At 44.0% G+C, this 72,089-nt stretch overlaps 1 protein-coding gene across 4 annotated transcripts; it reads left to right on the top strand.

Annotated features, from left to right (window-relative positions):
- Positions 1-32,762: 32,762 nt before the first annotated feature.
- RASGRF1 (Ras protein specific guanine nucleotide releasing factor 1) lies at positions 32,763-71,694 on the top strand. Of its 4 annotated transcripts, none has more exons than XM_072148789.1 (27): positions 32,763-33,052; positions 41,840-41,946; positions 44,572-44,719; positions 48,582-48,671; positions 48,764-49,017; positions 49,098-49,177; positions 49,277-49,470; positions 51,013-51,122; positions 51,241-51,359; positions 51,634-51,794; positions 53,842-53,899; positions 54,077-54,213; positions 55,415-55,497; positions 55,729-55,977; positions 58,932-59,053; positions 59,162-59,284; positions 59,524-59,694; positions 61,078-61,184; positions 61,648-61,760; positions 63,053-63,113; positions 63,487-63,590; positions 64,388-64,472; positions 65,393-65,590; positions 66,799-66,878; positions 68,575-68,692; positions 69,000-69,068; positions 70,531-71,694. In XM_072148789.1, the coding sequence occupies exons 1-27, from the start codon at positions 32,804-32,806 to the stop codon at positions 70,621-70,623; spliced, it is 3,483 nt and encodes a 1,160-aa protein (XP_072004890.1). In that variant the 5' UTR covers positions 32,763-32,803; the 3' UTR covers positions 70,624-71,694. The 4 variants fall into 4 exon arrangements, with proteins under 4 accessions (XP_072004890.1, XP_072004889.1, XP_072004891.1 ...); XM_072148788.1 differs by having other exon boundaries at positions 58,677-59,053; XM_072148790.1 differs by lacking the exons at positions 32,763-33,052; positions 41,840-41,946; positions 44,572-44,719; ... (6 more) ...; positions 51,634-51,794; positions 53,842-53,899 and having other exon boundaries at positions 54,148-54,283; positions 58,677-59,053.
- Positions 71,695-72,089: the final 395 nt, after the last annotated feature.

The following is a 72,089-nucleotide window of genomic DNA, read 5'->3' as shown; positions in this document are numbered from 1 at the left end:
TACATGGTCCCCTTATCAAATGAGCTGTGTCAGGCAGAATTTTGGGTTGTTTTCATGGCTTCCATGTTAACTTTGTCGCCACCCTGCTGTGTAATCCACAAAATATACTGGCAAACTTTTATCATGTACCAATATTATTTGAGCACTTCTTGCTCACCTCCTTTGGTTCCTCTCTGCCACCCATTGGTTTGAAGCCTGAGTCCATTTAGGGTATGTCGCCATGACACTCTCTAGCCTGCTGCCGCTGCCTCTGCATGCCGTCCCCTATAGTGTCAGGGTCAATTATTGCATGTTTTAGATACTATCTAGCTTCATTCTGTCACTCTGTCATGGCCATGCTGTTGCCCATAATTTTGGCATAATGGTGCGTTTAAGCAGCCTCAGAGGCATCCATGCATGCTGCCCCTGCTGTTTCCTGTCCATTTCCGTGGTGTTTCCATCCTTTTCTGAGGTTCCCAGGTGTTTGGCCAAGCTTCCCTGTGCAGAGCCTTGGTCCCCTTGAAAAATGCTCGAGTCTCCCATTGACTTCAATGGGGTTCGTTATTCGAGACGAGCACTCGAGCATCGGGAAAAGTTCGTCTCGAATAACGAGTACCCGAGCATTTTAGTGTTCGCTCATCTCTAGTCATCTCGTAATTATGCGCGCCTAAATTCTTTTCTCCCACCCATCTGTCCGAAAGCCAGCAACGTCAGATGTGGCTGCCTGATAGCGATGTACGCCGCGCATGCTCAATGACGATGACTTCATCTGGCTTTAAAGGGGCTGTCCAGTATTAAGCAGATAATGAAAAGTTCTCCAATTCTACAATATACTTTCTGTATCTATTCCTCAAGGGTTTTATAGATCTCTGCTTGCTCTTCTTGAGCAGAAAACTTCATTTCCGGGGGATAGAAATCCATCTATGATCATGTCATGTCACAAAGGTGCACGGCTCGTTATAACACACAGCTCTGATTTCTGTAACAAGCCATGCACCTGTGTGACATCACATGACCAGGGATGTAACGAGCCTTGCACCTATGTGACATCACATGACCGAGGGCTAGTTTTTATCCACAGGAAATAAAAAATGAATCGATACAGAAAGTATAAAAAGTATGGAAAATTGTCTAACTTTCCATTATACAAACAACACAAATTATTTGCTGAAAGTGGACAAGTCCTCTAAGGCAGTGATGGCGAACTTTTTAGTGGCCGAGTGCCCAAACTGTAACCCAAACCCCCCCCCCCTTATTTATCGCGAGGTACCACCAAAAATTAAAGCAGTAACTTATTGCTCCCTGTATTTCAACAACTTTCAATCATATTGGCCTCCTGAGGACAGCAACACAGTAGAAAGATGGAAAATTTGCATTATTCTAGCTTCTTTCCAGTGTCCCTCCACACACAGAGAATTGTGGGGCCAGCAGGAGGTCCTCCAAAGATAATTTGGCCCTGTCTACTCATTCTCCCTCTTCCTACAGTCCCAAGTAGCGAAGTAAATATCACTTTAAGATTCTTTGAGTCCTGTCTGGTGTGCTGGGGCGATGGCCGGGGTGCCCACAGAAAGGTCTCGGAGTGCCATAGGTTTGCCACCACTGCTCTAAGGGGTGCACATTTTTCAATATGAATAGGTAACTGGGCACATCCATTCAATGACACTTTGCCAAATTATTAAGAAGTCAGGAGATTGCCTTTACAAACCACCTTTGCAGACTTACACGCAATGAATGATCTGCTGGAGATTCTGGGTAAGGAATATGCAAATAAGTTTTGGTGGGTGCTAGAGGAGAAGTCTTTCTCTGAGGGTAGTCTTTCCCTGAGGGATAGTTTCAGCTAAAGGAAGGGAAAGTCAATGCATAATACTACATTGGTAGCACATCAAGTGCACAAGGAGGGATGAGTTAGTGCCCTGAATATGTAAGTTATCTAAATAGGTGCAAATCTCTTTATTGGAGGTTGAATCTTGTCTTTATTACTCTATTTTTCGGACTATAAGGCGCACCATCAGTAAATGCCTGCTAAAATGTCTAGGTTCATATATTAGGCGCACCGGATTATAAGGCGCACCTGATTATGGATTAAGGATGACTTATAACTGTGCCCAGTTCAAGGCAGCTGTTGTCTGTAAGTATGGTTCATATGTAAGGCGCACCTTTTTCTAAGAAAATCAAAGGATTTTTTGTGTGCCTTATAGTACGAAAAATATGGGTACCGGTATATACACTCACCGGCCACTTTATTAGGTACACCTTTCCAACTGCTCGTTAACACTTAATTTCTAATCAGCCAATCACATGACGGCAACTCAGTGCATTTAGGCATGTAGACATGGTCAAGACAATCTCCTGCAGTTCAAACCAGCATCAGTATGGGGAAGAAAGGTGATTTGAGTGCCTTTGAACGTGGCATGGTTGTTGGTGCCAGAAGGGCTGGTCTGAGTATTTCAGAAACTGCTGATCTACTGGGATTTTCACGCACAACCATCTCTAGGGTTTACAGAGAATGGTCCGAAAAAGAAAAAACATCCAGTGAGTGGCAGTTCTGTGGGCGGAAATGCCTTGTTGATGCCAGAGGTCAGAGGAAAATGGGCAGACTGGTTCGAGCTGATAGAAAGGCAACAGTGACTCAAATCGCCACCCGTTACAACCAAGGTAGGCAGAAGAGCATCTCTGAACGCACAGTACGTGGAACTTTGAGGCAGATGGGCTACAGCAGCAGAAGACCACACCGGGTGCCACTCCTTTCAGCTAAGAACAGGAAACTGAGGCTAAATTTTGCACAAGCTCATTGAAATTGGACAGTAGAAGATTGGAAAAACATTGCCTGGTCTGATGAGTCTCGATTTCTGCTGCGACATTCGGATGGTAGGGTCAGAATTTGGCGTCAACAACATAAAAAGCATGGATCCATCCTGCCTTGTATGAACGGTTCAGGATGGTGGTGGTGGTGTCATGGTGTGGGGAATATTTTCTTGGCACTCTGGGCCCCTTGGTACCAATTGAGCATTGTTGCAATGCCACAGCCTACCTGAGTATTGTTGCTGACCATGTCCATCCCTTTATGACCACAATGTACCCTGTAACATCTGATGGCTACTTTCAGCAGGATAATGCGCCATGTCATAAAGCTGGAATCATCTCAGACTGGTTTCTTGAACATGACAATGAGTTCACTGTACTCAAATGGCCTCCACAGTCACCAGGTCTCAATCCAATAGAGCATCTTTGGGATGTGGTGGAACGGGAGATTCGCATCATGGATGTGCAGCCGACAAATCTGCGACAACTGTGTGATGCCATCATGTCAATATGGACCAAAATCTCTGAGGAGCTTCCAGCACCTTGTTAAATCTATGCCACGAAGAATTAAGGCAGTTCTGAAGGCAAAAGGGGGTCCAACCCGTTACTAGCATGGTGTACCTAAATAAAGTGGCCGGTGAGTGTTGAATCGGAGGTCCCAATGAATATTCATGTTAGTTCGTGACACACAGAATCTTTCCTATGTCCAGTCACCACTAGAGGGAGCTTAGTACATAGGGATTTATACAGGTTCCACTAGCCTCCAATGTAAAACATTTTGTTGTAACATGCTCTCCATAGAACGGGGCAGAAAGATTTTTTATCATGTTACTCCATTTTCGCTTCCATTGTGTACTGCACCACTAAAATCTGCAATCCTTTGGAAATCATAATTAAGTCCCCGTAAATTGTTACTTCCTTGGCTTTGTACCCTTTATTCTAACTTAAAGGGGTATTCTCGTCTGGGCATTCACATTCAGTGTCATTAATAAATAAACATTTCTTCAATTAGATGTTATTAAAAAATGTTATTAAACATTAGATGTTATTAAAAAAAATGTTCCTGTGTGAAAATAATTTCGCATAAATCTAGTGATATGGTCCCTTAGAAACAAGACTGTGTCCCTGGATACGGCCACCTCTGCTGGAGGGATTGCACAAGGAAACAAAAAGTTTTTGTATATGAAATGCCCGCAAGTTGCTGTGGATCCCACAGCCGTCCTGTGGTTATGATCGCTGAATCCAGGAGGTCAGGCAGGACTCAATAACACAAGTCTGGCCATCGCTGCCAGAATGTGAGGTGGTCGTAACCGAGGAAGCTATCTCATTTCTAAGTGTCCACATGGCTACATTTATGAGAAATTATCTTCACACAGGAACATTTTTTTTAATAACATCCAATTAAAGAAATGTTTACATATGGCAGATTAATGAAACGGAATGTGAGTGCCCGGATGAGAATACCCCTTTAACTATAGAATTTTAAAGAAATAAATTGAAAGTGGTCATAAAAATATTCTAAACCATGCGTCACCCCTTTCCGCAGGTTGTGTGTGGTATTGCAGTATAGCTGAGATGCAAAAAAGAGGCTCTTAAAAGTTTTTATGGTGGCAGGTGCCCTTTACCTCAATAATGTTTTTATTTAATTGAGAGATGAGTCGACCCCATGTTCGGGTTCGGTGTTCACATTTGAGTGTCTGACCCGGGCATATTGCTGGATGGGCAGTAAATAGACCCTGTCCATGGCTAGTTGCTAGGGGCAATAATTTGCTGGATTGGCTGTTCGCCCACCAATCCTGCAATATGTCCGGATCAGACGGCCGAGCCCAACGCGCTACCTTAACCCGACCATAGAGCCCTCTCACCTCTAACCGCAATGGGGTTAAACGCCGAGAATAATCGTTTATTATATTTTGATAGATCAGACATTTTGGGACACGGCGATACCTAACATATTAGGCTAGTTGCAGGATTGGCTGTTCAGCCACCAATCCTGCAATATGTCCGGATCAGGCAGTCGTACCCGAACCAACCATCACAACCCCTTTAAAACTACAGGAGGTGCTCATCCTATAGGAATACCAGTTTCTATATTGCTATTTGTGTGACTTGTAACTAGGTCATAACTATGCGGCTATTTAAAGCCAGTGCCAAATATGTAGGAAAAAAAAATGTTCCCATCAGTAGGTGCCTCTCGTGCAATCCTGCGAGGCACAGAGATCCAATATGCCTGGCAGGACTGCAAAAATTCTGACATTCTTGAGGATGAAGTGTACAGAACTATGCGCTCTTAATAAATACGATTTCCGGGGATTAGGCGACGTTTCATATCCCCGATCAGCTATAATTACACAACTCCCATGTATCTCGCAGCCGTGGCTTCTCCCCTTCTATCAGTTTCTGGAAGCCGTAAATAAGATTGTCTGTGTTTCTTGTATTTGCTATAATAAAGCAGCCTCCTAGTCCCATCCTATCGATAAGCTGCCAGAGCCCCATGTAGCAACCCGTCAGCGCAGATTCCATGTCATGACATATTTGGGCGTTCTGCTGTGCGTAGTCAGCGGCAGGTTCGCTTGTTTCTATGGAGACTGGCTGTGTCACGTCTTTCTATTTTTTGTCCTTGCAGTGTTTCCATGGTAACTTATATTGACTCTTCCAGAAAGGCTATTTTCATAATTTCCTGGTTGTTGGAGTGATATATATGTTTACATCTATCAGGGTGTTTGTGTATATTGTGTGAAGCTTTCTATAATGGTGACGGTGTATCTGAGTGTCACTTTTGTCTTCATTAACGTTGGTAGGTAGAACACTCTAACATCATTTACCGTTGTGTATGGGAATGACTGTGACTCCTTTATATAGTATATCATATAGTTATATGTGTGTATATATATATGTGTAAAATCATATAAAACGCATATGACCCATTTCTGAAGAATTTTGTTTCTTAAAGTGCTCCTTCCCATCCCAATCCGTGGTCAATCTTTCTACACTTGGGTACCACAAGCAGTAGTGGATTGTAAAGTAGGCAATTTTGCCGGTAGCCCGGGGCCCATGGTCACCCACACCACCAAAATTTATACTGATAAGAACCTTCACCCATGAAATCCTCATAAGTCTGACCGTGCTCTCAATATACGCGTACACAAGAGCCATTTCAGATTCTTTGACAGTCCTTCTAAGGTCCTGAAACCACAGTACCTGAAAGCAAGAAGAAGAGCCATTTCCTCCATTCCCCAAGAAGCTGATCCTAGTACCATATGTAGGAATTGAATTTCAGAGTTGTAGGGGCCATAATATTCATACAGTCCAAGGCCAATGGCAGTCTTAGGCCCCATTCATACTACTGTATGGGGGATGTATGTACGGCCACAAGCTTGTGGCCATACATACGTCTTCAATAGAGGGCAATGGCCGCACGGAGTGACATGTCCTATCTTTTCCAGTCTTATGAGCCGTGCCCTGTGTATCTATATGGAGAGGGGGGATGGATCCACACTTCTCCTCTCCATGGCACCGGACATATGCCAGCCTGGCCATAGCCGTGCGGGCATACTTTCATGTAAATGCGCCCCTAATCCGCCCTGCCCACAAGGAAGGTACTATAGGTAGTGCAAGGGTTGTGGTCCCAATTGGTGTCTGAGGTGACTCAAAAGGTTCAAATGTTGTTAGGGAAATCTACTTACATTCTGGTCTGTGCCCCCTCTGGCAGGATCTGCTCTTCTTTTACCTTCTTACACCCATGGTTTTACAAATCAAGGCTTTAAAAAGAATGCAAATAAGCCTGAGGGGCTCCATTAACTTCCATGGAGCTTGGAGCCCCTCAGGCTTAATAATTTGCATAATTTTTAAAGCTAAAGGGCATAAAAAGCTAAAAGAAGAGCAGATGCTGCCAGAGGGGACACACACCAGCATGTAAGTATACTTGATTTACAAATCTTCATCCTGGTGGTAGATCTTCTTTAAAGGGGTTTCCAGAATTTTGAATAAGTCATCATTGATCAGTATCAGCTTGGTAGGTATCCATACTCAGGACCCAAGTGCCAGTTTTCAGTGTACTGGCAACCCCAGTGTTGGAATATCATAGATCTGATATCCTACAGATAGGTTATCAATATCATAAACCTGAAAAAACAACTTTAAAAGGTTGATCACTAGGGGTGCACTGATCTTATATCGATTGAATGGATGTTATATACTATGATAAATTATATTTTTTAGGGGGAAAAGTTAGTGAAAGTATCTGACCCCATGGAATAAGCAGGGGGTGTAGGATTATCACAGAGGGAGCAATAGGATTATCGCAGAGGGAACATGGCAGTAGTAAGACATGATCCCTGCAGCAAGACCTACAGTATATATGACGTGGACGTGACCCATAGGGCATACATTTTCTGAATGGTGAAGCATGAGAAATCACTAAACGTGTGTCCATGGCAGAAGATAAGAAATGTGATTCTACAGTTTGTATTTTATCTTTCCAAAATCCTCAGACAGCTCGCGTGGGAAGTATAAACACAGCATAATGAAGATATAACTAATGAAATATTCCCAACTTCTGATATGGTTTCCAGGAGGCTCATCTGTGCCAGTAGCAGGCGGTTATGCCAACTAACAGATACCAGTCCAGATACAGAGCTGCATCGGCTTCCTGGCTTGAAGGTTTATTGAGAAATCTAAATGACTGAAACTGTCTTCAGCCATAAGATTATGAGAAGACTGTAGTATCTAAAGGTGACCTCTAGGGGTATATCTATGCTGCAGCACAGTGCTGTAACAGGGCTTAAAGGGGTTTTCCACATCCGAAATTTGATGACACATGTCCATAGAATCGGTCCTTAAAGGGGACCTGTCAAGTCGATTTGGAACCCTAAACTATCCTTATGGAACGGTGGTTTAGTGTCCCAAATTGACCTGTTTGGCTGCTGTACGTGGAGAAAACTGAAAAAAATAATAACTTTTATACTTTTAACATGCAATGAATAAGTGGGAGGAGCTTAAGCTACATGCAGAAGATGTGCATATGTATCCTCATAGTTTAATCAGAAATTTCTATCATATTGGAATAAAGCAGTTGTTAGAGTTCTCATTTCATATACACTCACCGGCCACTTTATTAGGTACACCATGCTAGTAACGGGTTGGACCCCCTTTTGCCTTCAGTACTGCCTCAATTCTTCATGGCATAGATACAACAAGGTGCTGGAAGCTCCTCAGAGATTTTGGTCCATATTGACATGATGGCATCACACAGTTGCCGCAGATTTGTTGGCTGCACATCCATGATGCGAATCTCCCGTTCCACCACATCCCAAAGATGCTCTATTGGATTGAGATCTGGTGACTGTGGAGGCTATTTGAGTACAGTGAACTCATTGTCATGTTCAAGAAACCAGTCTGAGATGATTCCAGCTTTATGACATGGCGCATTATCCTGCTGAAAGTAGCCATCAGATGTTGGGTACATTGTGGTCATAAAGGGATGGACATGGTCAGCAACAATACTCAGGTAGGCTGTGGCGTTGCAACGATGCTCAATTGGTACCAAGGGGCCCAAAGAATGCCAAGAAAATATTCCCCACACCATGACACCACCACCACCAGCCTGAACCGTTGATACAAGGCAGGATGGATCCATGCTTTCATGTTGTTGGCGCCAAATTCTGACCCTACCATCCGAATGTCGCAGCAGAAATCAAGACTCATCAGACCAGGCAACGTTTTTCCAATCTTCTACTGTCCAATTTCAATGATCTTGTGCAAATTGTAGCCTCAGTTTCCTGTTCTTAGCTGAAAGGAGTGGCACCTGGTGTGGTCTTCTGCTGCTGTAGCCCATCTGCCTCAAAGTTCGACGTACTGTGCGTTTAGAGATGCTCTTCTGCCTACCTTGGTTGTAACGGGTGGCAATTTGAGTCACTGTTGCCTTTCTATCAGCTCGAACCAGTCTGCCCATTCTCCTCTGACCTCTGGCATCAACAAGGCATTTCCGCCCACAGAACTGCCGCTCACTGGATGTTTTTTCTTTTTCGGACCATTCTCTGTAAACCCTAGAGATGGTTGTGCGTGAAAATCCCAGTAGATCAGCAGTTTCTGAAATACTCAGACCAGTCCTTCTGGCACCAACAACCATGCCACGTTCAAAGGCACTCAAATCACCTTTCTTCCCCATACTGATGCTCGGTTTGAACTGCAGGAGATTATCTTGACCATGTCTACATGCCTAAATGCACTGAGTTGCCGCCATGTGATTGGCTGATTAGAAATTAAGTGTTAACGAGCAGTTGGACAGGTGTACCTAATAAAGTGGCCGTGAGTGTATATTAGATGCCATATGTTCTTTTAAGACACTTTTTTAAGAAGAAAAAAAACAAAAGTAACTTGATGTTGACCACTTAAACTTAGGGTTGGCTTTGGGGCAGACTGATTGACATTGGAAGATGTGATATTCCTCCCTTCTTTGTGCCACTGCTGATCCTTTGAGACATGTGTACTTTCACATAAAGAAGATGGCGCCCACTGATCCCACCAGATCAGGGGCGCCGCTATCCAGAGACCCAGAACCAAGGGAATAGGATGGTTGAGCCAACCATTTAAAAGGGGTTTTCCACATTGGAAATTTAATAACATATCTATTGAATAGGTCCTTAAAGAGGACCTGTCAAGTCGATTTGGGACCCTAAATCTTTCTTATGAACCTTTGGTTTAGGGTGACCTGTTTGACTGCTGTACGTGGAGAAAAATAAAAATAAATAAACTTTTATACTTACCTTAATGAAAGGCACATCAGACTAACATCTGAAGATCCCACACAGGCACCTCCTCTGGCTATCCACCAAGTGAAGATGGGATTGTCCCTGCTTTATTGAGCATGCGTCTTACCTATGACGCTTGCGCAGTGGAGCCTGGGTATAATACACCGGTTTCACTTGCCACAATGCACAAGCGTCAAAGTTTTTTTGTTTTTTTTTAACAATCACTTGAAAATGCTACAGCGCGATTTGAGACACTAAACCACTGGTCCCTATGGACATGTGGGTGGTTTAGTATCCCAAATCACCATGACAGGTGGGGTCCTTCAGATCAGCTGTTCTCAGCAGCTTACGAACAGAGACTGTAACAGGAAGCAGATAGTGCCATTCTGTGCATAGTGGTCAGTCTAGGTTACTGCAGATCAGCTATCCATTATAAAATGATATGTTAATTGCTCCGGCTAAGTCGCTTAGAGCAACTCATCTTATAATTAATTCACTCCCCTGTTACTATAGAAGTCCCACCTGGTCCCTGGCGTCAGTTGCTGTATGCACTGTGGATGGGCTGGACCAGGCAGGACTTGTATTGGAATGGGTGAGTGAATAAATTATAAGACAAGGTGCTCATAGGTGCTCCAGTGATGTAGCTGGAGAGCCCCAGACTGATTACCATAATTTGCCACAATCATGCCGTATAGAGTTATTATAAAAGAAGCCCTCAGGAGCAACTACCATCAGTAAAGCTAATGGTAGATGTCCTTCAAGACTCAATCCACATATAACTGCTTTCTTAAATCAGATAAATTTTTATGCTTTTGTAAAATTATGTGAATTTAGCACACAGTGTAAAATATATTCTATAAGGCCACATTCAGACGACCATGTGTTCCCCCAGACCTGATCCCAGACAGATGGCTGGGAGGAGAGCTGAGTGCTCCTCACTCCTCCGGTCTGTATTCTCATCTGGACCGGTTCCTGGGCGGCCACAAAGCCGGGAGAAAGGGGGAGAGCTGAGTGTTCTTTACCCCTCTATAAAAAGACGAGTGGCCGTGCCCAGCTGCCAGGCTCAGTCAGGATGTGGTGACAAACCATGTACCCCCTGAACTGTGAACATGAGCCATAGACTTCTATTGTGGTCGTTATTGTGGCCGTTATTGTTATTCCCAAGTCAAGTCTTCATGTCAATTAATCAAGTAATATTCCCTTTAAAAAAAAAAGATGTTCTGCAGCAGGTCTATAAAATCTATTCAATACAGTACATTGACCACAAATATGTCATACCTGATCACCACTATCAATCACTTATGATTCATATAGAACCATGGCCGCCATCAGGGGGGGTTTAGTGTGACTGTGTTCAGGGGGCCCTGTGGAGGAGAAGGGGCCCCAAGTCACAGAAAACCCTCCTCCCTTCCCCGTTCCCTCCCATGTTTCTTCTGTATTCAGCATTCAGTCTTTGATTTCTGTCTTCCGCTTGCATTATGGTAATGCAGTCAACAGAAGGATTTCCATTTGAATGTGTCTTTTTGATAGTGTGTATTCTCCCCATTTCATGGCATTCAAGCTTCCCTAATATACTGGGTTTTATAGTGTAAATGTGTGTTTACATGGCAGTAAGTATGTGTTTACTAGAGAGCAGACTTGTGTTGGTTGAATACTACAGCAAGTCGTTCCCTGTGTCTGTGTTTTCCCTCTTTTATGTGTGGAGTGTCTGGATTGCTCTATGTAATTGTAGACTTGTTTGCTTGCTGCATAAGACTCCATTGTTCTGTTATGTCACAGAGGGAAAGCTATTCATCAGCAGTGCTCCTCAAATACTAGCCCAGACAGTGTTCATATCAGAGTGTATTCAGACATAAGATTGGATACACCAAGAAGAACGCTTATCTACAACTGAGGGGTTATCCATTTATGTTAGAATTATAAAAATAAACTACCTACCCCCTCCAGCCCAGTACCGGTGACCTGGTGCTGGTTCCAGAAGCTCCAGTACAACTCTATTGTACTCTGTTCAGCTGCACAGTATCTTAAGGTACGGCTTATGATCAGGCTTGGTTTGTTTTGTGTTGCGTTTTGTTTGTGTGAACACTGGTTTATTCTGACCCTGACAGCCTTGATTGAACTGTAACAAACCCGTCAGCCCCCTGCAGCTCTGCTCTTGATCATCAGTAGTCAATCCACTGTAACTGACAGAGACTTCCTCCACTCACATTTCTCCCATGCTCTTTAGTCTTGTCTGGAATACACAGTTCTGGTCCAATCACTTCCTGGATCGGAATTTTGTCATCACATAAAAGGTCTGTCTGCCCGAGGTTCTTTACCTGCTATAGTCTTAGTAAGATAGCTGTGTATCCCGTTATTCTGGTTATTAAGACCCTTTGCTTATATTCAGACTATCATTTTGACTTGTGATTTTGTACTGCGTTTGTCCTCTTGCTTCTTACCCAGTTCTGGTGACTATTCCTCTCTGAATGTAGTGTCTTGTTTCTGTGATTTTCACTTTGGCGCAGGGAGGGCAGCTGGAAAGGACGTTTAGTTTCAGGTTCCACTGTCTCTGTCTGTGTCACCTGTCGGTTCTCAGAGCCTGCAATTCAACTGGGGTACACTTCTATTGCAATATATATTGTAAGAAAAATCAGACCCACTAGGAATCAAACATAAACATGTTAGCTATCTTCCAGCTGAAAAAAGCTGATCTAACAAACTCTAAAGACAATTATTCCATACAATGAACACCGTTACATAAAGAATGCCTAAATGTCCGAATTTCTGCTTTGTTGCCATTCAGTCTCTTATTTAAAAAAAAAAGTCATCTACAGGTGGTACAATGAATCACACCTTAATTAACTTCTAAACCGAAATTACAGTGTCTCTGAATACAATACAATATGGGAAACAAATTCTCATTTGAAATTTTGATTCTATAAAATATATTAAAACGTGAAAGATATAATATACATGTCAGAACCCTCTGAATGGGATCAGGTTTCAGGATTCTGTGCTTGAAAACCACTCCTAGGGCTGCTTCGATTGACAGTTACCTTTCAGGATCAATTCATTGGGGAAAGCTGGAAGTGCCATTTTGATTTTAGTTGTAGATTGAGTAATGGACAACCAAGGCCACTGGGGGGCAGGGTCCAGGAACTTTTTGATATATCTGTCCAGTTCCGTTTACTGGGTAATTGAGTCCTTTGACACTTGTTGCCACTTCTTTTGCCTATATGCTATGTTATACTGTGTATCTGACCATTGCTACGTTATTTGACTATTCTCTTGCTATTCGATTCTGTGTCCTGCTGCCATCTTTGCTTTGCCCCGGCTTGTTCTTACCTCACTTGTCTGTCCATTATCTGTTGATTGTGCCTCTTTGTCCTCTTATCTTTTCTGTGCACTCATTCAGTGAAGGGATTGTCAACCAGACGTCCTTGACCACTATGGTATATCATTCAGATATACACCAAAGTTGGCTCAGTCTGTAGTATGTTTTTTCCACTTTAATTTTGTGGGTGACTCCAATTCTAGGCCTCCATTGGTTAATAAATTTGATTTCTATTAATGATTTTTTCTGTGATTTTGTTGTCAGCACATTCATCTTTGTACAGCACAAAGTATTCAATGAGAATATTTCATTCGTTCAGATCTTGGATGCATTATTTGAATGTTCCCTTTTTTTTGAGCAGTGTATTATTATACAACCAAATTCAACTTCTATCAAAAGAAAATGCTCTGCTCCACCCTTGCTTTTCACAAAAATAATAACCAGGAAGATACATCCCCTACTTGGAAAGAAGCCCACATGTTTCATGTATAATCAGCAGAACATTCCCTCCCATGTCAAATCTTGGCTGCCATATTGATGTGACACCTGCACCTGGGGAAGAGTTGAGGTTTGGTCTTGTGGTAAGGCATCTCCCATGAACACCTGTTCCTTTACCTGCGCTTACCTTAGAAGGGCAGAACACTCATCTTGCCTGCGGTATGCAGTGCCCAATATGAACACATCTGGATTTTGGATTTGGTTTAACTTTTTCACTACTGAGAAGAATGGTAAAAAGTCACGTATTACTATTGGAATAAAACCTGAAATTATTACTATATACAATATTAAAATTAACCCTTTCACGACCCGTGACGTAATAGCACGTCACGGGTCGGGCGCGGGTGCATGGAGAGGGCTCACGCGCTGAGCCCTCTCCATAGCCGGTAAGTCTTTGCTGCATATTGCTAGCACCGATCGTGGGTGTTTTCACCTCGATCGCCGCCGGCAACGCTGCCGGCGGCTTCAAAAGGATGGCGGCGCGTGGGCGCCGCCATCTTTTCGAGGATCGCCGCTCCCCGTGACGTCATCGGGGAGCGGCGATACGTCGCCATGGTAACCTCGGGTCTCACGAAGAGAGAGCACATTGTAATGTATGAGTAGTAAAATCCCCATATACTGCCATTCTGTAGTATGGCAGTATATGATAGGATCGTGCAGACACCCTAGGGTTAAAGTACCCTAGGGAGTCTGAAAAGTACTAAAAATAAAAAAAAGTATAAAAAAAAAAATTATAATAAAAAACCCTAAAAACTCAAATCACCCCCCTTTCCCTAGAACTGATATAAATATAAATAAACAGTAAAAATCATAAACACATTAGGTATCGCCGCGTCCGAAAATGCCCGATCTATCAAAATATGATAACGGTTTTTCACTGTGTTTAATCCCGTAACGGAAAATCGTGCCCAAAGTCGAAAATGGCACTTTTTTTGTCATTTAAAAAAATTAAAAAATTCTATAAAAAGTGATCACAAGGTCGAACAGTCCTAAAATTAATAACATTGTAAACGTCATCAAAATCCGCAAAAAACGACACCACCCACAGCTCTGTATACCAAAGTATAAAAAAGTTATTAGCGCCAGAAGATGGCAAAATCCCCCAAAAAATTTTTGTACAGGAGGTTTTAATTTTTTTAAATGTATGAAAACATTATAAAACCTATATAAATTTGGTATCCCCGTAATCGCACAGACCCAAAGAATAAAGTAGACATGTCATTTGGGTTGCACAGTGAAATCCGTAAGATCCAAGCCCACAAGAAGACGGCACAAATGCGTTTTTTTACCAATTTCACTGCATTTGGAATTTTTTTCCCGCTTCCTAGTACACGGCATGGAATATTCAATACCATCTCTATGAAGTGCAATTTGTTACACAGAAAATAAGCCCTCACACAGCTCTTTACATGGAAAAATAAAAAAGTTATGGATTTTTGATCATGGGGAGTAAAAAATGAAAATGAAAAAACAAAAAAGGGCCAGGTCCTGAAAGGGTTAAATACAATTATTATCAAAAATAACTGTTAAATAAGGGTCCTGGGGGTAAAAAAAATAACAAATATATTATATTCACCTCTGTCCAGTGCTTCAGTTCACCACTTTGTCACACTTTACTGCCTATTTCTGATTGTATATCAACTGAGCGGTGACGTCCCATTGACACCGGTGCACCCACTACAGCCTGGAACTGCTGCTCTAGCGGGTGTGTAGCTGAACACGTCACTTCACAACTGTATACAAACAGAGGCCGGCGGTGAAGGGCGGCACCATGGTGAACCAGAGCACTGGACAGACGTGAGTGTAGCAAGTTTGTACTTTTTGTCCCCCTTGCTACTTACATTTAAGAATCCCTGATCCAGGACAACCCCTTTAAACAAAGTCGCACCCAAGGAGGCACTTGTGAAACGCATATCAGGGTAGACGCACTCACAAGGGTAAAACATATATTTCTTATTTCAGGTTTCAAAGTTGCTATTTTATAGGGTATTCTTTTTGCAAGTCAATTACTGTAATGTATTTTCTGCACATAGCACTAGGACTGCTTTTTGGTTGTATAAGCCACTTTAAACTGGCCATACCGTACACATTAATGTAAGCTTAACCTTCCTGGTTTTGGGTAAACCTGCTGACCATGTAATGTACTGTATTTATGGTTCCCGTAACTAGAGGTTAGTGCAAAAGCTAATCCGTGCAGGGGTGCACCATCCATGAGGTGAGTTGAGTCTCTTGCCTCAGGCAGCACAAACTGCAGCATGATGGGAGGCAGCATCAGGGGCCCAGTCACCCGCTGTAAAGCAGGGCCCGACACCTAAAAATAGTTTCTCTTCATACTCAATATCAGCATGGGTGTGAGAAACTGCATGGAGAACCCATTTACTAAAAAAATAACCTGATATGTTACGTCTTGATGTGGCGGAGGGGGCGCAATTTTATAGTTCGGCTCAGGCAGCAGGTACCTCCTAGATCTGGGTTTTGGAACCCCTATTGATCAAAAGTTCTAACAGTAGATCATAGACATGGAAATAGAATACATAAAGGGACAGAAACCCCTACAGTATTTTCACGGTATGGGTAGAGATGAAGAATTGCAACACCGATTTCCTCTTTAAAGCCTTATTCCGACATTGAGATAGTAAAAGTTTTCCTTTAATCCTACATGTGCCTTTTCTGAAGGTTTCCTGCCCTGTCAGCATTTGCGGTATACACATGTGTGAGAATCTGTCTCCATACTTTGTGTGTATACGCCTGTGTGTGAACACTGGGTCAGCAGTGTGCATTCATGTGACATCACTGGGCATTCATGCAGAAGCTCCATCCATCCGTCACTCTCACACACTGGAACCTCTGAAGCTTACTAAGAATAAGCCGGCTTAGAAACGTATCATTGTCACAAAGTGCTACGGTCTGGTGTGCAGAGCGTGCATTCATACTATAAGGCTCTGTCTACATTGTGTTTTAGGGATTTTTTTACCATTTAATTTACTAGGTGGCATGCAAATGGTACCTCTGTGGTCATCTGACGTACAAGGAGTTACGGAAGTGCAGCTCGGAGCGAAATCTCTGTACAGGCGGTCCCCTACTTAAAAACACCCGACTTACAGACGACCCATAGTTACAAACGGACCTCTGGATGTTGGTAATTTACTGTACTTTAACCTACAATAAACAGCTATAACAGTTATCAAAGGTGTTAGCAATTTAGATTTATTGTTAATCCTCGTTCTTATGACAATCAAAAAGTTTTAAAATCCAATTGTCACAAAAAACAAAAAATTATTGGCTGAGGTTACAATTATACAACATACAGTTCCGACGTACATACAAATTCGACTTAAGAACAAAACCTACAGAGCCTATCCTGGACGTAACCTGTACAAGATAACCTGCCTGTATTTAGAAACTGCTAAGAAATGTCTCAGGTGAATCATATCTAGCTGGCGAAAAAACCAATAGCAAAGATTAACATGATTACCCCACCTCCGCTGCCACAGCCCTTACCACTAAGAGCTACCTCTGTCTTTGCTATGATCCTTTGGTTAAAGGGGAAGACAATATAGAGAACAACTTCTTTCTAGACCTCTGCTTGCTATAGGAAGCTTCATTGCTTATGTCCAGTGGATAAAAATCAGTCCATGGTCATGTGATATCACACAGGAGCACAGTTTGTTACAGTAATCAGAGCTGTGTGACAAGCCGTGCACCCTTGTGATATCACATGACCAGGGACCAGTGTTTATTCACTGTCAGTAAACGATAAAGCTTCCTATAAAATGATACAGAAAGTATATTGGGGGATTATATAAGTTTTGATTATTAATTACATTAATTACATTAATTTGCTGAAACTAGACAACTCCTATAAAGGACATCTACCACCAGGATGAAGTATTGTAAACCAAGCATACTGACATACTGGACATACTGGTGTGTGCCCCCTCTGGCAGGATCTGCTCTTCTTTAAACTTCATATAGCCTTGTTTCTAATAAAAAAGGCTTTACAATTGACTCGGGCTAATTTGCATAATTTAAAAGCCTTTTTATGTAAAACAAGGGCTTAAGAAGCTAAAAGAAGAGCTACAAGAGTATGTCAGTGTGCTTGGTTTACAATGAAAGAAAGTTCTCAAATCTTAATACCCTAGTGATGTTAACACGAGAAAGATAAATTTTAACCCTTTACTTTGTAATCTTACTCAGTTATATTCATTGCTTTTCTGCTCCTATCACTGCATCAGCTATTCAGTGTAAGATACAGTTTTGTGGTCCGGCACTACCTCAGAAGAATCTTACTGATTTATTTGTGCAATGCTTGTGCACCAGATGCTGTGTGCTGACAATGTGCTTAAATAATCAGGGTCTAGGGTTTAGCTACACTTTTATTTAGCTTCAAAATATTCTACTACTATCTGACACATAGGAAAAGAGAGATGAGATATATAATGAGTCATGAGATGGATATAAGACACAATGACACACAAATCTCTGCTATCTCACCTAACAAATGAAAGACACACTCAGCACTGCTATGCCCCATCAAGAGCTTATCTTCTCGACAGGGGGTGCCTCTGGCTCTAATGATCTCTCCACTACAGGAGACATGTGGTCATGTGAGAGGAATCTGAGCAGGCAGGAAACCCTGCCTGACCATAGTCGGGTTTTCGTTCGGCCACGCCCCAAACCCCCCCCCCCCCCCCCCCCCCCCGATTTCCGTCGCGTGCATGCCAGCGCCGATGCCCCAAAAATCCGGGGCAATTCAGGGTAAATCAGCACAAATCGGAAATATTCGGGTAACACGTCGGGAAACCGCGAATCGGGCCCCCAATGTTGTGCAATCCATCATCAGTTACTTCCCATTTACCTTGTGTTGTACAGAGCGAACACATGGGTGCACATTTACTAAGGGTCTGTTGGACGCATTTCCGTCGGTTTTCCTGAATATTTCTGATTTGCCCTGAATCGCACAGGGGTTTTTGTCGCACGCGATCCGATTGTGGCGCATCGGCGCCGGCTTTCATGCGACACAAATCGGGGGCGTGGCTGTCGGACAATTCGACTGATTCAGACAAACCGCCGAATTTAACTTTCAAAATTGTGTCACAAGATCAGCACTCGCATGCACCGGGAAGAAAATGGTGAATTCCAGCGGACCTGAGCAGGGAAGCGACACATGCAGGAAATTGGTCGCACGATCTTAGTGAATCGCGGCAGCTCCGAATCCACGGCGGACATTCCGGATCGGCGGACGCAAAGGGATGGGTAAGTAAATGTACCCCATGGAGTTGAGAAAGGGTAATATTCCATAATAATCCAACATCAATTCAAAAGTGAAATGTAACATGTATTGTGCTTCTGCCACTCTCTATCTGCTAAGACAACGTGGTTAACGCATGATGATTGATTGTGACATGCCTGTTAGTGCAGAATCATTTAATGTTCAGGGTCAGAGGATATATAATCTGATAATACTGGGCTTTCAGTAATCTATTAGCTATTGAATATCCTTACAACAGCAGATTCCATTAAAGACAAGATACTGACAGCGTACTCCGTGCTCCACCCCGCACACTGCATCAAGACACCGCATCATTGTGCCTGATCAGGCCCTCTCATCATAACAAATACGTGGACTGAAAGACAAAGTAATACCATAAAGATTAACTACAGGAATGAAACTTGAACATAGATCCTTGCAGCATGACTCTGATATGCTTATGTTTCTACATTGGCTCTGGGAGATTTTCCGGTATTGTAATGAATGGAACTCCGACAATACACGAGTAGCAATGTCAATGTGGGCAAAGGTGCACTAATTCTCTTGGTACTGCAAAAAAAAAAATTAAATCAGATCTGTCCATGTGCATTATATACTGGGGGTCATTTACTAAGGGCCCGATTCGCGGTTTCCCGACGTGTTACCCGAATATTTCCGATTTGCGCCGATTCTCCCTGAATTGCCCCGGGATTGGATTGTGGCGCATCGGCGCTGGCATGCATGCGACGGAAATCGGGGGGCGTGGCCGAACGAAAACCCGACGGATTCGGGAAAGCCGCCGCATTTTAAAAAAAAAATCTGTCGCGGAGCTTGCACTTACCTTCACTCAGCCCGGCTCGGTGTATTCCAGTGCGTTCCAGCGAACTTCAGCGCAGCAGCGCCACCTGGTGGACGTCGGAGGAACTGCCTTAATAAATCCCGGACGGATCCGAATCCAGCACAGAAAACGCGCCGCTGGATCGCGAATGGACCGGGTAAGTAAATCTGCCCCAATGTCTACAGTTGCAATGCATACGTTTACACTGGTTTTTATCAGTCTTTCAGAAAATATTGCAGGCCCCATCATTATAATAAAGATTAGAAATCCCAAATTTTACCAATGTTTCCCACTGAAGGGTTTTCCTACTGTGAACATTTAACAAACCAACATGTGTGAATGAGCACTAAGGATAGGTTTCCCAGTGGAAGCCTAAAATACCTGGTCCGGTGCACCTACTTTAGTGAGCTAAGAAAGTGCTGGTCAAGCCTGTGCACAAGCTCACGATATTCCTGTAGTCATAATGGCTTTTGTGAATACTACTGCAGGGGATTTCAGTGGATTTCCTCCTAAAGAGAGTTCCTATATATCCTGATGTTATAAGATCATCAATTTGTAGACCCACTGTGCCTCCAAACTTTGAAGCTTGAAGCTTTGAGCTTCTCCCAAGGGAGTTGTCTAAGTGACTTAAAAGGAACCTGAATTGGGACACTAAAACACAGGTCCATAATGAGTTCCAAGGAGAGGGCAAAAAAACCCCCCAAATATTAATACTTACCTGCTACATAGCTCTCAGCGACTGCGCAGTGCCGCAATGAAGCCAGAGTAGTACACCCCGTGGGTACACCGCATCGCATGCGCAATGAAGCCAGGGTCATCGTCCTGCCTTGCGAAAGCATTTGGTCCCCTTGAACTCTTCTACCTTTTGCCACATTTTGGGCTTTAAACATACAGTTATAAAATTGTAAAATTTTTGGTGAAGAATCAACAAGTGGGACACAATTGTGAAGTGGAATGAAATTTATTGGATATTTTAAACTTTTGTAAAAAATAATAAACTGAAAAGTGTGACGTGCAGTATTAATCGTCCCTTTGTAGCGCCACCTTTTGCTGCCATTACAGCTGCAGGTCGCTCGGGGTATCAGGTCTCTACCAGTTGTGCACATGGAGAGACTGAAATTCTTGCCCATTCTTCGTTGGAGAACATCTGGAGCTCAAGGAGGTTGGATGAAGCGTTTGTGAGCAGAAGTCTTCAGCTCTTTTCACAGATTCTTCATTGGATTCGGATCTGGACTGTGACTTGTCCGTTCTAACACCTGGAGATGTTTATTTGTGAACCTTCCATTGTAGATTTTGCTTTATGTTTGGGATCATTGCCTTGTTGGAAGATAAATCTCCGTCCCAGTCTCAGGTCTTTTGCAGACTCTAACAGGTTTTCTTCCGGAATGGTCCTGAATTTGGCTCCATATTCCCTTCAATTTTAACCATCGTCCCGGGCCCTGCTGAATAAAAGCCCAAACCATGATGCTGCCCCCACCATGTGTGACAGTGGGAATGGTGCCCACCACCATGTGTGACAGTGGGGATGGTGCCCCCACCATGTGTGACAATGGGGATGCTGCCCCCACCATGTGTGACAGTGGGGATGGTGCCCCCACCATGTGTGACAGTGGGGATGGTGCCTCCCACCATGTGTGACAGTGGGGATGGTGCCCCCACCATGTGTGACAGTGGGCATGCTGCCCCCACCATGTGTAACAGTGGGGATGGTGCCCCCACCATGTGTGACCGTGGGGATTGTTCCCCCACCATGTGTGACAGTGGGGGTGGTGCCACCACCATGTGTGACAGTGGGGATGGTGCCCCCCACCATGTGTGACAGTGGGGATGGTGCCCCCCACCATGTGTGACAGTGGGGATGGTGCTTCCCACCATGTGTGACACTGGGGAAGGTGCCTCCCACCATGTGTGACACTGGGGAAGGTGCCCCCACTATGTGTGACAGTGGGGATGGTGCCCCCACTATGTGTGACAGTGGGGATGGTGCCCCCACCATGTGTGACAGTGGGGATGGTGCCACCACCATGTGTGACAGTGGGGATGGTGTCACCACCATGTGTGACAGTGGGGATGCTGCCCCCCACCATGTGTGACAGTGGGGATGGTGCCACCACCATGTGTGACAGTGGGAATAGTTCCCCCACCATGTGTGACAGTGGGGATGGTGCCACCACCATGTGTGACAGTGGGGATGGTGTCACCACCATGTGTGACAGTGGGGATGGTGTCACCACCATGTGTGACAGTGGGGATGGTGCCCCCACTATGTGTGACAGTGGGGATGGTGCCCCCACTATGTGTGACAGTGGGGATGGTGCCCCCACTATGTGTGACAGTGGGGATGGTGCCCCCACTATGTGTGACAGTGGGGATGGTGCCCCCACCATGTGTGACAGTGGGGATGGTGCCTCCCACCATGTGTGACAGTGGGGATGGTGCCCCCACCATGTGTGACAGTGGGCATGCTGCCCCCACCATGTGTAACAGTGGGGATGGTGCCCCCACCATGTGTGACCGTGGGGATTGTTCCCCCACCATGTGTGACAGTGGGGGTGGTGCCCCACCATGTGTGACAGTGGGGATGGTGCCCCCCACCATGTGTGACAGTGGGGATGGTGCCCCCCACCATGTGTGACAGTGGGGATGGTGCCCCCCACCATGTGTGACACTGGGGAAGGTGCCTCCCACCATGTGTGACAGTGGGGATGGTGTCACCACCATGTGTGACAGTGGGGATGGTGCCCCCACTATGTGTGACAGTGGGGATGGTGCCCCCACCATGTGTGACAGTGGGGATGGTGCCACCACCATGTGTGACAGTGGGGATGGTGTCACCACCATGTGTGACAGTGGGGATGGTGCCCCCACTATGTGTGACAGTGGGGATGGTGCCCCCACTATGTGTGACAGTGGGGATGGTGCCCCCACCATGTGTGACAGTGGGGATTGTGCCCACCACCATGTGTGACAGTGGGAATAGTTCCCCCACCATGTGTGACAGTGGGGATGGTGCCACCACCATGTGTGACAGTGGGGATGGTGCCACCACCATGTGTGACAGTGGGGATGGTGCCACCACCATGTGTGACAGTGGGGATGGTGCCCCCACCATGTGTGACAGTGGGGATGGTGCCCCCACCTCGTGTGACAGTGGGATGGTGTGTTCAGGGGGATGATTTGTGTTGCTTTTACGCCAAACATATCATTTGGGATTGTGGCCAAAATGTTTGACTTTGTTGATCTGACCAGAGCACCTTCTTCCACATGTTTGATGTCTCCCCCAGGGAACTTTAATCAAGACTTTTTATGGATATCTTGAGAAATGGCTTCTTCTTGCCTCTTCCATAAAGGTCAGATCTGTGCAGTGTACGACTGATTATTGTCCTATGGACAGACTCTCCCACCTCGCCTGTAGGTCTCTGCAGGTCATCCAGAGGGGGCATGGGCCTCTTGGCTGCATCTCTGATCAGTCTTCTCCTTGTTGGAGGTGAAAGTATAGAGGGACGGCCGGTTCTTGGTAGGTTTGCAGCGGTCCGATTCTCCTTCCATTACAATATGACGCTTTCACAGGCTCCTTGGGATGTTTAAAGTTTGTGAAATCTTTTTGTATCCAAATCCGGCTTTAAACTTCTCCACAACAGTATCACGGAACTGCCACCCTGAGACTATCACAGAGCAGGGAGAATTATATGGAGACCCAATTACACAGGGGGATTATATTTATCATCATCAATCATTTAGGACGACATTGGCTCATTCAGAGAGTTTGCTGCACTAAAAGTAAAGAGCCGAGACCCCCAATTTTACCACTAAAACTGGGAAAACTTATTGACTCGAGTAGAAGCCGAGGGTGGGAAATACATTGGTCACAGCCCCCCCAGTAGTATATAGTCAGCCAGCCCCCTGTAGTATATAGCCAGCCAGCTCCCAGTAGTATATAGCCAGCCTGCACCCATGTAGTATACAGCCACCCAGCCCCCATGTAGTATACAGCCAGTCTGCCCTCTGTAGTATACAGCCCAGCCTGCCCCCTGTAGTATACAGCCAGCCCAGCCTGACCCCTGTAGTATACAGCCAGCCAAGCCTGCCCCCTGTAGTATACAACCAGCCCAGCCTGCCCCTGTAGTATACAGCCAGCCCAGCCTGCCCCTGTAGTATACAGCCAGCCCAGCCTTCCCTCTGTAGTATACAGCCAGCCCAGCCTTCCCTCTGTAGTATACAGCCAGCCCAGCCAGCCCCCTGTAGTATACAGCCAGCCCAGCCTGCCCCCTGTAGTATACAGCCAGCCCAGCCTGCCCCCTGTAGTATACAGCCAGCCAAGCCTGCCCCCTGTAGTATACAGCCCAGCCTGCCCCCTGTAGTATACAGCCCAGCCTGCCCCCTAGTAGTATACAGCCAGCCTGCCCCCTGTAGTATACAGCCAGCCTGCCCCCTGTAGTATACAGCCAGCCCAGCCTGCCCCCTCTAGTAAGCAGCCAGCCCACCCAGCACTTTAAAAAAAATATACTCACCCCCGATGCTCAGCGCGGCCCGGCCATGTTATCTGCCGTCTGGAGCATACTATGACGTCATCAGTAGCCGCATCATAGTATGCACCGGCCAGGAAGATAACACGGCCGCGTCCCTGCCTGCTGTACAGAAGACCGAAGACAGAAGAGGAGCCGCAGGGAAGACAGAAGAGAAGCCACCCTGACATTGGGGAGCCGCCGGAGGGTGAGTATATAAGTTTATTAGTTTTATTGACTCGTGTATAAGCCGAGGTTACTTTTTCAGCACATTTGGCCATCTTGGGACGCTAATCTACAGGTCCATACAGACCTGTAGTTGGTTTAGGGTCCCAAAACTGGTGCAAAACTAGGTCTTCTTTAACCTGTTTTCACCCTCAAACCCCTGTATGAGACCCACGCCTGTATAATACACACTGTGATGTCACAGTAAAGGGATAATACCTACAGTGATGTCAAAGCACAGGCATAATACACACAGTGATGTCACAGTACAGGATAATACACACAGTGATGTCACAGTACAGGGATAATACACACAGTGATGTCACAGTACAGGGATAATACACACAGTACAGGGATAATACACACAGTGATGTCACAGTACAGGGATAATACACACAGTGATGTCACAGTACAGGGATAATACACACAGTGATGTCACAGTACAGGGATAATACACACAGTAATGTCACAGTACAGGGATAATACACACAGTACAGGGATAATACACACAGTGATGTCACAGTACAGGGATAATACACACAGTGATGTCACAGTACAGGGATAATACACACAGTACAGGGATAATACACACAGTGATGTCACAGTACAGGGATAATACACACAGTGATGTCACAGTACAGGGATAATACACACAGTACAGGGATAATACACACAGTGATGTCACAGTACAGGGATAATACACACAGTGATGTCACAGTACAGGGAGAATACACACAGTGATGTCACAGTACAGAGATAATACACACAGTAATGTCACAGTACAGGGATAATACACACAGTGATGTCACATTACAAGGATAATACACATAGTGATGTCACAGTACAGAGATAATACACACAGTGATGTCACAGTACAGGGATAATACACACAGTGATGTCACATTACAGGGATAATACACACAGTGATGTCACAGTACAGGGATAATACACACAGTGATGTCACAGTACAGGGATAATACACACAGTGATGTCACAGTACAGGGATAATACACACAGTGATGTCACAGTACAGGTATCATACACACAGTGATGTCACAGTACAAGAACAATACACACAGTGATGTCAAAGCACAGGGATATTACACACAGTGATGTCACAGTACATGGATAATACACACAGTGATGTCACAGTACAGAGATAATACACACAGTGATGTCACAGTACAGGGATTAATACACACAGTGATGTCACAATGCAAAGGTAATACACACAGAGAGATGTCCCAGTACAGGGATAATACACACAAAGATCTCACAATAAAGAAATAAATCGAGCAATTGTAAATCAGTGACACAATGGGGCTCATTTACTAAGGGTACGAATCGCGGGATTCGGTCGGGTACCCTGACGATTTCCGATTTGCGCCGAATTCTGCCAGGATTTCGGCACACACGATTGGATTTTGCCGCAATTGCACCGGGTTGCATGCGACGGAAATCGGGGGGCCATCGGAAAACCTGACGGATTCGGAAAAACCGCGTTATTTAAAAAAAAAATGTCACTTGACATGCACTTACCTGCACCAAGAAATAGAAGGTAAACTCCGGTGAACTCCAGCGGACCTCGGCGCAGCAGTGACACCTAGTGGATATCGGCGCATGGACCTTAGTGAATTCCGGCCGGAGCCGAATCAGCGTCGGCGAACCCGCCGCTGGATCGCGACTAGACCGGGTAAGTAAATGTGCCCCAATGTACAGTATGTACACAGCAAAGTTGATGCACAGGAATAATAATTCCATCATGTCCCAGTACAGGAATGACCAACACAATCATCACATCATAGCACACACACCATATACACTGGGTGATGAGTATGGGAATAAATTATATTATTACATTGTATGCAGTTGCAAAAAGTAATAAAAAGTCTATAATTGTGCATTCTCATCCCGGGAATGAGGCCCCATATGTTGCTCTCTATTACCCGGGTTGTCATGTCCCTCCACTACTCCTGTGCACTTTCTGCAGTTTATAGGGTAGTCACATATATAAATTTCCTGCGGATGTCACTACACGCTGCAGGAATCTACCAGAGAAGGAAGGCAGAGAGGGGAGCTCTAGCCTCAAGACATTTTGGAACCATATTAAGTCATAACAGTAAGAATCATCTCTCAGCGTTTCACGAGGCTAAAAAAAAAAAAAAAGTTTGGTCTCTGTATATACCGTACATACCATATAATGTACAGAAGTAATAAAAGAGAACATGTAGCTGCAAGCAAAGAATCCATCTCTTTTGTTGGACAGTAAGACTGTAAATATCTCCTCATGTGTTTTATATTAGGACTTATATCAGAGATATAAGGAAAGTCTCAGAGTTTAATATGGGTTAGAGAAGAAAGGGGTATAACATTTGGGTATATGGAGGTGATATAAGCGGTAATCCAATGCCCTGGTGCTGACATATCTATAAAGTGAAGTATGGGAAGAGGGTATAGATGAATACAGTACTGTAGACATATAATGGGGGCGGAGGGGAAATTAATTTCAATCCTAAATTGTACTTCTAGACTCTGAATGTGGAAGAAGTGCAGAAATTCTCATATATTCCAGCAACAGGTACAACTAATTTCTATGAATAGATCTATATTTTATCATTCAGATTTTGTTTTTCATCCATCCTACAATTCTACACTCTGCAACACAGCTTCAGACACTCTGTTCATCCTGGTCCACCTGCTTCATGAATAAAAAAAAACTGCCTATAAAGGAGTATTCTAAGCTGTAACAAGCTAGGGACCCCCACACTAAATACCAGGATAAAGGGGCTCAATGTTACACGCTATTTCAAAGCGTTTCAGACGTTTCAGAATATATATGTGTGAAGAACACATTGCAGATGTATGGAAACATCTGCAATGTGTTCTTCACACACATATATATTGTTCTTCACATACTATTTTGTTCGCACCGTTCCGCGCGTATCTCCCGACAAGTAAGCAGATGTGCCGAACATCTGTAATCTATTCTTCACTGTGTTCTGCACTGTGTTTTTCACTTAAATGATCCTGTGTTCACTGTTTTTATTCTATTCTTCATTGTTCTTCACTGTGTTTTTTTAATTAAATGCTCGATCTCGAGCAGGGGAATTATTCATGTCACCTAGCAACCCATCCATTTAAAACGCATTACACTCGCATTGCACTTGCAATGCTTGCGAGTGCAATGCGTTTTTGATGCGTCTCCATAGACTTGAATGGGGCGGGAAAAACGCACGTGAAACGCAAAAGTAGAGAATGCTGCGATTTTGACGTGCGTCAAAACAAACGCAGGCACGCGCGTGAAAAACGCTAGTGTGGAAGGGGCCTTACTCATACATCCAGGCACCATGAGTGATGTAATCTTCGTATATTTATTATCCATGGCCTGCTTCCTTCTTAAATTTATATTATGCCAATGAGCCAGAAGGGTTCTAATTTTAAAAGTTGATTTTAAGAAAAAGGACACCATGGAGAACAAATGTAAGATCTGGATGTATAAGTTAGTGTCTCTGGTTTATCATGCTTGATTTTCATGGTAGATTTTGTTTAAAATCTTGTTTTGCTATCAGCTATTCTACCAACCTATCAACATATACTCTTGACATTTGTTTAAAATGGAGAGCGGGGCCACCACCAGACACCACTGTCAAAAGTACTACTGATTGGGCATAACAATTCAACATGCCTGATCTATTTGTCCTCTGTATTTTTGGGGGTTTTTTGTTCTCATGATCAGAAGGGGTCCTAGGGGGAAGGCACTTAGTGTTCATACATACCACCATAGTTGTCACTCATCATCTGAATAATTGCTATAAGAAATGTACAGGTATTGGTTAATAAAGCTGCATATATCGCTGGATTCATGTCCATTAATGAGAATATTATAGATCACCTATCGCTAGACCCGCTTTTGTATAGCTGAGCCAAATCTCTATGGTACCCTCAGCTCTAGATGTCCGTGTCCATACATGGCACCTATCCAGGCACCTACCTGGCGTACTGTATGTTATTACGTACACCTATATCTATACCCACACAGACACAATTTCTTTGTGTCTCCTGCAGCCTCTGTCCTCCTTCCTCCCACTTGCCCCCACCTTCTTCTCCTTCTTTCTGTGCTGAGGATGCTGGGAGACGTTTGCTAGAAGTGTGTAGGCGACAAGACTCTATAAATAGCTGTGTCTCTCAGTCTGATCATTGCACCAATCTCTATGCTCCAGTATTCATCAGCCTGGAATGTGGGGCCGCAGTACGCACACCCCAAACATCGACATCCAATTCATGTCCTGAGAGTAACGCTCTATGTAGTATACCTGCATTGATAGATGAAGCGGACTGGACCTGTTTACTGATAGAGAGGGAAGGTGCGTCATTGTCACTGCAGATCAGGGCTGGATATCACGCTCCGTGCTATACAGATCAGCACCTGGGTCAAAAAGATTACATGTTCAATTTACTTTCATTAATATTGATCATCATTGACCATTGCAAGTGACTCTCCACCTTGGGAACCAATTGAACAAATACCTTAGGGGATTGCATTTTAAGCAATTGCCTTAAGTACATGTACTATGCTAGCCCAATACCAGCAGCATAAAGGGTCAACTTACTATAAAAGTGACAAGTTAGTTTGAGAAACTGTTGAGGGGGGTAATAGCAACTCCCCTGACTGCCGGTGTCAGTATGTCAAATCTTGTTCTCGGGACATGCTCCGCAGGGCATGCACACTTGGCTGAGAAGGGCATGCACACTTGGCTGAGAAGGGCATGCACACTTGGCTGAGAAGGGCGTGCACACTTGGCTGAGAAGGCTATTAACACTTGGCTGAGAAGGGCATGCACACTTGGCTGACAAGGGCATGAACACTTGGCTGACAAGGGCATGAACACTTGGCTGACAAAGGCATGCACACTTGGCTGACAAAGGCATGCACACTTGGCTGACAAAGGCATGCACACTTGGCTGACAAAGGCATGCACACTTGGCTGACAAAGGCATGCACACTTGGCTGACAAAGGCATGCACACTTGGCTGACAAAGGCATGCACACTTGGCTGACAAAGGCATGCACACTTGGCTGACAAAGGCATGCACACTTGGCTGACAAGGGCATGCACACTTGGCTGACAAGGGCATGCACACTTGGCTGAGAACTGCATGCACACTTGGCTGAGAAGGGCGTGAACACTTGGCTGAGAAGGGCATGAACACTTGGCTGAGAAGGGCATGCACACTTGGCTGAGAAGGGCATGCACACTTGGCTTAGAAGGGCATGCACACTTGGCTGAGAAGCGCATGCACACTTGGCTGAGAAGGGCATGAACACTTGGCTGAGAAGGGCATGAACACTTGGCTGAGAAGGGTATGAACACTTGGCTGAGAAGGGCATGCACACTTGGCTGAGAAGGGCGTGAACACTTGGCTGAGAAGGGCGTGAACACTTGGCTGAGAAGGGCGTGAACACTTGGCTTAGAAGGGCATGCACACTTGGCTTAGAAGGGCATGCACACTTGGCTGAGAAGCGCATGCACACTTGGCTGAGATGGGCATAAACACTTGGCTGAGAAGGGCATGAACACTTGGCTGAGAAGGGCATGAACACTTGGCTGAGAAGGGCATGAACACTTGGCTGAGAAGGGCATGCACACTTGGCTGAGAAGGGTATGAACACTTGGCTGAGAAGGGCATGCACACTTGGCTGAGAAGGGCATGAACACTTGGCTGAGAAGGGCATGAACACTTGGCTGAGAAGGGCATGCACACTTGGCTGAGATGGGCATGCACACTTGGCTGAGATGGGCATGAACATTCGGCTGAGAAGGGCATGCACACTTGGCTGAGAAGGGCATGAACACTTGGCTGAGAAGGGCATGAACACTTGGCTGAGAAGGGCATGAACACTTGGCTGAGAAGGGCATGCACACTTGGCTGAGATGGGCATGAACATTCGGCTGAGAAGGGCATGCACACTTGGCTGAGAAGGGCATGCACACTTGGATGAGAAGGGCATGAACACTTGGCTGAGAAGGGCATGAACACTTGGCTGAGAAGGGCATGAACACTTGGCTGAGAAGGGCATGAACACTTGGCTGAGAAGGGCATGAACACTTGGCTGAGAAGGGCATGAACACTTGGCTGAGAAGGGCATGAACACTCGGCTGAGAAGGGCATGAACACTCGGCTGAGATGGGCATGAACACTCGGCTGAGAAGGGCATGAACACTTGGCTGAGAAGGGCATGAACACTTGACTGAGAAGGGCATGCACACTTGGCTGAGATGGGCATGAACACTTGGCTGAGATGGGCATGAACACTTGGCTGAGAAGGGCATGAACACTTGGCTGAGAAGGGCATGAACACTTGGCTGAGAAGGGCATGAACACTTGGCTGAGAAGGGCATGAACACTTGGCTGAGAAGGGCATGAACACTTGGCTGAGAAGGGCATGAACACTTGGCTGAGAAGGGCATGAACACTTGGCTGAGAAGGGCATGAACACTTGGCTGAGAAGGGCATGCACACTTGGCTGAGAAGGGCATGCACACTTGGCTGAGAAGGGCATGCACACTTGGTTGAGATGGGCATGCACACTTGGCTGAGATGGGCAGTCAAGAGACGACCATTAGATATCTCCAGTATGGCTGGCCTCAGTTCTAGTGAGGGGATGTATTGCTACATCTTATGATATGACCTGAAGAGATTTGGAAAAAAAACTTTCTGTTGTTGCATATGAATATCCTGCACCTTCACATTAGTATCTATTGTTTTGTAAAGTTTCAAGATTTATGATACATATTTAGACATGTATTTTACATATCTTCTGGGTCTTCTAATGTGCCCACCTGGGAACTGGTAGAGGTAAGTGCTGCGTGCCATTCTCTTTTAATCTCCGAAATCCCTGGTGCCTGCTCCCTCACCTTGGCAGCACAGCATCCTCACCATGGCAGCAATTTACCCTCACCCCTGGGAGCATTGCACTCTCACCCTGGCAGCACTGCACCCTAAGCCTGGCAGCAAAGCACCCTCATGATAGCAATCCTGCCCTCTCACCCTGACAGCACTGCACCCACACCTTGTAAGCACAACACCTTTTCTATGGCAACTTTGCACACTAGCACTGAGGATTGCAACCTCACACTGGCAGCTCTACACCTTAACCCAGGCAGCACTGCATCCTCGTCCTTGCAGCACTTTACCCTCACCCTCAGCACTGCACCCTGGTCTTGGCATCTCTGCACACTCATCCTGGGCATCACTGCACACTGTTCTTGGCAGCACTGCACCCTCACAGCACTGAACAGTGATTCTAACCGTGCTGTAACCTCACCCTGGTCCTAGCAGCACTGCACCATCACCCTTGCAGCACTGCACCCTTACCCTGATTGCACTTCACCATGGACCTGGCAGCACTGCACCCTCAGCGTGGTATCATTGTTCCCTCACCCAGGCAGCTCTGCACCCTGACCCTGGCTGCACTGCTCCCTCACCCTGGCAGGTCTGCACACTGGTCCTGCAGCACTGCATATTGTTCCTGGCAACACTGGTATTAGCACCACTGCACCCTGAAGTTAGCAGCACTGCACCCTCACCCTGGGCATAACTGCACACAGGTCCTGGCAGCATTGCACCCTTACCTTGAGAATAACTGCACAGTGGCCCTGACAGCAGTGCACCATGCCCTGGCAACACTGCACTCTAGTCCTGACAGCAGTGCACCCTTACCCTGGCATAACTGTACGTTAGCAGGACTGCATCCTAGTCCTGACAGAACTGCACCTTTGTCCTGGCAACACTGCACCATCACCACTGCGTCCTGGCAGCAATGCACTACAGTCCTGGCAGCACTGCACCCTGGTCCTGGCAGCACTGCACCCTGGTCCTGGTAGCACTGCACCCTGGTCCTGGCAGAATTGCACCTTTGTCCTGGCAACACTGCACCATCACCACTGCATCCTGGCAGCAATGCACTACAGCCCTGGCAGCAAAGCACCCTGGTCCTGGTAGCACTGCACCCTGGTCCTGGCAGCACTGCACCCTGGTCCTGGCAGCACTGCACCCTGGTCCTGGCAGCACTGCACCCTGGTCCTGGCAGCACTGCACCCTGGTCCTGGCAGCACTGCACCCTGGTCCTGGCAGCACTGCACCCTGGTCCTGGTAGCACTGCACCCTGGTCCTGGCAGCACTGCACCCTGGTCCTGGTAGCACTGCACCCTGGTCCTGGCAGCACTGCACCCTCCCCTGTGCTGTACATACTTTCCCTGTGTTTGCCAGTGTCGGTTCCCGGTACCTGGGCTGCCGCTGGTTGCAGGCTGCTCACCTGTCCTCCCCCTCCTCCCCGGTATGTGAGTCCTCCCCCGCCCCCTCCTGCCTGTATCCGGGGCTCCCCGTGCATCGCATTCCCCCGCCTCCCGGGGCTTGGGTTGGGCTCTGTCCGCGGTGCTGATTCCGGAGACTCGGGAGCCGGCGGAGATCACCGGGACAGTGAGGGGCGGGGGGAGGAGCCAGTGTGTCAGGCTCCGGGGGGACGGACCGGGAGGAGGAGGAGGAGTGCGGCTATCGTACAACGGGGGCTGTACGGGGAGTACCGGAGAGCAGGGGCACCGGGTGTGGGGGGGTAACGTGGGCGGGGGCCACAAGATGCAGCGGCTCCGGTTGAACGAGGCTCACGCCGTGTACCTGGGGCAGCTGGCGCGGAAGGACGGGACGCGGAGGGGGACCCTAAGTAAGCGCAGCTCGGACAACAGCCGCTGGCAGAGCCGGAGCTTCTCCCTCCTGCACAACCTGCTCTTCTGCTTCGAGAGCGAAACCAGCGGCCGCCCGTGCGCCCTGTACCTGCTGGAGGGCTGCAGCTGCGAGCGGGGGGCCAAGGGGGGCCCCGACAGACAGGTACATGCACGCTCTGACAGGTGGGCACCGGGGGGTGGGGACAGGAGCTGCGCACACACAGGTAGGTACAGGCTTCCCGGGGGGGGGGGGGGGGGGGGGGGGGGACATGACTGCAGCAGATTGGGGGGGGGGGGGGGGAGTTGGTTTGTACAGGTGGGCATGGGAGGGGGTAAGGAGACCCTGGGCACTGATAAGAGCCATGCTCAATCCCTGGTGTCCCACAGAATGGAGGTGACATGACTGCTTGGCATAACTGCAGCAGGATGGGGCGGGCAGGTTTGGTTTGGACAGGTGGGCATGAGAGGGGCAACACTGGGCAATACTAAGAGTTATGCGCTGCCCATGGAGGAAGTGCATGCCCTGGGGACTGTGCAGGTGACATGACTGCTTGGCATCAGGATGGGGCAGGGGTTGGTTGCAGGTGGGCATGGGGGAGATATATGAACATCATATTGGATGGATTTTGGAAATATCTTTGCACACTCATATAAGCTGATTATGGGAGACAGGTCTATGATGAGCGACCTACCTACGTGGTGGTTCAGAGATTTATAAACTTGGAGTAGGGAACTGAAACAGGAAGATGTTGCTAGGTAGGGGTGAAAGAGTTAAGTAAGAGGAGGTAAGAGTTTAGTAAGTTGATGTGGTCAATGGAGAAGGAATGGGCAACCTGGTGTGAGAATATAGACTAGAAGGATACCAGGGTGGGATTAGACAGATGTAGACCTGGGCCTGTATATAGGTCTGTGCGATGGATGGTAAAGGCTGGTATCTTGTGGGTGGTACTGGGTGCACACAAGGTAGAGCCTGGGTTACTGAACTATCAGCTGAAGGAGTGCACAGATGGGCACAGAGGGGTGGCATGGAGTAGTGTATGTGTGTACATATGAGGGAGATTGCTTTGCAGTTGAGTAGAACCTCTGTTGGACTTATACCTATTGGACTGATATTATATCTATGTAATTTGGCCTATCGCTCAACGCACATGGAATACAGGCGGTCCCCGAATTAGAGACCACCCCTAGTTACAGACAGACCCCTCTGCCCACTGTGACCTCTGATGAAGCTCTCTGGATGTTACTTTAGTCCCAGGCTGCAATGATCACCTGTAAGGTGTCTGTAATGAGGTTTTATTTAGAATCCTTGTTCCCATGACAGCACAATTTTTGGGCAAAAAATTTCTGAAGCTACAATTATAAAATATACCTTTTCCAACTTATATACAAATTCAACTTAAGTACCAAACCTAAAGAACCTATCTTCTACGTAACCCGGGGACTGGGTAGATCTATAATGTGCCACAGGTATCTGGAAGTGAGAATGGGACATAACTAGATTACTAGTTTACTATATTACTATATTATAGGTTAGGTGAGCCATATAACCAGTCCAAAAACTAGCAGGAAGTTGTCCAATACAGAATCCACAGAAGCCGGATGCAACATAGAGGCAACATCACAGACTTGAGTCATATAGTATTTCTCAAGCAATGCTTTGACTGAGAGAATATAGTAAGAAAGGTAGGTACAAAGAGTTAAAAAAGTAACCTAAAACTAATGACAAAAGGAAAAAAACATCCAAAAACAAGCCAAAAATTTACTCTGTTTAGTAGGAGCTTATTTATTAAAGGACATCTACCACCAGGATCAAAGATTGTTGGGTAACACACTGACATACTGGTGTGTGCCCCCTCTGGCTAGATCTGCTCTTTTCTTAGCTTCTTATGTCCTGTTTTTTTTTTCAGAAAAAAGGTTTTAACAATTATGCTAATGAGCTTGAGGGGCTCCAGCCTCAATTAACACCCATGGAGCCCGGAGCCCCTCAGGCTCATTTGCATGATTTTAAAAGCCTTTTTTGTGAAAAAAAAACTGGACATAAGAAGCTAAGAGGAGAGCAGATCCTGCCAGAGGGGGCACACACCAGTATGTCAGTGTACTTGGTTTACAATCTTTGATCCTGGTAGTAGATGTCCTTTATGTTTACAAAGGGGTTGTCTGAGACTTCACTAAGAGCTATGTATCTCAGTGACCCCAAATATCAAATCACATAAAGATGTTAGGAACTAGAGATGGAGCTTGAGTAAGAATTTCCGGCACTCGCTTAGAGGGTCCTTTATAGCCGAGGCCAAGTAGTTACTAGCCTTGACATAAACTAGAGAGATATAACAAACAACTTTTCTTATATAGCTTAAAAATACGTCCGACTGATAGGACAATAAGTGAAATAGTAAATAAATACAAAGATAGAAAAGAAGAGAGAGAGAGAGAGATAAATAGGAGATAGATGATAAGTAGCTATAAGATAGAGAGATATTTAGAAACTTTTATATCATCCACATAAATGCTTTAAAAGCTTGTAAATTATTGGATAGAATCCTACCTAGACAGACAGATAATAAATGCAGGCAGTCCCCGGGTAACGTACAAGATAGGTTCCATAGGTTTGTTCTTAAGTTTAATTTGTATGTCGAAACTGTATATTTTATCATTGTGGCTCTAGACTAAATTTTTTTTTTGCCCCAGTGACAATTGTAGTTTCTAAATGTTTTGCTGTACTTGGACCAAGGATTATCCATAAAGCTTCATTACAGACACCTTACAGCTGATCATTGCAGCCTGGGACTAAAGTAACATCCAGAGAGCTTCACCAGAGGTCATAGGGGGCAGAGGGGTCTGTCTGTAACTAGGGGTCGTCTGTATGTCGAGTGTCCTTAAGTAGGGGACCGCCTGTACAGTAATCGGAGTATGTGAGCTGACAGCAATGTATCTACCTGGCATGAGGACCAGACAGGTATATTCTACATGCCGAGCTGGTAAACATGGTCGGCACATTCTGCTCAAGGCAAAAAATAGTGTGGGCAGCTCATTACTTAATCTTTGAGTGTGAACAGATGTGACTGAAACGTGGAAATAGATGATGGGATATCTCCATACTCAGTACGTTATAGGGAGAATATGTAGCAGAATAGGTTGGTTATATGATAGTGGTGCACTTTTTGTTACAGAACTACAACCAAATCTGTAGCATCTGTAACAAAAGGTTCCAAACATAAGACATTTCCATAGGAAATATGTATCCTGGATTTCTAGGTCAGGAGCTAATGGCGCTGGGGAATAACAATGTATCTTTTTTTCCAGAGAAGTGATAATTTACAGCATAAAAATTACAGCTGCCTATAGTACTAGTTATTGCTTTCTTCATTGTATAGTGCCAACATATTTGAGAGTGTGGTACAGAGGTGATTCCCACCTTTTTATACTTTTATCCATGTATTACAGACGCTCCAGGGCTAGTTGTCATATTCATTTGTTTTTAGAACGTAGAAACTTGTAGACAAGGCACAAAAACATGGAGGGAACAACCAACCTTTACATAGATTTTGGAACCAAAGATGCGAAGCATCAGAGCGAGGCATGGAGCCCCCGTGCTGCTCATAGTGACATGGACAAGGCCAACAAAATGGAAAAGACACACAGAAAGATTAGGTAGGCGCAGCAAAGTCATTAACTCTAATTAATGCAGACAGTGATTACTTCCTTTTGCGGTGAAATTGAATACAGCCTATTGTTCTCAGTTATCAGCCATATCAGGCTTGAGCAGTGCTTTTCCAGTGATGTCTATCAAGACGTCAAGAAAAATCAGCAAGCCTCCAGAGCTACAATTCTGAGCAGTATACGGATCATGTACTCTATAAATTTCTCCTGGAGTTATTGTTTAGGGGGTCTTGGCATAGCCTTGATTCAAGTTGCAGGGACTACAGAAGGGGATGCACCTTGCCATACGTTAGGAACAATCCTCCAGTGATGGGGACATGAGGAATAAGTATGGTGCAAAACTGATGAATCCTACCCCCATTGTGTTTTAATGGCTCACTACCTGTTCACACTATCGCCTCCACCTGCAGTTCCTAAGATCTGACTAACTTTCAAGTGCAGATTTCAGCTCTGAAGCCCGCATGAATGTGACTGCAGCTGTGGTGTAAAATACAGTCTGTGAAGAAGGATCAGTAAAAGTTAGGATGTCAAAAACGACTGAAAGAAAAGTTTCTACAAACAGGACTTTTATATTTTTATATTTAAAATCCAGCATGATAATCCAGAGACACTTACTTGTAGATCCAGGCACCTTGACTGTGGTGATCATCTTATATTTGTTATCCCTGGCCTCCTTCCTTCTACAATCAACTTTTACAATTATATTAATGAGCCTGTGGGCTCTGTTGGCACAACCAGAAACCCTAAATGGTGCAGATTCACTGGCAGATTCACTGGCTCTTCTCTCCCTCTTCCCCCTGTCTGTCTAATCTAGCAGCAGCAGGAAGTATAGAGGGAGAGGAGTCCTGCTTTGCTCATTGTGACAGCCTATGAAGCTAAAGCACTGAGCTCTGGAAACACCCCCCAGAACCCTTCAGATCCATTAGCATAATTCTAAAAGTTGCTTTTAGAATGACAGGGCCACGGATAAGAAATATAAGACGATTACCACAGTCACGGTACCTGCATCTATGAGTAAGTGTCCCCAGTTCATTATGATGGATTTTGATGGTAGATTTCCTTTAAGGCCCTGTTGGGGTCATTAAAAATATTTAGAGATCCACTTTTCTGTTCTTCTTGTACAACGAAGAAGAATAGAAAAGGTTAGTGTAAGCCTGAATCTTGCCATAAGTAGATGAATGTATATAGTCCTATATAGCAACTTCAAGAAAGGAAGGTGGATGCCATAGCAATAGATTCATTACTCCCAAATATTTTGTATAGAGCAACTATTTTGTTCTTCTTCCAAAATCAGTTTTGTACAATGATGCGTACGGTTCTCATATTGTCACAGAATCCCATAGCGTGTGATAGCAGCCTCCAAAGCCTCTGGACAACAAGTAGAAGTGATTTATATGCACACAGTGTTTGGAAATCATTGATTTGATAGCATTGTCAAGCCGAGGTCTTATTTTTGCTGATCTCCACTTTTTCCTTATTGACAGATGGAAATTTCACTGCATTATAAAGACGCATTAGTGCGGTGTCATAGCCCTTTAATTAATATCTTGCTGCATCTTTTGTTCATCTACCAGGTCCCTGTTTAAAGTGGATGAGGGGAAAAAGCTTATACATTCAATTTTATTTCTCCAACATTGATAGACAACCCCGACACTCACTCTCAGGGTATATCTGCCCAGGCTTCATCTCTGCAGGATGGAAAATTCCTGGATAGGTCACTAATAGTCTTTGCTTTCCATCCCTATCCTTATGAGGGGTATGTTATCAATATCTTATGATCTTTCAGATGGATAGTTAATAAATGCTAGATAGGGAGTGGGCAGACCACATGGAACACCGCTGTATACAAGGCCAGGGAACACAGTTTCCTGAAATACTGTGGTAAGGAAGAGACTAAATGGACCTGCAACTCTGTGGCGCCAGAGGAAACAGCAGGGCACCACACCTATGTACCATATATCTCAACCCATGTGATAACTTTGGGGTCTCAAAATTAAAGAAATTAAACCCATGATGGCTTGTCCCATACAGTGATTTTTGGATTAGCAATTTTTGTGGGAGACTCTTGGTCTGGCAGATTGTGTGACTTTAAGGGGTATCTCCTCCTCACATTTACATTTATTTAATTCATCTGAAAAAATTCAAACATTTCTTCAATTGGATGTTATTAAAAAAATGTATCTGTGTGAAGGTAATTTCCAATAAATGTAGCCATGTTTTCTCTAAGAAACTAGATAGTTCTCCTTGGATACGATCATCCCTGCACTCTGGCATTTGTGGCCACACATGGGCTTTTGAATCCTGTCCGACCACCTGGATTGAGCATTCATTACCACAGGGCGGCTGTGGTACATGTGGTAGCTCCCAACCTTTTCATATGCAAAAAATATTTGTTTCTTGGTGCATTCCTTCCAGCGGTGGTCGTATCTAAGAACTACAATCTTGATTCTAAGAGACAGCATGGCTACATTTATTGGAAATTATCATCACACAGGGACATTTTTTTTAATAACATCCAATTGAAGAAATGTTTGTATATGAATTAAATTAAATGTAAATGTCTAGATAAGAATACCGCTTTAAGGCCTCCTCCTGCCGTCCTGGGTAGCCCAGGATGTGCTGCGCTCACTGCTAGTTTAAAGCAAAACTGCAGAGACTGTGAGATTACCAATGGAGCACCTGCCCAAGATTCTTATTGTTCATGGGGATCCTGGAGGGAATCTACAATGGGTAATCCAAATATCTCCTCCTTCTTTGTACTGACTTGCTGATTAAATTGCTGTGTTTGCACTTTGTGGTTAATAAGTAGTTTTTTTGGGTGTAGTTTGGGCACTTGTAGGTTCACAATCACTGGCCTAGTCTATATTAACACTTGCTGAAGTGACAGCTCGGAATTTTTTTTTCATGCATTGCAAATGATTTCTCTAAATCAGGACGATAGTAGTGAATGGAGCTGAATGTTTAATCCCTAATATACATATTATAGCCTAGATGATGATGATGAAAATGTATATTGTTAAAAAACATTGCACCTAAAATCACAGCAATACTAGTGCATTAAAAGCCCCCATGCGCCTATGCGCCATCCTGACTGATAGAGGGGCACAAATGCCAAATTACTGAGCGAGAGCCATCTGCCATGACTCGACAACTATGCTGAACTAAGGAACTGAGTAAATGGCAAAGCTCTTCCCATGATTTATCATATTAATAAAATCCAAAATGTACTATATGTAATAGATTCATCCAACATCTATCTGTAATAGATCCATGAAACTCTGCAGAATGCAGGCTGCCACTCTAGGCCTAAACATGAAAGCCACAAGTAATATGACATTTCCTTCTGCTCTAGGGTTTATTTTTGACATGCCCGGTATATAAAAGGGGCTTATTCATGATATAAACTGGTGACTAGTCTGGCAGCTACCATCACATGGAGGAACATGTAATAAGTGCAAGAAATCGTGAGCATGAAGTCTATGCCTGTGCTGTGTGAGCACTAAGGGTTAATAGTTTACCTGCACAGAGCTGATACTGCTGATAAGGACAGGACAGGAGACAGACAGATAAAGTTCTGTAGAATCACAGACTGGGATGGAGGGACTGATAGGGAACAGGGGAGATCTTGTACCTCACTATTCTGTGCAGGAGACACGTCCCCTCCCATGAAACTGACTCAGAAGCAAAGTGTAAACAAAGTAGGGATTCATAGGGCTTATCGGCACATGGAGAGGAAGCAGCTATTGCAGCTCTGAGGTAATCTAAGGGGGTAGCAAAGAAACTACTGAATATGGGTAACAAAGAACAATATAGGTAACATCCCAAGAGCTATTGATTTGTAGGGGGGGGGGGGACCCTTGCAGTTACTCTTTAATGAATTCCTTATTTTGTTTCAGTCTTTTTTTTTTTTTTTTAGGCTGGGCAGGGGGCAGCTGGCTATATACTTGGGGGGCAGGCACTGGCTATATACGAGGGGGCATGCACTGGCTATATATATATATGATGGGGCAGGCACTGGCTATATACTGGGGGGGCAGGCACTGGCTAAATACTGGGGGCAGGCACTGGCTAAATACTGGGGGCAGGCACTGGCTAAATACTGGGGGGCAGGCGCTGGCTATATGCTGGGGGCAGGCATTGGCTATATACTAGGTGCAGGCACTGGCCATATACTGGGGGGCAGGCACCGGCCATATACTGGGGGGCAGGCACTGGCTTTATACTGTGGGGCAGGTATTGACTATATACTGTGGGGCAGGCACTGGCTATATACATGGGGCAGGCACTGGCTATATACTGGGTGGCAGACACTGGCTATATATACAAAGGGGGCTGCTGGCTATATACAAGGGGGCAGGCACTGGCTATGTACTAGGGGGAAGGGGCTGTATATATACTAGGGGGCTCCCGGCTATATACTGGAGGGGCATGTGCTGGCTGGCTATTAACTGGGTGTAGGCAGTAACCAATGTATTTCCCACTCTAGGCTTATACTTGAGTCAATAGGTTTTACCATTTTTTTTGTGTTAAAATTAGCCTTATACAGGCGGTCCCCTACTTAAGGACACCCGACTTACAGATGACCCCTAGTTAAAGGCTGACCCCTCTGTCCACTGTGACCTCTGGTGAAGCTCTCTGGGAGCTTTACTATAGTCCCAGACTGCAATGATCAGCTGTAAAGTGTCTGTAATGAAGCTTTATTGATAATCCTTGGTCCAATCACAGCCAAAAAATTAGAAAATCCAATTGTCATTGGGCAAAAAAAATTTTCGTCTGGATCTACAATGATAAAATATACAGTTCCGACTTACATACCAATTCGACTTAAGAACAAACCTACTGAACCTATCTTGTATGTAACCCGGGGACTGCCTTTACTTGGCTTGGCTTATACTTGAGTACATACGGTAATATGTACAGTCTCGGGCAAACGGGGAGACTATGGTGATGTTTTTTATAGCGTAGCAGGTTTTTTATTTTATATGGGGTAATGTGAATGTATTTATCTGAATGTTCATTATTTTTTTTTTTCACCTTTTTGATTTTTAATTTTGACATTTTATTTTTTTACAAGTTTTCCCCTGTAACTGGGGCAACTATAACTGCCCCAGTTACCCCTGTAACTGGAGCAGTTACAGGGGGAAACGACCAGCTTTACTGTGTCTAATAGAATAGTGTTTAGCGTTGTGTTGGTTTGTTATGTATTTTATGACATGGGTATTTTCCTTGCGATGCCTTGGGATATTTCCAGGGTTCTGCAGGTATTTTGCTGACTGTGTCTTTCTTTTGACAGTATTGTTTCATCATCAACTTTAATCATGAGAATCAGAAGCCCTTGGAGCTGCGCACAGAGGACTCCACTGACTGTGATGAGTGGGTCAATGCTATCTCTCGAGCAAGGTAAAGTGCGCAGCAAGGTTACTCGTACCGCACGTACTACAATACTGTATAGGCTGCTCATACTGACGGATGGATTGTTAGTGCATAGAAACGCTGCAGTGTAGGTTTTTGTTAGTTTAGTTATGTACTGGAGTGAAAAATGCATATACCATATATACTCGAGTATAAGCCTAGTTTTTCAGCACAAAAAAAATGTGCTGAAACCCCAAACTCGGCTTATACTCGAGTAAAAAACATATATGTTTTACATATAGGTTTTTGTGGTAAAATTAGGGGCCTTGGCTTATACTTGGGTCGGCTTATACTCGAGTATATAAGGGTAAATACAATATCACATCTTCGGTTAACATGATGCATAACAGTAATGCAGCAGTATTCACAGCAGCCTCATACACTTTATAGGGAATGATTCACACTGCCACAGGGCTGATCTTCACACCTGCAGATTTTGCAGAGGGATTTCACACTCCACTGTAGAAAATTGCCAGTGAATATTTTTTAGGTATGAATATGGCTCATACTAAAAAAAAAAACTACAAATATTAGTAAATGGCGGATGGACATGAAGGCCCAAGTAATTTTTAAAAATGTTGGATTTTTGTGCTGCGAATATGCAAACGGATAAATACAGATTATATATTAGTTTTGCTGCCCAAGATTGGTTTGTACTGCCACATGCACAGTGACATCACAGAATAGACATAATGGGGCAGATTTACTTACCCGGTCCATTCCAGCGGCGCGTTCTCTGCTCTGGATTTGGGTCCGGCCGGGATTTATGAAGGTAGTTCTTCCGCCGTCCACCAGGTGGCGCTGCTGCGCTGAAAGTCATCTCATCGCGCCGGAATGCACCACCTCGGACCAGGTGAAGGTAAGCGCTCCCCAAGCGACACTTTTTCGGTTTTTAAATACAGCGGTTTTTCCGAATACGTCGGGTTTTCGTTCGGCCACGGCCCCCGATTTCCGATGCCGGCGCCGATGCGCCACAATCCGATCGCGTGCGCCACAATCCCGGGGCAATTCAGGTACAATCGGCGCAAATCGGAAATATTCGGGTAACACGTTCGGGAAATCGCGAATCGGGCCCTTAGTAAATGACCCCCTATATACACAGTGATGCCACAGTACAGGATAATACACACAGTGATGTCACAGTACAGAGATAATACACAGTGATGCCACAGTACAAAGATAATACACAGTGATGTCACAGTACAGGGATAATGCACAGTGATGTCACAGTGCAGGGATAATGCACAGTGATGTCACAGTACAGAGATAATACACAGTGATGCCACAGTGCAGGGATAATACACACAGTGATGTCACAGTACAGGGATAATACACACAGTGATGTCACAGTACAGGGATAATACACACAGTGATGTCACAGTACAGAGGTAATACACACAGTGATGTCACAGTACAGGGATAATACACACAGTGATGTCACAGTACAGGGATAATACACACAGTGATGTCACAGTACAGGGATAATACACACAGTGATGTCACAGTACAGAGGTAATACACACAGTGATGTCACAGTACAGGGATAATACACACAGTGATGTCACATTACAGGGATAATACACACAGTGATGTCACAGTACAGGGATAATACACACAGTGATGTCATAGTACAAGGATAATACACACAGTGATGTCCCAGTACAGGGATAATACACACAGTGATGTTCCAGTACAGGGATAATACACACAGTGATGTCACAGTACAGGGATAATACACACAGCGATGTCACAGTACAGGGATGATACACACAGTGATGTCACAGTATAGAGATAATACACACAGTGATGTCACAGTACAGGGATAACAAAATAAAAATAAACACATACGTGTGGCAGTACAAACAGTGAAGTAAATACACATGGATAATATGCTCGGTGGTCTCGGTGCAGGTATATTGCAGCACAGGAATGACACAATAGAGATAGGTAGAGGGGGAATGAATTTACCGTATGTGATCTGCTTTGTTTAATCATGCAAAATGGGCCTCTGTGTATTTAGGACCATGGGGACCCCACCGATCTCACAGCCACCCATCAGCAAGTTGTCCCCTGTCCCATGGATAGATGATCCAGCCCCTTTCTAAATAACCAGTATTGATACATCCTTATTAGACCAGCAGTAATCCCCAGCCCTGTGGAGTTTGTGTTTTCTAGATTTGACAGGAGATGAATTCTTGAGTGACTCATGTGGAAAGGAATGAAGATGCCCCGGGCCATCTCTACTTACCACTCCTATGTACTAGGCCCTCAGCACTGCGAGCCACATAGCTGAGCAGTCTGATTAATATACGGTAATGGAGCTCACTAATCACGTTGTGGGGCCCGGCTTTCAGAAACGCTTAGCATCTTATATATATGTGTATATTACAGTATATACCGATATTCTGCCGTGAAATGAAGGCCATCACAAGCTCCTAGACCCTGGTGTGATCACTATACTTGGCCATCAATGTGACATCACTGCTGCATTCTGGTGCTTATTTTGGGTCAGCTCCTGCTATTGCACAAAAATGTATCAATCCCAGACAACCCCTTTAACGAATGCAGCCTTTACTATTCTTTCATCCATTGACTGTCCGTCTCCTCCTCCAGCTACAAGACCCTTGTGACGGAGCATGAAGCTTTGATGCAGAAATACCTACATTTACTGCAGATTGTGGAAACCGAGAAGAAAGTTGCCAAACAATTGAGACAACAGATAGAAGATGGAGAAGTGGAGGTTGAGCGCCTCAAGTCTGAGGTGAGGGATCTTCATATAATCATATACAATAATTCCTATAAAGCTATGTTAGTATTAATATTCATATACAGATGCTCCCTGACTTAAGGACACCCGACTTACAGACGACCCCTAGTTACAGATGGACCTCTCTGCCCCCTGTGACCTCTGGTGAAGCTCTCTGGATGCTTTACTATAGTCCCAGGCTGCAATGATCAACATTAAAGTGTATGGGGGTCATTTACTAAGGGCCCGATTCGCGTTTTCCTGACGTGTTACCCGAATATTTCAGATTTGCGCCGATTTTCCCTGTATTGCCCTGAGTTTTTGGCACACGCGATCGGATTGTGGCGCATCAGCACAGGCATGCACGCAACGGAAATCGGGGGGCGTGGCCGAACGAAAACCCGACGGATTCAGAAAAACCGCCACATTTAAAAAAAAAAAAATGTAGCTTACCTTCAGTCAGCCTGGCTCGGTGAACTCCAGTGCGTTCCGATGCTCTTCAGCGCAGCAGCGACATCTGGTGGACGTCCGAGGAACTGTCTTAGTGAATCGCCGGAAGACCCGAATCCACCGCAGAGAACGCGCCGCTGGATCGCGAATGGACCGGGTAAGTAAATCTGCCCCTCTGTGTTTTTTAGGAGGCGTTAGAATTATAAAATATAACTGTTTCGACTTGTATACAAATTCAACTTAAGAACAAACCTAAAGAACATATAGGGGCAGATTTACTTACCCGGTCCATTCGCGATCCAGCGGCGCGTTCTGTGCGGTGGATTCGGGTCTTCCGGCGATTCACTAAGGCAGTTCCTCCGACGTCCAACAGGTGTCGCTGCTGCGCTGCAGTCCACCGAGGTCCGCTGGAGTTCACGATCCATTGCTGGGTGAAGGTAAGCGCGTATCCAGCGACACTTTTTATTTTTTACATGCGGCAGTTTCTCCAAAACTGTCGGGTTTTCGTTTGGCCACCCCGCCAGCCCCCCCCCCCCAATTTCCACCGCGTGCAAGCCGGCGCGGATGCGCCACAATCCGATCGCGTGCGCCAAAAACCTGGGGCAATTAAGGGAAAATCGGCTCAAAACGGAAACATTCAGCTAATGCGACGTAAAAACGTGATTCGGGCCCTTAGTAAATGAATCCCATAATGTACGTAACCTGGGGACTGCCTGTATACAATATACTGAGCTGAAGATGTTAGAGGGACAACTTGTAAAACCTCTCCCTTTGGATGTTGTATGTTTTAATATGTGACCTCGCACCCCAAAATTGAAGGTAGAGTATTAGTCAATTGCTATTTGCAGGTGCTGTCCTCCCATATGGAACCAAACTACAGCTTTGAAAGTGGCTCATAGTAGTAGGAATCTCAATTACAGTAGCATTTTCTGTAGTCTTTTAGAGCCCACATTTTTTTAGGTCCTTTTATATTTTTCTGATGGCTCCTGTAGGGCAGGCACAGACATGCAAGTGAGTACATACTATGAGCATGCTAGCACACCGAAAGATTACTATATATTTCAGAACACTTTTAATACAGAGCCTAAAGGGTGTAACAAAAAAAAATTGAGATGCAGTGCTCTATTTACTTTTAAATTCTGACTCTTACTCATTAAATTTGCCCCTCCATTGTTGCCAGATTGTATGTGTGTATAGAAAAGATTCAGCCCCCTGAGTCACTGCAACTGCCATTGATTGTATGCATGCGCAGTGACTGTGGGGGCCGAATCTCTTCAGTACAAAATCTACAATCCAGCCAGGGTCACATGATGCAGGAAATGCAGCGCTTCTGCTGCAGAGTAAAAGGGCGTAACAACCTACATCCCATGTCTCCTTACATTCAAAGCTTCTGGTTTCTCTACTTCTGGAACTGTGCAATTTTGTGCATTCGCTGTGCACTAAAAGGGCTTTTTCCATATTGTAAAACTTAGGTACTTCCTTCTCACAGTAGCTTTCCATGGGTTGTGTGTGGTATTACAGCTGATGGCCATTCACTTCAGTGATGGAGAAACTGCACTAACAGATACAACTCCTGCACAGGGACTTATTATTAGACTTATTTTTCTAATGCTGAACAATCCCTTTAAGACCACTGTGCTCAGTGTTAATGCGCCGAGTGCTGTGCACTTTCATGTAGTGCTCCTTTTGTGTTGAGATAAATAGGAGGAGGACGTGGTGTCATTGGGATGTGATGTATGTGTCACAGCTGCTGACACTTTGATGTGTTAATGAGAATTATTTCATATTAAAAGCTGAAAAGTTTGAATATTTATGAATGTAAGATTTTGTACTTTTCATAAGCAATTGCTGATCATTAACCTCTGGGATACTGGGAGAGGAGCTACAATTTTCATAATTGAATAACAACATAAAATCCTGCTTTGATAGGTTTATGTAGTTCCATGGTTTTTGTTTCTGGAGGGTGCATGCATTTACTGTACACTATACAGCTGTCCCTGTACTTGTAGTACATAGTTAGATGGTGACCAGTTGCTAGTGGTCCAAGAATCTATTGATGACGTTTAGGTTTTCCATATATTTCAACTTCCTAAACCTCATTATTTTACAATAACTCTTCCTATTTGGTCTTATACACTAATAAATTCCCTTCCTGCCAGTCCATTGTTGAGATCCTTAAGGAAGTAGTTTAATTTGTAGTTCTTCACCCACCTACTGCTTCAAGGGTTTTTTGTTACCCAGGACGTTGAGGTTGGCCACTTTACCTCATGTGTCTCATCAGACAGACATTCCTGTCCACAAAATGGCTACAGATGGAGGGTCATGTGATCTCTATTCAAGTAGCTTGATCTTAAATTCATGTATACTATCATAAGGTCCTGGTAGGGTGACTACACTTCAGCCTCTTGCTTCCAAGGAAAAACCTTTGTAAGATGTTGTCCAGTGTACTGCACTGTGTCAATTTCTTAGGGCAGTGATGGCGAACCTTTTAGAAACAAAGTGCCCAAATTTACTTTTATGTTCCAACATGACAATCTAAGCAGTAACCTCCTCAGGATACCAATACAAAAGAAAGTAGATTTAGAAATATGGATTGTAGCTTCCCTCCAGGGTCTCCTGAAGAGGAGGAATCACGGGCCCAGAGCAGGAGCTCCAACGATAATCCATCTCTGCCCACAACTTGTTGCTCCTCCTGTAGTCCTGGCAGCCAAGGAGGTGTTGCTTTAAAATAGCTCTGAACGTGGAATGTCCTGGGCTCTCTTGGACTTCAGGTGAAAGCCTTAAATCCTGCCTGGCAAATTCTGTGCTAGATTAAAGGCCTGGGTGCCCACAGAAAGCGCCTGAGTGCCACCTCTGGCACCTGTGCCATAGGTACGCCACCACTGTCTTAGGGGCTCTTGGACCATAACCTGACCCGGGAGGTCTTCTAGACTTCTGTATTCAAGCCAGGGCTGTGGCCCAAGCCCAGACCCTATAAGGGAAGCTGCTCCAGGAAATAGGGCATTATAAGGGGAGAGGGGCTGCAGCAAAGGGGTCGTTATTCTATGTAGGGGGCCGATACGGAGGGTCATATATAGCACGGAGGGTAAGGTACAGAAAAAGTGCTCAACCCCCTCTGTATTCCTCCACAAGAACAAGGTAGTCATACTTTCTCTAAAAGGTAGTCTTGACCCGTCCATCTCTCCACCCTGTTATGACATGTCTTACTGCCATGATTCTGTTACCCAATACATTTCACACAAAAAAATTATATATTAAGTGCAAAAACTATTAAAAAAGTCTAGCCAGTCGAAAAGCTCTCTCTATTTACAATGTCTTTATTGATTGATAGAAAGATTAAAATTCTCATTCATTCTATTCAGTTCATTCCGTAATTGAAACTGTGATGTAATATTCTTAGTGTTCTCTGAATGTGTATTTCTTTTAGATTGCGTCATTACTTAAGGACAATGAGCGGATTCAGTCCACTCCTAGCTCTGCATCCAGTGAAGATGCTGACCTCAAGAAAATAAAGAAGGTAAACTTTTCCACATCCCTCTATTGATCGTGGACTGTAATGGGGCCCTTTGGCGCAGTGTTTTATATGCCGCCTGCGTTCCCTGTCTGCAGGTGCAGAGCTTCTTACGTGGATGGCTATGCCGGCGGAAGTGGAAGAGCATAATCCAGGATTATTCAAGATCTCCACATGCAGACAGCATGCGTAAGAGGAACCAGGTGGTGTTCAGTATGCTGGAGGCAGAGGCTGAGTATGTTCAGCAACTGCATATCCTAGTCAATAACTTCCTGCGCCCTCTACGTATGGCGGCCAGTTCTAAGAAGCCACCAATCACTCATGATGATGTTAGCAGCATCTTTCTCAACAGGTAGACACCCACGACCGCCAGTACCTACAGCTTTTTTAAGTCTGCTACTTTTGTCTGATTTTTATTTTTTTTTATTTCAGTGAAACCATCATGTTTTTGCACCAGATCTTCTATCAGGGTCTGAAGGCGAGAATCTCCAGCTGGCCCACCCTGGTGTTGGGTGAGATATAATTTCTGGTTTTGTTACCGTCATCTGCTGGATTTTCAGTCTCTATTAATCTCTATCTCGGTTTCTTTTTCTGATTGTGTCTTTCATCAGCGGATCTGTTTGACATTCTTTTGCCAATGCTAAATATATACCAAGAATTTGTGCGGAACCATCAGTACAGTCTGCAGATTCTGGCTCATTGCAAACAGAACCGAGACTTTGACAAACTATTGAAACAATACGAGGCCAAACCTGACTGTGAGGAGCGGACTTTGGAAACTTTTCTTACATACCCAATGTTCCAGGTTTGAAATTTTTCCCAATTTTTATGTATTTTAAGGCACATGGACGGTTTTATCCCATATATGGGATCAGGGATAACTTATTAATTGGTGGGGGTCCAACTACAGGTCCTATTGTTCTATCTGAATTGTACTCGCCCCTAAGAAAGCCAGAAATAGTGCTGAGATGTCTACAGCAAAGTGGAACTCACATCACTCCACTGTTTACAAAGACACGGCTAAAGGATAAGTTCTGCGTTCGGCAGCTTCCGTTTCCTCTTCCATTATTAATAGCGTTATTTAAAAGTGTAGCGGATGTATATTTAAGTCAATGGGGAACAGAAGAGGAACCTTCTGTTCACCTTCCATTTTAAGTTTCTGTTCCAATCTCCAAAAGCGTAGAATGTTATGGAAAGCCCTGACGCAGGTATGTGAACTGGGCCATTGACCACACTGCAGCCCATTCTAATCCTTTTGAATTTTTCAAGCCATATTACCTGAATCAGTCACGCATACGGACAAGCCAATATTCCTATGTAAAGTATTAAAAGAATACAGTGAATTACTTATGCTTATTGGTTAGATCACATCTATTGATCATTAGTGGCCAGTCTTAAAGGTGTTTTCTTTAGGATTTCATTTAATGATCATGTATCAGGTTGGGTGAATCAATAGCAAAAGGGTGGTGGTCCAATATCCTGCACTTTGCTGATCACTTACACTGAGTCTCTGCTTCACAGACATATCACATCACACCGATTCATTACAAGACCTATTTCCAGTTTGGTCCCAATAAAGTGAAAGTGACTGAGCTGTAATTCCAACCCCCACCACAATTTGTTATGTTTACTTACCTGAATAGGCAGGGGATCTGCCTATAAGATATACATTCTACTAATTCTCTGATCTAGAGTAAGTGATTGCATAGAATCATGGCACGTGTTAGATAAATATGTCATTGTATAGCCTTACTGCACACTGGACATTTTCAATAATATGTAATACCTTAGGTGAAATGGCAAAGGGTATCCTCTGTATCATAGCTTACATTAGAATTTTTATTTAGAACCCTAAAATGTATTTATTTTGTTGTTTATGCTCCCTGCAACTTCTACTGTATTGATAGAGGGTTATAGCAACACTGACATCTGGTGGGCAAATGACAAAATGACATCAAGTGCATGTCAATTTTGCTGTATTTTTTATCAATAAGCTTTAGTTGGCAGTCTCATGTCATAATGTGATGTCAGTGCTGCTTCTTCTGGCCTTTTACATGATACACTCTAATTTATTATCGCTATGTTGCATTTGCACGGTCCATTTAGGTATTGAACGTATATATTTATAGGACCATGTATTTCCATTTTATCTAAAGTTTCAAAAAGCTGAAAATGGATCACCAGTCTTCTTTGGCCTGCCTTGCGTAGCAATAGGACTTATATTATTCAGATTTTATTTTGACAATCTATTGAATACATTTTGGTTTTTCCTGGAGTTCCCCTTTAATCTGAGGAAACGACAGAAGGAGAGACCAGAGAAACGAGTTGCTCTTTTTCTTCTCTGCAGATCCCACGTTACATTCTCACATTACATGAATTGCTTGCCCATACACCTCATGAGCATGTGGAGCGCAACAGCCTGGAATATGCCAAATCCAAACTGGAAGAGCTATCAAGGTGAGGCTGACCCTATATACCATTGTAGTACTGCTATGTAGGCTCTGACCAAGTTCTGATGATGTAGCAGATTAGTAAAAAGCAATGTACAGTACAGATACGTGTTTCCCATCCCCAGGATAATGCATGATGAAGTCAGCGAGACAGAAAATATCCGGAAGAATTTGGCCATCGAGCGGATGATCGTGGAGGGTTGTGAAATATTGCTGGATACCAGTCAGACCTTTGTACGTCAAGGTATGATATCCGGGTCACTGTCCGTGACCTATGGGTCACAACTAGGCTTAATATTGAGCATCTATTGTGTTACTATATCACTGCTGAATAACATTCATTAGTATATTTTGAGAAAGCTGAAGCTAAAGCCAAAGATTGAACGGCATCTATTGTATATTATTTTGTGTCAAAAATTACCATTTGTATTTGCCAAAACTATCTGTTTTAGATAATAGTGGATTATTTAGGATAACATTATCAATTATGCAGTGACTCTTCTGAATCTTACTTTTAGGCTGCCTGATACAAGTGCCAATGTCGGAGAAGAGTAGGATGACACGAGGGCGGCTCGGGTCCTTATCTCTACGGAAGGAAGGAGAGCGCCAGTGTTTCTTATTCTCCAAGCATCTACTAATTTGTACACGGAGCTCCGGAGGGAAGCTGCACCTTACTAAGGTGAGAACATAACTATTTCTCTAATGTATTGGCTTTCTAAACTGGTATCATTGCATTATTTATTATTGGTCTAGAGTAACCACAGCAAATACTGGTCTAATGAACAATAGAAAATATATAACTGAGGATGAAGTAAAAATAATCTGCCACGTGTTCAAGCTAAACTATTCTAGTGAATTTTCGGAAATACCTGTTTTTTGTTTCAGTTGCAACAAGAAAGAGGATGTGTGTATATATATATTAGTAACAGTGTGGCATGGAACAGTACAAGATAGATGTGACAAAGTTAAAAAAAAAAGTCAAATGTCAAAAGAGCACTTTTTCTGCAGCCTTTATTTTACAGGAGGAATCTGTTTTTTAATACCCCTCTGATTTTCTGGTTTTCTTGGATTGCATAATGTCCCATTGACTGCATGGTTTTACAGTGATTGCTTGATGTCCCAGCAATTGCCTGATGTCCCAGTTTTTGTATAATGTCCTCATGATTGTTTGGTGTAATTTCCCAGTGACTGCTAGGTGTCCTGATGACTTCAAAGAGTGTTTGTTACTGCATGGGTTCCTAGTGATTGAACAGTGTCTAATTGCTTGCTTGGTGTCCAAGAGATTAAACCACATCCCTGTTATTGCTCAGTGTCTTAGTGATTGCCCTGTGTTTCAGTGATTGCTCAGGGATCCCTGTTACTGCTCAGTGTCTTAGTGATTGTGTAGTGTCGCTGTTATTGCTCGGTATCTCAGTAATTGCCCTATCTCCAAGGATAGCCCAGTGTCCCTGTTATTGCTTGGTGTCCATGTTATTGCTGGGTGTTCCGATGATTGCGTGATGTCCCGATGATTGCATGGAGTTCAAGGGAATGCTTTGTCTCCCAGTGATTGCTTGGAGTTCCAGAGATTGCCTGGTGTCCCATTGATTTATTGGTGTCCCGTGATTGCTCAAAGTTCTGTTAATTGCCCTGGTGTCCCTGTTATTGCTGGGTGTCCTAGTGATTGCTTGGAATTTCAGTGAATGCACAGTGTACCGGAGATTGCACAGTGTCACATGATTTCTCTGAGTTCCAGTCATTGTACAGTGTTCCGCTGATTGCTTGGAGTTCCAATGATTGTATAGTGTCCTTGTGATTGTGCAGTGTTCATGGATTGGCCATTGTCCCTGTTAATGCCTGGTGTGCCAGTGATTGAACAGTGTTCCTGTTATTGCCCGGTGTCCCTTTTATTGCCTTAAGGCCCACTGTGATTGCACTGGCATCACAGTGTATACTTTGTGTCCCTACTATTGCCCGGTGTCCCTGTTAGTGCCAGGTGTTCTGGAGACTGTGTATCGTCCGAGTGATTGCCCAGTGTCCCTGTTATTGTCTGGTGTGTCAGAGATTGCACTGCCATCCTGGTGATTCTTTTGTGTCCCTGTTATTTCCTTGTGTCCCAGTGATAACCTGGTGTCCCTGTTATTGCTTGGTGTCCTGGAAATTGTGTAGTATCCCAGTAATTGCAAGTTGTCGCTGTTTTTGCTTGGAGCCCCGGTGATTGTGTCCCCATTATTGCTTGATGTGTCAGTTTTGCCTAGTGTCTCCTTTGTAATAAAGAAGACTGAATTTTGATATCCTCAGTGTTATAATTTTCTGATTAATAGTCTATCTGCTATAACTTACATTATGATTATTATTAAATAATTCAGTAGACATACAAGTGATGATGGGCTTAAAATATTTTCTCTGTATTGTTGTGCACATGTGTAGCGTGTCCGTGGAGTGGCGGTGCTGGGATAGTTCTCTACATACAGTACATACAGTCACACGCCTCCCTTCACATCCTAACAATGACTTTGCTGATGCCACCATTACTATAGTTGAAGATTGAATAAAAGCTTTGGACTTGTTATTCCAGTGTCTAGCCATCTGGTAGAGCTTGGTGACACAATGTTCCCCCAGTTGTGTTTTGGTTTGTCAGTTCTCGGGCTGCAGGCTTGTATCCTAGTATATCTGTGTTATGTCTGGTTATTATATTGAATATATCTGATGAATATTTCCCAATCCCTATCACTCTTCTGTTCCAGAACGGGGTGGTATCACTGATGGACTGCACGTTACTAGAAGATCAAGATGATGATGACAGTTAGTACCACAAAAACTTAATAACCTTTTATGAGTTCACCACCATGACACCCAGTTTATTTAGCATTAACCAAAAAAAAAGATGCTGTCCCTTATATCATCTTTTTACTGTGATCTATGACATTGCATGCAGGCTCCATGCATACTTACCATATTATCCACTGTCTCCTGTTGCAGACAGACCTCCCACACAGGATGGGGATCACTTGGACTTTAAGATCTCAGTGGAACCCAAAGATTCTGCACCATTTGTTGTCATTCTGCTGGCATCTTCCAGGCAGGAGAAAGCAGCATGGACCAGTGACATCAGCCAGGTCACCACTGTGTCATCACTGTGTCACCTCCTTGCCACCATATATGACATGATGTCTTTACGTCTTCATGGTATCATCACCACTAACATAGTTTTCTTCCTCCCATTACCACTGGTTATTGTATCCAGTCTTGTAGAACCAGGCTCTGTGTTTTTTATCAGCAGTGGTAATCAAATCCAGACAGACACTAGGAGGGTTTGTACTAACTATTTTAAGTTATCCCCTATCCACAGGACTGCTGGAAACACCAATCACGACAACGTGACCCAGAGAGATCCCGTTCTCTTACACAGCATTCGGCTATCTCCAGGATTTTCATATAAGGTTAATATCAGTGCTGGAGATTGCTGAGCACTGTGTTCCTACTCCCATGGTGTGACAGCACCCATTAGTGAGAACAGGGCCCTGTTCTGTAGTTCTCTGTTCAGCTTGTTATCCCCTCTCCTGTGCATAGTGGATACCATACATAGTTGGTATAACACTTTTAAAATAGTTTCCTATCATGAACTCATGCAAGGTCCTTCAGATCTTCTGTGCAATCAGATGATACCGGTACACAGGGAATAAAGCTGGAAGTCCAAAGAAAAGGGTCCAGTTGTCAAGCTGATTCTACCACAAAGAGAATGGAGACAGAAGTCCAGCTCACTTCTTTGTAAAGTGTCCAACATTAGGGAATCTTCTGACCGGCAATGGTTCAAATGCTGTTCCCCAACCGATCTGATATTGTTAACCCATCCTTTAGATATGTCATCACTATCTTAAAGGGGAAATAACCCTTTAAACCTTCATCCTCTGGATAGGTGATAAGTCTCTTTAGTGATCAAATAAATCCTTCAAAAGGAGCTACCAGCCACTGAATAAATGTAAAATTTGCACTAAGTTTTGCCCAATTTTGTAAAAAAAATAAAATAAACAGACATGTTTTTTGACGTACCCTTCTATTAACTCTAAATTCTATGATAATATGTCTGAATAGGGGTTCCTAAAAGAAAAAAAACAACTCACTCTGGTCTGGTGCTCTGGTAGAGGTAGAGGTAGAAGACATGGCCTTACAATCCATATGTACAATTGGTGAAAGACTGGTGTTGGGTTAATTGTCTTTGTGCAGTCTATGTGTACCCCATCCCCCCCCCCCCCCCATGTTCTTCCCATCTATGTGAGCCGCTCTCTAGCCGCACCTGACCATGAGTCTGCTCTCTAGTGTGTGGATAACATCCGCTGTAATGGACTGATGATGAATGCCTTTGAGGAGAACTCCAAAGTCAGTGTTCCCCAAATGATCAAGTAAGTGAATAATGAAGAAAGCTACGATCTACGCTTTGTAATGTGGGTGCCTATATTTGCAGTGGGTCCTGCAGTACTCCATATGATAGTCCGAAACATGAAACTGCTGTCCTATGGCATCTATATGACCAAATACATGAGGGAAAGAGGCTGTCTTGTTGGTATCTGGTATGTTTCTTGCATTAGGTGTGCTTACAATAGGTATACAATGACCTTTTCTGGAATCCCTAGGTCAGACAGCAGCCTGTACTGTGACGATATCGACATTCGATTCAGCAAAACCATGAACTCATGCAAGGTCCTTCAGATCCGCTATGCAAGTGTTGAGCGATTACTGGAGCGTCTCACAGACCTGCGCTTCTTAAGCATTGATTTCCTCAACACTTTCCTGCACTCTTACCGGGTCTTCACTACTGCGGATATTGTTCTTGACAAGCTGATCGCTATCTATAGGAAACCAGTCAGCGCAATCCCTGCCAGGTACGTACCTGTCACCAAGACCAATCCTGGTGCTGACGTGAGAATGATTTATGTCCTGTATTACTTTATGTCTGTATGCAGAGACATGGGCTGATTTTTAGAGAAGAATTCTCACCGATATGTGACTGAGGAAGATTAAGGTTTTATGCTTGTAAACCCCAGTTTATCTAGAATAAGTCAAAGCAATAGCAATAGACCAAATTAATAAAAAAAAAATCTTCCTGGTAACAAACAGATTTATGGATCAATTTTATTCGACTATATCTAACCACACTATCATCCATCACAAAACCCAGTAATACCTTGTAATAGTTTAAAGTAGTTTTGTGACATGGCCTTGGAGATGTTCAAAACCACTGAACATCTTCTAGAAGGGAAATGCTCTCATTCTGCAGATAGCTGCTTCTGAGTTTTTGCTTCTCGTCAGTGCAGAGCAGGTAACTGGTTGGCTTGGTAAAAGGACCTGGAAATTTCATCCATAAAGACCAATCCAGTTACATATGAGAAAGTTGCTCTGAAGCAGAAACTGCTGCTCTAACAGTTGACAATACAAAGGTTACCATGCTTTTTGTAATGTGTATGTAAGTGTGGGGGGCAGGGTATTAGATAATTTACCAATATTCATCTATTAAAAGTTCTGCTCCTCTTTCTTGATATGTAAAGTGAAGCCTCCTGTCTTTTTCCTCATCAGCCAAATATTCCTGACCATAAAATGGCTGCAGATGGAGGGTCATGTGATCTTTAACTGTCCATGAACCTTTGGTCTTCCAGGACCTTATGATACTATTCATGAATATGAGATTAGGGCACTGGCAGGAACATTATTCAAGGACAGATAGAGATCACACGACCCTCCATCTGTGGCCATTTTATATATATATATATATACTCGAGTATAAACCGACCCGAGTATAAGCCGAGACCCCTAATTTTACCACCAAAACTGGGAAAAACTATTGACTCGAGTATAAGCCGAGGGTGGGAAATGCATTGGTCAAACCCCCCCCCCAGTAGTATACAGCCTGCCAGCCCCCATGTAGTATACAGCAGCCCCTAGTAGTATACAGCCTGCAAGTCCCATGTAGTATACAGCAAGCCCCTGGTAGTATACAGCAAGCCCCTGGCAGTATACAGCAAGCCCCTGGCAGTATACAGCAAGCCCCTGCTAGTATACAGCAAGCCCCTGGTAGTATACAGCAGCCGCCCCCACAGCCCTTAAAAAAAATAAACTTATATACTCGCCCTCCGATGTCGACGCAGCTTACCGATGTCCCTGATGTCAGCGTGTTCCGTCTTCTTTCTTCTCCGCGGCTCCTCTTCTTTCTTCCGGCATGGACGCGGCCATGTTTTCTTCTAGCGGGCGCATACTATGACGTGGCCGCTGCTGACGTCATAGTATGCGCGGTCACGAAGAAAACATGGCCGCGTCCATGCCGGAAGAAAGAAGAGGAGCCGCGGAGAAGAAAGAAGACGGAACACGCTGACATCAGGGACATCGGTAAGCTGCGTCGACATCGGAGGGCGAGTATATAAGTTTATTTTTTTAAAGTGAGTAAATGTTTTTTGCAATAGACTCGTGTATAAGCCAAGGGGACGTTTTTCAGCACATTTTTTGTGCTGTAAAACTCGGCTTATACACAAGTATATACGGTACCTATTGTACCTCTCAAATTGACAGGAAAAAGTGAGGCAAAACAATATTTTCAATAGAGGGGTAATAGATTAACCCTGTCATGTGTAATCTAGCAATTTTTTAATTGTGTGTTTTTTGTTATATGTCTGCAACAATAAAGATTGTTAATCTATTACCCTTATATTGAAAACATTGTTTTGCCTCACTTTTTCTTCTCAATTTGAGAGGTACAATAGGTAGTTAATATCAAAAGAACATTAGAACTTTCAATAGATGTATATTGATAAAATACATAAAATCCCACCCCCACACATTACAAAAAACACGAGGTGAAGTGTCCAACCCCTTTAATGACCACATGTTGATATTTGCTTTTGAGGGATTCTCCAGGCCTTTTTTTTTAAACCATGCTACACCTCCGAATGGGTTGTTTCTAATATTGTGGCTGAGCTGCAATACCTCACATAACCTGTGAACAGGCCTGGTGCTGTTTTTGGAAGAAAAGCGGACATGTCTTTCTAATTCTGGAAAGGGTTGTCCAGTTTTTTTTATAATTTAATTTAAATTTTTATTTATATATGACTTATTTTATATATGAATTTTTATTTAAAAATAAAAATCAGCATATGGTTATATACTTGCCTCTCTCCCCACTCCTCACTACTGGGTCTCTATTTGTACAGAGGCCAGAGGTGCCGTCTCAGCCGAGTCCCTACTACAGCATTCGTTTCAGGCTGTAGCAGGCGCACGGCATTGATCGGGACGGCACAATCACAGATTCGGCCTTTTGAGGGGCGGCACCGTTGCTGGATGGGAGTGCTGTGAGAGGTGAGTATATGCTGTTTATTATTTTTAAAGCTCTCCACCTATATATAAAAAATGTATATACATAGACAACCCCTATAACTGTTTTCTCAACCAAATTTCACAGAAATATCCATATTTTTTCTTTTTCATTTCTCGATGAACCATTGTAAATTAGCTTCCATTCTCTTGCATGTTCCATTGTGATTAGGGCATCACTATTTATATCTTCATTTTTTTGTTTGCATTTTCACACCTTTAGATCTTTAGAGCTACTCTTTGCAAGTAATCAGAATAATAAACTTCTGTATGGAGAGCCGCCTAAATCTCCTAGAGCTACACGCAAGTTCTCATCCCCACCACCCCTCTCCATCACCAAGTCATCATCCCCGAGTCGTAGACGCAAATTGTCGCTTAATATTCCCATAATCACTGGTGGAAAAGCATTGGACCTGGCCGCTTTGAGCTGCTCTTCCAATGGATATTCAAGTGCCTGTCCTGCTCCTCCTCCATACAGCAAGACGAGCCTGGACATCAACAAGCTCTATGTATCTGGAAGTTTCCCAAGCAAGGTGGGAGAGGGAGAGGAGCCGCCCGCAGAGAGAGATGAGGAACCAGCGGCACCGCGCCAAAATAAAGGTAATTAAATACTACATTCCAGATGTATCAAGTGGATAAAAAATACTCTTTCCTGTAAAAACATTTATAGCTAGCACTATTTTATCATTATCTTACCTCCTCATTCAGACACCGAGGCTTCTCGAGTAGAATCGGACAATGAACAGACCCAGAGCGATGAGGCCGAGACTGATACGTCACCAACCCGCTCACCAACCACACCGATTTCGCAGCGTGGACGGAACTCTGCAGGTGAATAAAACTGTGATAGCTCTATAACTGCTTATCAAACGTTGTTTATGTATAAAGTTTAAAGAATTGAAAAGCCGATGTGAACCAGTCATTATGTGTAAATGTGCGTTCTGATGACAGGTTCCCTTTTAATGGGGATTGTCTATTTAGCGCCTAAAATCTACTTTATGTCCAAGTTCCACAATCCCTGTTGCATGTAATGCCGCCATTGTCACTTATTTTGTAATTTTTTTGTCCAGACTTTACACTCTTCTCGTATAACAATGGAATTGTGATGACTTCTTGCCGGGAACATGACAGCAATCGCAGCAATCTGTCAGCAGCCTCTGCTTTTGCCATAGCAACTGCCGGTGCTAATGAGGGGACTCCAACCAAGGAAACTTACAGACGGATGTCTTTGGCCACAGCAGGTAGGTACCAAGTTGTTTTCTGGACATGGCAAATGCAATGAAGTGTAATTTAAAGAAATTCAGCTGGTAAAATCAAACATGATAAACCAGGGACACTTACTCATAGATCCAAGCAGTGTGAATGTGGTAATCTTCTTAAATTTGTTATTCATGGCCACTTTCCCTCTAAAATCAACTTTTACAATTATGCTAATGAGCCAGACATGCTATTGGCAGCATTACTAGAGCCTCTCTGTGTTTTGGCTTCACAGGCTGTTACACTGTGCTGGTGCATGTCTCATCAACCTCCTGCTCCTATAGCACTTCCCCCTACCTCTGCCTGATGTAATCTTACAGCAGCGGGTAATTTTTGCACATAGTGGAAGGGGGAAGTGCTCCTGCACCGTGTAACAGTATGTGAAGACAGAGCATGGGGAGCTCTAGTAAAGCCCCCCCCCCCCCCCAGCACTTCTGGCTAATTATGACAAATATAGGAAGATTACTACAGTCACAGTGCCTGGATCTATGAGTAAGGGTCCTTGGTTTATCCATGCTTGATTTTGATGATAGATTTTCCTTTGAGGTTTGACTTTTACCATCGATGATGGGTTCGTGCATAGGATGATCTGAGACCAAACGGAGGACCACATTTTCTGCAGCTTAACCAATGTCTATATAAACTGCTTATAAAAGCAGAGTTTGGGTGAGGGGACTCGATGCAGTGAATACCAACCAAATAAAAGGGGCACCTGGAAAATTAGTGAGACCCCTACCTGCCTTCTGGTGATGGGCTTAGGCCCTATTCAGACATATGTTTATGGTTCATTATTAAAGTCTGGGATTTGTTTAAATCACAGACAACCCACATCTGACATCCATGTGCTATCCAAAATTTTCACAGACACACTTCACAAATTATATTAATCTACGGTAGTTTTAAAAAAAAAGTTGATCTGTTTTATAATTAAGTGAAAAATGGATTAACTACTGAAAAATCACAGACTTGTTCATGGAGAACAAGGACTGCACACATCCATGAATTATGCATGTCTTATTATATGGCTTTCCCCTAAAATTTTAAAAATATTGCACCCAAAATACTCAATTTAAACGTGAAAATCTCTGGTTCCCTGGCACCTACAAACACATATGAATGAGGAGATTGCCAGGGTTCCAATGTTATAGCCCACTTCTACGTCCTTGGCCATAGAAGTGCCACTCTGTAAAGATGTATGAGATACATCCTTGGCTGGGAAAGGGTTAAAGGAAATCTACCATTAAAATCCAGAATGTTAACCAGGGACAATTACTCATAGATCCAGGCACTGTGACTATGGTAATCTTCTTATATGTGATATCCATGGCCTCCTGTATACATAATGTACGTTTGTTTGTGTGTTTCAGGATTTCCCTCAGATCAGAGGAACGGTGACAAAGAATTTGTAATCAGAAGGGCAGCAACAAACCGCGTCCTTAATGTCCTGAGACATTGGGTTTCCAAACATGCCCAGGTACCTCTCATGATCACTGATGACTCACACATTGGCCCACATTTACTAAGGGACTTTCACCATTTTTCTGTCGGACTTTGCACGATCTTTCTAATCCATACTGCTTGTACATGTATTGTCCACGCCACATTTCTGGTTCTGGTGCACAGTCGGACCGGGCACCACATTTATCAAGCTGAGTCCGACTAAAGTATTTTGCACGCCCTTGTTAAAGTTGGTGCACACTATCGGGGCAGTGCAGGGGGTGTCAGATTCTTGATGAACGGGCGCTGTAATTCCTGAATCTGGCGCCCCCTGCACCCTACAAAGGCAAACTGCGCCTAGTGCAGACTGCACTGTTCTTAGTAAATGTGCCCCAATGACTAGTGTTAATGATATGCTGGTCTTGAATAAACTATTACAACAGGTTTATTAACAAAGTTATTCATATGCTAATGTAATGGTCAATTTTTGCCTTCAACAGGATTTTGAGACTAACCTGCAACTAAAGAGCAAAGTGATCAGCTTCCTAGAGGAGGTTATCCACAATCCAGAGCTGCTAGCCCAGGAAAGGAAGGCTGCGGCCAATATTATCCGGTGAGTCATTACAAAGGGCCATGTGCAGATATTGGGGCACATTTACAAAGGGCTTTGCACCAAAGTGGCTGCACCATATTTGTGTCGCAAGTGATCCTTTTGTGGCGCAGCTGCACTAGTCTTCGTGCGACACAAATGTTATAGGTCCATGTTATAGGTGCACCAAAAAAAAGTTGGTGCACTCTGCCGGAGCAGCGCAGGGTGTTCCAGAAATCCTGTGCCTGGTGCCCTGTGCATACTACACAGGCAAACTGCATTTACACTGCAAACTGCAGTGTAAATGTGCCCCATTGACCTTAAAATGTATATAAGCACACATCTTGGTCACATTATGCTTAAAACTTGTTGCTCTCCTGAAAAGGGGTTATAGGAATCCTATACAGGAAAACCCCTGCATTCATTATTACCTGTATTGGTGAGTTGTGAACACAATGCTTATTTCTTTTTACAATAAGGTCTTCAAGGGCTTTTCCAGTTTTCCAAGGACTGAAAAATGTGGAAAAAACAATACCTTGTACTTACCTCCACTGATGCTACCACTACCATTCCAATGGTGTTTGTGTCTCTGCTCTGCTATATCAGGCCAGACATGGCAGAAAGTGGAAGGAAATACCAACTTAAAGGGGTATTCTCGTCTTGGCACTCACATTTAATTTAACTAATTTGTCATATATATACATTTTTTCAATTAGATGTTATTTAAAAAAAATTACCTGAGTGAAGATAATTTATAACAAATGTAGTCATTTGGTCCCCTAGAAACAAGACTGTGTCCTCGGATACGGCCTTGGAGGGATTGCGCAAAGAAACTAAAAATTTTTATATATGAAATGTCCAGGAGTTACTGTATATCTTACAACCGTCCTGTGGTAATGAACGCTGAATCCAGGTGGTCAGGCAGTGCTCAATAGTATATGTTTGGCCACTGCTTCCAGAGTGCGAGGTGGTCGTATCCAAGGAAACTATCTTGTCTCTAAGAGACAACATGGCTACATTTATGAGAAATTATCTTCACACAGGAACATTTTTTTAATAACATCCAATTGAAGAAATTTTTACATATGGCAAATGAATTAAATTAAATGTTAATGCCCAGATGGGAATACCCCTTTAAGTCACCATTGCTTGAAGTGGGGCATAGTAATTGCCTCTCCTACTTTTTTCACAACCTACCTTTCTCAGAAGCCACTAGTCTCCTTTTAATATTCTAATATAAGTGTAAATGACCTGTAAATGAATGTAGGTGTGAATGCACATAGGAACATATGTACTAACAATGTATATGTTGTCAGAACATTGACACAGGAGGATCCTGGAGATAGTCAGGTCACGCTGGAAGAGATTGAACACATGGTAAGTGCTATAAACAATAACCGTGTATATATTGTTATATCTTTTATTGCATGGATAAGAAATTTAGGCAGTGTTTGCATTTGCATTATTGCTTATAATGCCATAATAAAGCACATGCATTTCATTTTACATGTTCTGGTGAAACCTTACGCCACATGCAACAAATCTCTGCCAGGCTTCTGTTTTGATGGCAAAGGTTGTGACATGCTGGGAAAATACTGAGTGACCTGATAGCAGTGTGAACAGAGCCTAATATATTGCACTGCAGTGCCTGGTGGCATGTGTAATATGCACCTGGTATAGCCAAACGGTAAATGATGACTTTGACTACTAATGACATCTTGATGTTTTGTTGTGTGCATGTACTTTGCAGGTGTTGAGCACTCCTGTGGATCCATTTGAGGCTCTTTCAGCTCTGGAGATTGCAGAACAAGTAACGTTACTAGATTATTTGATCTTCAAGAAGATTCCTTATGAGTGAGTTTCATTCTGCTACTCATTCTATGTATATAGCCACCTGCAGCCATTGTGGTGTCAATGTTGTTTTATCATATTAACCTCCAATTGTGCCCTGAAAAATGGGGTTTCCAGAACTTTAAATGATTGAGGACCAAGTCTCTAAGGCAGGGTGCCCACAATTGAGTGCAATGCGAGAAAACATATTAGGCCACATTTATCAAAAGTAGTGCAATATGCTTGTGGAGTGTGCAGAGTGCACCATTATCCCATTCTGCACCGGAAAGACCCTTTCTGACACTCACACCTTTTTTTTTTGCTCACTTAATTTGGGCCCAGTTTACTAATTCCGACACCGTTCTTGCGCCTCTAGGTTTCCTACGCTTTTTTTTTAGAAATTTTGGCGCACAAACAGACAAGCTAAGAGCAAGTCTACCAAGTTCTATTTCGCCTTCATAAATGTGGAGCCCGTTTGGTACCTTTTCAGTTGTGTGCGAATTCATTAACCGCTTGCACCACAATCTAACATCCCAGTTTAAATTACTGCACAATTTGTGCGCCAAAAACATGGGCCCTTTGCCACAATTGATGAATGCTCCCCCCAATATGGTGCAGAATTCAACCTTTGCAAACTGCAATTCACAACGCTCTGCTCTTCCTCCTTGGACAAAGGAGTTTGACTCCGGGGAGCACACGGTAGCGTGCATGTAGCCTAACGACTGCAAAAAAACTAAGATGTGTACTAGTCCAAACTTGTAGAAGCAAATACATGTTCCATGTCGCCCATGTCTTTTCTTTTATTAATCCTTTTGCTGCAGGGAATTTTTTGGCCAGGGTTGGATGAAAGCGGACAAGAATGAGAGGACCCCATATATCATGGGCACAAGCAAACACTTCAACCATGTGAGTTAATATTCACCTATGTCTAACAAGGCTTATAGCTATTAACTTTAGTAAGCTACTTATATTCTGTAATAGGGATCTAACATGGCAAAATTGCAATCATGCCCCGTAGGGAACTATTAATGTTGTGTTAGAGGTAATAATTTTATAGTGAATCCTGATGTGAAACTGCAGTCTTAAACGTGACCAGTCACCAGAGGGCTATTTTTGTAGTGCTTGGGTTCCCACACACACATGCAAAATGGTTCTTCTAAAATCTCTGCCATTTATCGTTTCGTAGAGAAATTAGATCAAACTTTACCTGGTTCCCCGACAACGTTCATCCTTGAGTCTTGGGGAACAAGAGTCCACCTACCCTAATGAAAATGCTCATTATCCTCCACATTCAAATCCACCCTTCTCCTCCTTCAATTTTCACTGAATGCAGCAAGCAAAGCTCAGGCTTGCACAGTCAACACCTAGTACTTGCCATGTGCAAAAGGTGACACACTCAGCACTGCTATGCCCCCCCCCCCTCAAATCAAGAGCTTATCTTTCCTCTGGTTCTAGTGATCTCTGCCTCCTCCTCCCCCTGCTCCTGCAGTACAGGAGATGCGTGTTCATGTGAGAGGAATCTTAGCAAACAGAAATACCACCCGACTATAGTCAGGACCAGGAGTTTCTGGTCGTATCCAAGGACAACATATAACATTAGGACTGATAGAAACACGTTAGGTTTATATCTGTGAAATACTGTATTTTTGTTGAATTAGAGAATATGTTAGTTTTCCTTTCTGCGTATATTTTGTCTTCGAGGGAATACCCCTTTAAAGAATAAAATAATAAGTAATTCTCCAAAATATACCGTCATATAGTGATTAATAATGTGACTCAGCAGAAATTCACAATAAAACTGTAACCATATCTGTGGGTTGTGTTAGATGAGTAACCTGATCGCCACTGAGATCCTGCGGAGTGAGGAGCCGGCTGTGCGGGGATGCACCATTGAGAAGTGGGTGGCAGTGGCGGATATTTGTCGCTGTCTGCACAACTACAACGCTGTTCTGGAGATTACATCATCCCTGAATCGCAGCGCTATATTTCGGCTCAAGAGGACCTGGATCAAAGTGTCTAAACAGGTAATACAGTCAATTTCTGACAGATTGTGGTCCACCAAAGTGTCAAGACTGTAAATTGTTTGTTTTAAAACAAAACATTGGGGCACATTTACTTACCCAGTCCAGTCACCGATCCAGCGGCGGGTTCTCCGACGCTGATTTGGGTCCGGCCGGGATTCACTAAGGTCTGTGCACCGATATCCACTAGGTGTCGCTGCTGCGCCGAGGTCCGCTGGAGTTCACAAGAGTTCACCTTCTATTTCTTGGTGCAGGTAAGTGCGTGTCAAGCAACTCTTTTTCTATTTTTTAAACACTGCGGTTTTTCCGAATCCGTCGGGTTTTCCGACTGCCACGGCCCCCCATTTCCGTCGCATGCAACCCGGCTCGATTGCGTCGAAATCCGATCGTGTGCGCCAAAATCCCGGCTGAATTTGTCGCAAAATCGGAAATCGTCGGGATACCCGACGGAATCGTGCGACCCTTAGTATATGAGCCCCATTATGTACAGTTTAAATGTGATGTACATGCAATGCTAATGTATTGTAAACGCAATTCAAACGCCAAATGTAAACGTGGTGTCTAGAAACGAGCTGTCCCGTAGTTTTAGTTAGGGGACACCACCCGGCCAATCATGGCCATGGTTAGTAGCCAGGGGCATCAATTGGCCAGATTGGCTGTTCCAAACCGGCAATACATCTGGGTCGCGCAACCGAATCCCAACTAAAACTATGGGTCTGCTCATCTAACAATGTCAATGCCTTGAATTATAGTAAGCCTAAAGCCATTTGCCAACAAGCAGGTTCAGTCTGCGAAAAATGCTCTGTGTGTACAATGGATTATCCATATCACTGCACTGAGCTGACACGCTGATTTCAGTCCAGTGATATGAGATTCAGTCTGGGAAATCCTAGGAGCACTTTTCACGGACCAAACTGGCTTGTGGGCAACTGACCATTAGCTTTCCCTCTTGCTGGTAAACAGTCCTGATCCTCATTGCCAACACAGTCATTGGGCAACCCTGTGTTTTTTTTCACAATACCAGAACTAAAGACCATCGGGCCTGGGATTGATTGAATTTTAATTAGACATGAACCATCCTGCATAATTCATTGAAGCACAGTAGTGGAGCAGATTGGATGCAGCCACGTATTTACCTTGTAAATGTGCCAAACTATTCATTAATAATTGAATTACCTCCATTCTAACCCCAAGTATTTTCTACTTAACAGACGAAGACCTTAATTGACCGACTTCAGAAGTTGGTGTCTTCAGAAGGGAGATTTAAGAATCTGAGAGAGGCCTTGAAGAAGTAAGTTTTTTCATTTTTTTTTGTTTGCTTCAACGTTACAGTGATTTATTGGGATTTATTAACCACTTACTGATTTTTTTTTTGGTGATGTTTGGCATCTTAGGGGTTATGGAGGGAATTGACAATCCACAGGTGTAAATGGGGGAGATCACTCAGAATATCTTTAAACAATTACTTCGTTAAAGGGGTTTTCCCACAAAACAAGTTAGGCCCTATCCACAAGTTAGGCCCTAACTTTCTGATCATTAGAGGTCTCCATGATCAGACTCCCACACATCATGAGAACGGTGGGCCCGATGTACCTCAGTCGGACCCTTCTTTGCTTCCCGAGATGAGTGGAGCAGCCGGTGGCGCATGTCTGGGCTGCCCCGTTTATCTCTATAGAGATTGCCCCCAATGGTGAGACCCCCCACTGATTAGCAAGTTAGGCCCTATCCTGTGGGTGGGGATGGGGCCCTACTTGTTTCGTGGAAAACCCCTTTAAAGGACACCTGTCATCAGGTCTGTGTCACTTGTCCTGTCACTACTACCTGTTGGAGCAGCTCACAAGGATCCCATCACAGCCTTTATCTAGTCAATTCATACATTAATCATTATAAAATCATCTATTCTTTATTATGTAAATGAGGCTGGTCACATGGTCAGAGGCAGTGATGTCACCCCTGTTCCCCCTCCCCTCTCCTCCCCCTGCTCATGTCTGTGTGTAATGTATAGTAAAGCATTCCTGGTGTGTGTGCTGCATCTGCTGACATGCTGCATCCTCCTAATACACAGAGACACAGACATCGGCTACACAAGTACCTGACATGTTCTGCTATAACATGTGAGAGACACAGACATCAGCTACACAAGTACCTGACATGTTCTGCTATATCATGGCCGCTGCCTGGAGCTGTTGTATCTCTCCTATACACACACACATGCACACACAGGCTGCAGGGGGTGTGGCCACCAGCAAGCACATGGAGCAGCCATTACATGTGTGGCTGTACCTCCCACTCATGAATAAGCTGGACAGCTTGAATATGATAATGACTCATTGGACATTTCACAGGTCATTTGCATACCACTTTAGGACCTCATTGCTTAAGTTTACAGGCATGTAGAGGGACAATGAAGGGATAGAGGCAATGCTCTCTATTGGCAGTTTATGAAAATATATTTAGATTAGAGGGGTTATTTTGCATGACGGGTTCTCTTTAAGGATGGAGGTCTGTAAAGCTGTCATGTAGAGTACAGTTGCAGAGGCTCTTGGACTCCACTTGTATGTCAGGTTCTGAAGGTGCATTACAAGACAGTGTTCTCCAGGGACACAACTAATAATTTATATTTGTATAAGTAGGCGAACAAGAGTTTTAGTTTACAAAAGTCTTTACAAAAATCAGAAAATCTTAAATTTGCAAATATATTCAAGACCAAGCACAGTTGCTGTACAGCATGGGATGTGCCAGGTGTCAGACCCACCCTAATCTGTTCACACAAGGGCCATTTCACATTATCTATGATCAGGCTGGTGTTTGCTGCATCATACATCAATATAATGAAAAGTCTTCCGGCATGGTCCATGATCACGGACTGGAACCGACCATGGCTTTAGATTCAGCTTTCTGTAATTCTGCAATTTACCCCTGCTGTCTTGTCACCATGTTGTAACTGCAATAAGAAACATATAAAATCTGTTTTTCTCTGTCACCAGCTGTGACCCTCCCTGTGTGCCGTACCTGGGGATGTACCTGACTGATTTGGCATTTATAGAGGAAGGAACACCAAACTACACGGAAGACGGTCTTGTCAATTTCTCCAAGATGAGGATGGTGAGTTGTATACATATCAATGCAGAGCTGGTGCCCTCTTTTGATTGACAGGGTAGAAATAAGGACCATTCTTTGTATTTATTTGAATAAATCAAGACATTGCTCTAGAACAGGTTAGAAATGTATCTTCTGTTCGCCTTTTCTTCTGTTGTGCATTATTCTTATATAATTGACTGATATTTATATTACACATATTATATCATGTGTATATATTGAGTATTATATTACTCAATTTTTGTCTCCTATTAGTATATATAAGTGTTTACTCAATCATTATTAATGCTGTTTGACTCCTAATTTACTCTAGATATCACATATCATTCGGGAGATAAGGCAGTTTCAGCAGACATCATACAAGATAGAGCATCAGCCGAAGGTAAGTTAGCCGGATGCAGCAATTCTACAAGCACTTCACCCATCCACTTCTATCTATAAGTCTCTGACCCACAGACAGCAATAGTAGCAGTGCCGTTAAGGATGTTTCACTAAACTGACCCTTCTTTAAACATACTGGGTGTTTGCTGCATTATGCCAGCAAACATTATGCATTTACATAATGCATTTGAATGCTGGCGGCACATGGGTGCATCCATTTTGCCACTGATTTTTACCACCCCCTCTCTCCTGTGACATCCTTGGGGGCCAATCTGTCTGCATGACAACCCAGAGTCTATATGAGACTCCAGGGACAGTAATTTCTAAAGATGCATTGGCACACTGTAGCAGATCATCAGCAAAATTGCCATATAGTGCAATGCAGTTGTAGTGTAGTAGGAACAATCAAACCCCCCTAGGATTAAATTACCCCAGGGGTCTGCAAATACAGTAAAATATTTCAAATAACCCCCCCTTTCCCTAAACCTGATACAAAAATGCGGGATGCGGCACTACATGTTAGGTAGTGGCGCATCCCAAAAGTTGCCATCTATCAACCTAGTAATGGAAAATATGCAACACATAAATAATTTTAGAAAAACTGGTCCTACAAACCCCAAAATGGTAGCTTTGAAAACGCAGCTCGTCCCACAAAAAAAATTACATCTTACTCAGCTCCGTACATCGAAGTATGAAAATTTTATTAGCATCAGAATGTGGTGAAACTAAGACATTTTTTTTTGTACAAAAGGTTTTCATTTTTTTAATCTATTAAAACCCAATAAAACCTATATAAGTGTAGTATCCCTGTGATCATACCGACCCAGAGAATAAAGGGGAGAGGTAGGTCGAAGGCCACAGTGAAAGCCGTAAAAACAGAGCCCACAAGAATATGTCACAAAAACTTATTTTCACCACATTGGATTTTTTCCAGCGTCCCAATGAAAGGCAGTGAATATTTAAATACCATCACCAATTTGCACAGAAAACAAGCCCTCATACAGCTCTGTACACAGAAAAGAAAAAATGTTATGGATCTTTAGGGCAACAAAAAATGTAAACTCAAAACCGAAAAAGGGTATTGACAGGGAAGGGGTTAAAAGGAGCTCATAATGCAGGGTTTTATGGCTGCAACATAGAGGATACTGAACCCTATAATTATACATGTGGTAATTCGCTTCCCACATATGGTAGGAGAATGCGTCCCTTCTGCCTGCTTTCAATCTGCGGTTTGAGGACCTTTGGAGGACCTTCAAAGGTTCTGAAATGACTATTCTGTTTATGTGTATTGAGAACATGCACAGATGTACAAGGATTTCATGGTTGAAGGTCCTTTTCAGTATAAAATTTGAAGGGTTATTTTTGTGGCCATGAGCCCCCTAGAAGGTTTTGGCCCCAGGCTCAAACTGTCTGTATTGTAATCAACTACTTATGTTATTCAGTGATGTTCTGGTATTTGGCAGGTCACACAGTACCTCTTGGACACCACAGGAGTGCTGGATGAAGAGGGCCTTTATGAAGCTTCTCTCCGCTTGGAGCCCAAACTGCCCACTTGAAATTTTGCTGCTTTTCTTCTGCCTGTATCATATTGTACAGACCCCCCACGCCTCTCGCCAGATCCCTTTATGCAGGGTTAACCATGCAGGGGCAGAGATGTCTGTGTCTCCATCCATCCCAAACACCCAGCTGCTCCTAATGGAGGCCCCACTATGCCCTCACACCCAATGTTCCCCAAAGACGCCCCTAGAAAGAGTGACCAGGGTGGAGACTGAGATACCTCTCACCAGGAGCACCGGCCCAGTGCACCCTGTACTGTGCTGGCAAGGACTGAAGAGTTGCTGCTGTCTCCTATTGACTGTAAATTTCTGAATAAAGCAACATGTCGATGTGCAGCATCTCACCACCAAACCAGCGGTCACCACCTCCACCACCCGTGCTTGAATGGAGGAGTTCATGGCTCTGTGTGTCTATCAGAGGGAGCTTCATGTATAATACTCCATCATGGAGAAAGCAGAGGTGATACTATCCTGCAAGAAGAGGAGAGGGCACGTTCATAAGAGCAATGTGCACACAGCCCTAGAGTACAGAACCAGCTCCATGACCTGACCAGTCTCTCATGCCTTATGGCACGGCACATGTCCAGTAGATTGCTACAGTTCTGCAAATTCTGGACTCTACTCCAGCTTTGTCTTGTTGACTTTGAGCAGTAGTATGTGTCCATGGCTGCAACACAAGAAATAAAATTGCACAAATTATCTAGATAAAAAGTACAATGGCCTGCAGCGTAATAGCTGATCTAGTTGGGCTGGTCCTATGGCTGCTTACAATGGCTGAGAAATCCAGTGCTTTACTATCGGAGTGACATAGCAAGGTAGGGAGCTACAGCAGAAGGCTAAAGCCAGGGGATGCATATGGTATTAGCTTAGCAGTGTAAAGGGAAGCTGGGATTATACCGGCATAGAAGAACGTCCACAGAACGGCCACTTGAATCTGCTGTGGAGATCCAGCAAATGTGTTCAGTAAAACAAAAACAAAAAATCTGCAGCTACATTTTGTTTTCTTTATTTTTTGTACTATAAAGTGTTTCCTGATTACCTCTCACTAATAAATCTTTTATCTCAGGGTTACCACCAATCACGCTTGTTTATTGAGATGTACAAAACTGAATAAAATATGACGTACAATGAGGCACTAAATATCCTTATGTGTGATCCAGTGACGCCACCAGTATCAAGAGGAAATTATTCTGTCTACAAGGAACCTGGGCTTGGCTGGGAAAGCAGAAGGGATTAAAACACCAGAATGGGCAAGATTTACTAATGGAGATATCAATGTCGCTACTTCTGCAAAAAAATAAACGGACATAGAAGCCACGCACTACATTCTTATACATAAGACAGGGCACCTTGGAGGCGTTGCTTCAGCTTCATGTAAGCTCGGTCTCATACATTTCACCATATTGTGTGATCAGGGCCGGTTCTAGACAAAGTGGGGCCCTGGGCAAAACTAAAAGTGGGGCCCC

The sequence above is a fragment of the Engystomops pustulosus genome, chromosome 4 (genome assembly GCF_040894005.1).
Source record: "Engystomops pustulosus chromosome 4, aEngPut4.maternal, whole genome shotgun sequence".
NCBI lineage: Eukaryota > Metazoa > Chordata > Amphibia > Anura > Leptodactylidae > Engystomops > Engystomops pustulosus.
This window is presented reverse-complemented; position numbering and strand designations above follow the sequence as displayed.

Coding starts and splice junctions, on each gene's coding strand:
- RASGRF1 (XM_072148788.1), top strand. CDS start 32,804: ATGCAGCGGCTCCGGTTGAACGAGGCTCACGCCGTGTACCTGGGGCAG. Junction 63,591..64,387: donor TTCAAGAAGATTCCTTATGA/GTGAGTTTCATT, acceptor CTTTTGCTGCAG/GGAATTTTTTGGCCAGGGTT. Junction 68,693..68,999: donor ATTTCTCCAAGATGAGGATG/GTGAGTTGTATA, acceptor AATTTACTCTAG/ATATCACATATCATTCGGGA.